At 35.8% G+C, this 72,089-nt stretch overlaps 2 protein-coding genes across 2 annotated transcripts; one reads left to right on the top strand and one right to left on the bottom strand.

The window, feature by feature from the left end:
• The first annotated feature begins 15,591 nt into the window (after positions 1-15,591).
• On the top strand, positions 15,592-26,055 carry LOC114266969 (uncharacterized). Its single transcript, XM_028207954.2, has 4 exons — positions 15,592-16,483; positions 23,568-24,260; positions 24,482-24,770; positions 25,622-26,055. Exons 1-4 carry the CDS (start codon positions 15,866-15,868, stop codon positions 25,636-25,638), a joined length of 1,617 nt encoding a protein of 538 aa, XP_028063755.2. The 5' UTR covers positions 15,592-15,865; the 3' UTR covers positions 25,639-26,055.
• A 3,087-nt stretch (positions 26,056-29,142) lies between these two features.
• On the bottom strand, positions 29,143-31,558 carry CRR28 (Tetratricopeptide repeat (TPR)-like superfamily protein). Its single transcript, XM_028207955.2, has one exon. It carries the CDS (start codon positions 31,126-31,128, stop codon positions 29,293-29,295), a length of 1,836 nt encoding a protein of 611 aa, XP_028063756.2. The 5' UTR covers positions 31,129-31,558; the 3' UTR covers positions 29,143-29,292.
• Between the last annotated feature and the right edge of the window lie 40,531 nt (positions 31,559-72,089).

Here is a 72,089-nt window from a genome sequence, read left to right as displayed (position 1 = left end):
TACGTAGTGAAAGCCCGACCACGACCAGGCACTTACCGACTTCAAGACATAGAAGGCTGCGGCCTCCCCCACCCCTGGAATGCGGAACATTTGAAGCGTTACTATCAATGAGTTCATACTTTTGTATTGTCAACATTGTTGTATTTCCCGCTTTAATACATAATGCAAAATTCTGACTGAAGTTCTCAGCTTTCATAATTCACCTGCCTGTATGTCGCTCCCATGACATTTTCCCTTGCAGCACCTCAAAGCCTCAGCCAGACTGAGCACTTCAAAGCCTCGGCCAGACCGAGCACTCAAAGCCTCAGCCAGGCTGAGCACTTCAAAGCCTTGGCTAGACCGAGCACTCAAAGCCTTAGCCAGACTGAGCACTTCCAAACCTCGGCCAGACCGAACGCTCAAAGCCTCAGCCAGACTGAGCACTTCTGAGCCTTGGCCAGACCAAGCACTCAAAGCCTCAGCCAGGCTGAGCACTTCAAAGCCTGGGCCAGACCAAGCACTCAAAGCCTCAGCCAGACTGAGCACTTCCAAGCCTCGGCTAGACCGAGCACTCAAAGCCTCAGCCAGACTGAGCACTTCCAAGCCTTGGCCAAACCAAGCACTCAAAGCCTCAGCCAGACTGAGCACTTCCAAGCCTCGGCTAGACCGAGCACTCAAAGCCTCAGCCAGACTGAGCACTTCCAAGCCTGGGCCAAACCAAGCACTCAAAGCCTCAGCCAGACTGAGCACTTCCAAGCCTCGGCCAGACCGAGCACTCAAAGCCTCAGCCAGACTGAGCACTTCCAAGCCTCGGCCAGACCGAGCACTCAAAGCCTCAGCCAGGCTGAGCACTTCAAAGCCTCGGCCAGACCGAGCACTCAAAGCCTCAGCCAGGCTGAGCACTTCAAAGCCTTGGCCAGACCAAGCACTCAAAGCCTCAGCCAGACTGAGCACTTCCAAGCCTCGGCCAGAACGAGCAACCAAAGGCTCGCCCAGACCGAGCACTCAAAGCCTCAGCCAGACTGAGCACTTCAAAGCCAAGCAGGACCACATTTTTAACACTTAGTCACATTTTGAAGCTTATTCACAATTCCAGGACCATGTTTTTACCTAGTTAAATTCTAAACATGTTCTTACGTATTTCATTTACTAATCAGATTATCTACCACCCCACCCAGTTTGTTTCTCCAAACTCTCCTCTACAAGTTTACACTTAACTGTTTAGTTACAATTTGCAACCTACCCTTTGTCCTCATCCATGGATTCTTCATCTATACTTATTGAACTAGAAGTACTAACCCTACTTGAATATTATGTTCTACAATTTCCTAATCCAATTTTCAATCAACCACTATCATCCTTTCAATTTTCATACAACTCCAATCTCACTCTGCAGAGAGGAACTTCAAACTTAACTTTGCACGAAATCTTTATTGCATCATGTTTATGACTAGTTTTTATAACAAGACTTCATTCATTTCACACAGTCCACTGACAACATAAACGAAATAACATTTGTACACAAGTTCATTACAACAAAATTCTTCAATCATTCATTCATTCATTCATTTACAATGTGCACACCAGTTCATCAAAAAAAAAAAAAATACAAACACAGAGCATGACCAACTCTTCTTCTTCTTGGTTATTCCTCCTCGCTGGACGCCAGCTCTTCTTCTTCAATGCCCTCGTCCAGGGGGGTCTGGGCCACATGATCTTCACCTATCGTTACACTACTCAGGTCTAAGTGTGGGAACAGCTCTTCAGCTCTGCGCTTAAACATCTTCCAACCGCTGTCCCAGAACTCGGTCATTTCGTGCTTGTAGAAGTCTGACTGCTAGAAGCTTTCAATCACCTCTGCCTCTGTCCTACCTCCAGCAATCTTCCTTGATGGGCCCACCCCCCCAGACTCTTGCCCAGCCAGACTACTGGCGACAGCGGCGTCTACCGCCATCTGAAATTCGGGGGACCCTTTATATTGCTCCACTGCTACGACGCACAGATCAGGGTAGGCCGCCCTCTCAGACGCCGTCTTCGCCCTCTCTTCGTCCAGCTCTCGTTGCAGGGCCCCCCTTTCAGCAGTCGCCGTCGCCCTTTCCTCTTCCACCCCCTTCTTCAGACTCTCCAGCTCCACCATCGCCTTCGCCTTCTCTGTTTCCCATTCCCTCATCAGCTTTCCCTTCTCCTCCTCTACCTTGACGCGCTCATTCTCCAACCCCTTCAACAGCTCTTCAATTCTGGCATCTGCCTCATCTTTTTGCCTGACCAGCTCTTCGTTGCTGCTCATGGCCTCTTCATGCCGCTTGATCGCAACGGCGCAGGCCCTTTCAGACTCCTCCACCTTCTTCTGTTCGCCAGCCAGTTGGAACTCGAGCGACACGACCTTACGGTGTGTATCCTCCAGCTCCAACTTGACTACTTGCAGTTCAGCATGGACAGTCTTCCAGTCGGCACTGTCCTTCTTCAATTTGGCCAACTGGGCCTTGGCCTCTTCCGCCTTTAACTTGGCAGCCCCTGCCTTCCTAAGAAGGGCCCCTGCCAAGGTAGTTACCTCCATTTGGGCGGAGCATAACCCCCTCAGCAGGTCAGCCTCATTATATCCTGATGCCGCGCGCAGAGCTGTCTCCTCAACAATCTTCACCAAGCGGTCTGCCCCCGCCCTGGCTGGGCCTTCTTCTCCCTCCAACCTTCCAGCTACCGCGCGCGCATGATAGATTGCCGTAGCCAAACGAACCCCTCCTTCCTGGGGGGCAGGCCCCTTCTGGACCTGCTCCCTTCCGCTCGGCGCCGCCTCAGTCAACCCAGCCTCTACTTGCACTGTCGGCGCAACCTCCACAACCTCTACTGTTGGGATGACCTCCACCACCTCTGGGGCATCCTTGGCCACAGGGACCTCCACCTCAGTTGGGGCCACCTTAGCCCTCTTGGCCCAGACTCATCTGCGGCTTCTTCTGGGGCACTCCTCTTCTTCTTCTTCTTTTTCAGAGCCTCCCCCTCCTTTCTGGCCTGTTCTTTTACAAGGTCTACGGGGGGCGGCCGCGGCTCAAAACTGCTTAAGTCTTTTCCCCCTAATGGCCTTGGGCGCGGTCGGATCCTCTCCCGCGCGATCGGTTGAGGCGGTCGGTCTCCTCGCGCTTCCTTCAACTTCGTGGCCTTGGCCAGAACAGCCTGATCCTCTACCTCTTGAGCTTTTCTTCTCGCCTCCAATTCTGCTCGGTCGAGGTCCCCACCCTTCGGCTGTGGTCCCAGCCCCGCCTCAAACAATGCGGACGGTTGAACAAGCTCGTCCCGTTTGGCCTTCTCTCTCTCTTTCCACTCCTTCACTCTCTTCACCCTCTCTTCCGCCATTGCCCCCAGTCTCGACTCCATCGACCTAGTTGGCATCTTCCAGATGGTGCGCACCCCCACTCCCCCATTAGCAGACACATAGAACCACCGTGGCCGCCACCCCTTGATCAATGTCGGCAGCCCCGCCACCAATCCCCTCCCCATCACCGCCTGTAGGGTGACCCACGTTTCTTGCTGCCCCCACGCCTTGTAACACGAAAAGAACTCGTCTACCGTCATGGCCTCCCCTCCATTCACCTTGGGCCACGCACTCGCACAGGCCAGCAGAATCTTTCATGCATTGGGCATCAATTGCCCCGACGCTACCTCCACGCGATTCAGCACGTCAACCACCACTTAGGGCAGTGGCAACCTTAGCCCACCTTTTAGCGCCTCCTCGTACAGGGAAAACTCCCCTGGCCTAGCATCAGACGGCCTTTCCCTTGATGTTGGCACCAATAACTCCACCTCCGCCGGAATCTGGTATCGTTCCCTGATAGCCTCCAAATCCGCCGCAGTGAGTGTGGATTTGTCTGCCTTAGTGTGCCACTGATCTGGCTCTACCTGGCTTAGTGGCTTTGGAGCCAATATCAGGGCCGACGCCTGCGATTCTCCCACCGTTTCCCTCACCCCCACCATTCGTGTCTCCGTCCTATATCGCGCTGCTAGCTCCTCCGCATCATCGTCTCCCAGCGGGTCCACCCTCACATTAACTACTTGTTCTTGTGCCATTTCTAGGTTTTGCTTACAAATCACTTCTAACGTAGGAGCAAGGAAGTTGAGAAAATGCTACACAGGTGTGTCGTACGCAATGAAGGAATTAACACTTGGATATTTTCAGTTTTTGTAAAAAGGTAGGTGAAACGCATTATACCAAAAACCCACGGTTTACCCGTATTCCATGGATCCACATTAATTTTTGCCCGTTTCAAAACCTTTCAAATCAACCGCCAAAACTGCTTTTTCAAAACCCCCCTCGTGACCTATCGTTTCATTTCTGCTCCAACGCTTCACTTCCCCCACGATATTGCCACGTGTATGGCCACGATGCACTGTCCCCTCCCCTTACCCTGTCCTTTCCATTTCACATCATCACATGGCCCCACCCTACCCCCCCTCTTTTTGAGCCCCGCGCCGTCCTGGTCGGCACGCCTAGCGATCGACCCCTCCCGCTCGGCTACCCTCGCAGTCGTCACGCCTCACGGTCGACCCCTCCCGCTCGACCACCCTCACGGTCGCCCCTTCCCGCTCGGCCACCCTCGCGGTCGACACGCCTCACGGTCGACCCCTCCCGCTCGACCACCCTCACGGTCGCCCCCTCCCGCTCGACCACCCTCGCGGTCGGCACGCCTCACGGTCGACCCCTCCCACTCGGCCACCCTCACGGTCAACTTCTCCCGCTCAGTCACCCTTGCGGTCGGCACGGCTTCCAGTCGTCCTCTCCACTCGGTTCGCACTTCTCTTCCTTATTACTATTCCCTTCATTGGGCTAAAGATGCACTCGGAAATGGGGGACTACTGACATGGATAGGCCCACAAGGCATACGGCCCACAGCAAACCACCCCAAACCCATCGCTTGGGACCAATAGCATAACCCGGTTGACAAAGCCCAGGACAGCTGGAGGCCATCCAGACATGGAGGGCCAATGGCATTCGGGCACATGGCAGGTGGAACACAGGCCACATCAGCAGACAAAGATCTGCAGAATTATTACCACAACACATCACCATTAATGCAGACCATCAAGGCATTTATTACGACAACACCTCCCCGTCGGAATAGAGCCCCCTCATTGTAACGCCCTCAAAAAAATAACATTAAACCCATCAATATAGACATACATTGATATATATAAAAGCTCCACATTCTTCTATCCAACAAAGTTTCATTACAAAAAGTATTACATGTTAACAACAAAAGCAAATGCCCTAAAGGCTTACAGCTTTCCAAGCTAACACTTGGTTACAACAAAAGAGCATTAACTCATTTACACATTAAGCCCTTGGCTTGAATATACATGCAATACATCAAAAGGGCAAAGACAACAAAAGTCTGCCCGCCTCTAGCCTCCCAAGCTACGTCCTTGGAGGTGGCATGCTACCTGTACCTGAAAATGATGTTCCCATATAGGGTGAGCCACAGCCCAGCAGAGATATACTAAACCAACTATGAGCAATGACTAAAATATTAGCAATTAATAGATGGCCAACACCGATACATCCGCATATACCACGTCACAATTTCATAACATACGAGTCTATGTCACTTTCCATTTTCCATCCTTATTTAATAGATAAACATACTAGCTATATCAACACATCAACAGATAAACATCTTACGCATCAACAGATAAGCATATAAGCTGTATCCACACGTCACTAGACAAGCATATGAGCTGTATCTACACTTCACTAGACAAGCATATGAGCTGTATCTACATTTCTCAAAGATAAGCCTATGAGCTGTATCTTCACTTCTCTAGACAAGCATATGAGCTGTGTCTACGGAGTTCATCCCCCATCTCCTCCAATCCTATCCGGTTTAGAGGTACATCCCCCATCTTTCCCTAAACCGCGGAGTACATCCCCCATCTCCTCCTCTATACACAATGCATATAAACACAAAGGTTCTATACACAATCAATCAATACATAAAATTAATGTATTCAATCCACCGTCATACTCTATGACACATTCAATCAATTAGGTTTAGTTTGCCTAATCATCATGCATTGTCTACAACAATCAAGACTATCCTCCACCGATAGCCCAAAGTAGTTATTTCTAAATAGAAAATAAATGCACAAAATGGATATTAAATCGACATTTCAATTTGGTGAGCAATAAATGATCCAACCACACCCTTTGGTCCCATACATTCCCGATTTCAACATTCTCAATACAATTCCTTATTTCCAACAATTAATTATACAAATTAATTAACCAATGTAATTAGGGCATATTCCATAATTAACATCACAACCCCTAGGTTCCATTTTCATTAATGTTTTAACATTAATTTCACTTTTCCATGCCAAACATGCATTTAGGTTTGATGTAGTTAAAACCCCAACTCTTGTAAATTTACACAAAAGCCCCTAAACTTTCACAAATTACTAAACCAATCCCAACATCTCAAAATACTAAAATTTAAAGACAAAGTTCATAAACAGGAGTAGGATATCCCTACCTCAAATTTTGAGCTCCAATGGAGATGAAGACCAAAACCAAAATGCTTCAAATTCTGAAATTTTCAGATTAAAATGTAGCCCTCGACGATCAACACAACTTTTGTAAAGACCAAAAGTGAGCAAACAACTCCTACTAGATCAAATCTAAGAGAGAAGGGCCGGTTTTAGAGTGAGAAGCTCTGAAAATGACTTTTTGGAAAAGTAAGAGAGAGAAAAGATCTTGAAAAAGTGATCCAAAAGTCGGATCTCGGATTTATATAAAAGTCGCCCCGCTCGAGCGTCAAACTCCCCGCTCGAGCGGCACTCACAGACTCCCGCTCGAGCGGCCAATCCCCCGTTTGAGCTCCGGATGCACACTCCCAGAACTTTTGCAGACAGGTCTCCCGCTCGAGCTTCCAACTCCCCGTTCGAGCGGCACTCACACAAACCCGCTCGAGCGGCCAATCCCACGCTCGAGCGTCGAACACAGCACAGGAAATACTGGATGGGTGAAACTCCCGCTCGAGCGCCAAAACCCCCGCTCGAGCGGACAGGTCAAAATCTGGGCAACTAGTTTTGGTTTCTAATCTCAACCAACCTGTAACAAACCTGCCCAACACAACCCAAGACTCGAATGCAAGGAGTAAAGGATGTAAACAAGACATATACAACAACCAACTCCATGGAACCTAAGTCCGGGTACAACAGTTAAAGAAAAGGGAAACCGGAATTGCTATACTCACCCTGAACAAGGTAAGCTACGGCACAGGCTTTCGGCGGAAGGGGGGACGTCACAAGGGACAGTGAAATGATTACCAAAGGATATAAGCAAGAATAGAAGACAAGAGGAAGGTAAAGCTTTTTATCTCTCTCTCTCTCTCTCTCTACATTTCCTTCTTCCTCTACTGATTCTCTCGCCGGAGGGTTCACTGGGGGACTGCCCCGTTCCCCTTTGGACTTGCTTGCAGGACATTTGGCGGAATCATCACCCTGAACCGGAACTTGAAGAGCTTGGGCCAGCCCGACCCATCCACCCGGGACGGACTGTATTATCACTCATAAATAGCATAACTTATATATATATATATATCGATATAATAAGGGAGAAGGGTTTTTGAATTTGTGTCAAAAATGTATCAGAGATACATTTCAATTAAATGGCTGAGATGGTTTGTTTTAACCATTAAGGGCTGAGATGCTTTGTGATATTTTCAACATCTCGCCCAAAACAATCCTCTCACTCTCTCCTGCACCTAAACATTATTTGCACACTTTCTCTCTCTCTCTCTCTCTTCAACTTCTCAGGTCTCAATCTCTTTTTCCTCAGAGATCTCTCTTCCTCTCTCTCCTCTCCACTGCTGCTTCGCTTCCACCGTTGCGCCGCCTCCGATCTCCACCGACAGCCACTCTTCATCTCTTCTCCTTCCCAGATCTCAGATCACCCTTCACCGTCACCATGTCTTCCCAAAGCAAAAGTAGAGAGATGGTGAAACTGTAAGTCTCCAATTTTAATTTGGTGTAAACTATTTTAATTTGTTGTGGTTGGAGTGGTTATGATTTCTGAAATGGGTTTGATGGGTTTTAATTTCTGAATTTTGAAATGGATTTGATGGGTTTAATTCCCAAACAAGTTTTCTGGCTTCGGCACTTTCCGACTCATTCCCGTGAGTTTACTCTCTCTGTCTCTCTAGCATATACTAGAGTTCATATATATTCAAATAAATGTATATAAATATATGAATATAGATATTCTCTATGAAATGAGTTTGTGAGTAGAGACCACCATATACTCTTGACATCCAACAAATGGAATGTTCTCTCCCTATCTCTCTCTTATTTTGGTTTCTATGGGTACACTCTGGTTTATGTTTATATGTGTTTCTATGAAAAGTCATGAAATTATTGAATTTTAATTTGGTGTAAACTATTTTAATTTGTTGTGGTTGGAGTGGTTGTGATTTTTGAAATGGGTTTGATGGGTTTTGATTTCTGAAATTTGAAATGGGTTTGATGGGTTTTAATTTGTAGAAATTCAAAGTCACAAACAAATATTTCGGCTTCGACACTTTCCGGCTCATCCCCGTGAGTTTACTCTCTCTGTCTCTCTAGCATATACTAGAGTTCATATATATATATATATATATATATTCAAATAAATGTATATAAATATATGAATATAGATATTTTCCAAGAAATGAGTTTATGAGCAGAGACCATCTACTCTTGACATCCAACAAATGGTATGTGCTCTCTCTATCTCTCTCTCTTATTTTGGTTTCTATGGATATCTCTACTCTGGTTTACGTTTTTATGAGTTTCTATGAAAAGCCATGAAATTATTATTGTATGTTTGTTATAGGTTTTAGACTTCTTATTAGGCTTCTTTGTTATACCCATTATATGTGTGAATTGGAAGGACTGTCAGCAAAGGAGTAATGTTTTTTTTTTTTTTTGGTTTATTTATTTGATTGCTAATTTGTATTTATTTATTTATATTTATTTGTTTGTAGTACAAAGAATCATATGTTTCGTACAAATTTATTTATTTATTTATTAGTGCGTGACCCCTATCAATGGCACTCAATATAAAAAAACTCACAGTTAAATTTGTATGAAACAATAATATTAGAAATCAATAACTCAAAACACACACACAAAAGAGTTTGAGACTTACGCTTAAGAAAGTGAAATGAGTGTTGTAACCAACTAATATTGTAATATCACTGAGACTTTAAGTGTAATTTGTTCATGAGTTTGCTAATCATACATTTTACTTAATTGATACAGTTTTCTTGGTAAACTTTTCTTGCTAAACATTGAGCTTTGATACACTTCAATTTTGCACAATGGGGGTGAGCGGCAGTGTACGATTTTTCTTTCCATGCATTTTCTTTTTAAACATTAGAAATGGTTTGTTAATATTACAATCACGAAGATTATATTCTTTTTTAATTTTAACCTAAGCTCAAATGAGACCAACCTCTTCAATTAGAACAAGAAAGATTGATAACTTTGGTTAGAATAATAGTGATGCTATAAGAAAGAAACAATTTTCTCCAAAATTATTTAGTAAATTAATTTTTCATGTACTACATAAAAGATTGGATAGGATGAGATTAATTTCCATATTATTTCCTACGTGCCTTTAGGCACAAACATACACTAGTATATATATATATATATATATATATGATACACATGTATAATGTTTGCTATAGCATTACCTGTATAAATAGGTTAGATATATGTCTACAGAATAATGAATCCCCCCACACACCAACTCCCTTCCACCTTCTGGATCCAACTTTCCCACTATATAATGTAGACCCCAACATTCCTCCATATTAATAAATTATGAAAAACTTTTCAAAAAGTTAAGAATCTTAAATATTTTATTAGATGTCTTATATTGATGTGAGAATCATATCATGTGAATTTTATGTGAGACTCACACTATATAAAATCTTTAATAAAATATTTAGGATCTTTAATATTACTCATAACTTTTTGCCAGCACTGTATCCAAAGTTACTAGACCCTTTTCTCAATCCAAAAATAAAGATAAAGATCTAAAATAATTATCTTTTTGGGTAAAATTTATTTTACCACCTATGGTTTTACTTCTGAAACAGTTTTACTCACCTATCCTTTAGAAATTACTAATAAACGTATTTGTAATTTTGATCATTTTGTACTTTACCTCTTACCATTACTAATTCCATCTAAAATGACGAAAAGTGTGCCCACATGCTAAAATAGAGAGTTGGCCATAATTAATATGCTATTCAAAGTCAAAATGCTATGTTAAAGGACAAATATACACGAGTCCATCATCATCATCTTCTTCGATCAATATAAACTTTTTTTTATATCTTAATCACATTTAACAAATAAAATACTAGTAAACTAAATACCATAATTTATTATTATAAAATTACCATAATCTAATTTTTAATTTTTAACCCAATTTCTTATTTAATAACATTTTAAATTAAACACAAAATTTCCATAAATTAACATAAAATTAACCTAAACACTTTAATTTATTAGCATAAAATTATCTTAATCTAATTTCTTATTTAATAAAATTTTAAAATAAGCATATATATAACTAATTAAATCATAAATTAAACTAAATACCCTAATTTATTATTATAAAATTACCTTATTTATTAACATTTTTAATTTGACATATGTATATATATATAGTTAACAAACCAAATCATAAATTAAACTAAACACCTTAATTATAAAAATTACCTTATTTAATAACATTTTAAATTAAACACATAAATATATATTTAACAAATTAAATCATAAATTAACTTAAATACCTTAATTTGTTACTATAAAATTAAATAATTAAATTACCTTAATCTAATTTTAAAATTTTAACCCAATTTATTATTTAATATCATTTTAAATTAAACATTTATATATATATATATATATATACTACATTAAATTAAACCATAAATTAACCTAAATACTCTAATTTATTACCATAAAATTACCTTAATCTACTATTTGATTTTTAACCCATTTCTCATTTAATAACATTTTAAAATTAAATTAAATTATTTTTTTTTTGATAAAAGATAACAGTTAGGGTTAGGGTTTGGTTATGATTAAGAGGCAAGGCTAGAGAGCTAATAAAGTCATTTCACATAATTCATTAACGGGGTTAGAGTTATAATTAGTCCAAAATCATACGGGAGCTCTCTGCTTATATTCAAACCATAAAAGGGGTAAAGTGTTTTAATATTAAACCACAAGGACTAAAGTGAATTTAGTCCTATTTTTTTTGAACCATCTAAGACAATTAAGTTGATAAGTATTTTTGTGTAACTTGATTAGTGATAAGATCAGAATAGTAGAAATAAAAGAAAAACAATGGGTTATTTACACCAAGACCCTTAAACTATTGAGAAATATCACTGTAACCCCCTAAATTGTAAAAGCTTACAAATAAACCCCCTAAACTATTGAGAAGTATCACTTTGCACATTAGTGATCCCAAATCCCAAATTCCAAATTTAGGCCATTGGATCAAAATTGTTTCTCGAATGAAATGAGTAATTTTGAGTTAAATTTAACACAAAATTTGACAATATTATTTATTTATTTATTTTTGACAATTTGGTCAAAACAAAATTTGGATTATATTGGCAATATGGTTAAAAGTTAATTTTTCCTTTTTTTTTTGTTGTTGACATTTTTAAAAAATGTGTAAAAAATATGAGAAATAACGTGACATGAAATAGGTTAAAAATTAGAAAATGACTTTTAACCATCTTTCCAAAATAGCCCTTTCGGTAAAGGTTTAATAATTGGAAAAATTACCCATAGGTCTTGTTTAAAATATGTGTACACTATTTAATCCAACAATTTTTTGAGTAGACCCAAAAATCATACTCTCTTTCTCTGTTTTTTGCCTCATTCTTTAAGTTTTCCTCTTTTTTTTTTTTTTTTTTTTTAAGTCACCGGTGACTGACAATCACCACTGATTGGGGTTCACCGGCAACCACCAACCATCGACATCAACTCGTGACATCATTCTCACCGACAGCGAAGAAGATGAGTAGATCTACTCAAATCTAATGAGTAAATCTACATGAGATCCGACTAGATCTAAACAAAAAATAGTTGTCGGAGTACAATATTCTTTCTATATCTTTTAGTTTCTTGGATTTCTCACTTTTTTTTACCTTTTCTCTGTTACACAAGTCTATTTTTCTGTTTTAATGGAAAAAATTTTCAAATTCTGAATAAGTTGTTTTCGAGTATTAGTTACAGGTGGTGAAAATTATAAAATTTTGCAGTTTCAATTTTTTTTGGTGTTGGAATAAATGATGGTTTAAAACTACAAAATTTTATTATTTCATAACATTCTTTAGAACTGTAAAATTTTGCAGTTTCATAACATTCTTTAGAACTGTAAAATTTTACAGTTTTATAACATGTTTTTCAGTTTCATTAATAAGGATAAATACTTAATAGATTTTTGCTCTGAAACTGTAACATTTTACAGTTTCAAAACTTGTTTTTCAGTTTGATCAATATTAGAGATTATTTGCTTAAACCTTACAAAAATTGAAAAATAATATATGTTTTTCCCATTGCTGGTGTTTTTTGTCATTATATTTTTTTTCTTTTAGTTTATCAATATTTAACATATTTTGCTATATTTTTTCGCTCTAATTTCTCTATTTATTCTTTTTTTTTTTCTAGGCAATATTCTGGATATTCCAGTGAATCTCCAATGATATTTTTAACGTCCAGTGAACGTTTTGGACATTCCGATGACTTCCATTGGAGTTCATAACAGTCCAGTGAACTTTCGGCGACTTTCTAGCGATACTCCGACGATTTTCCGGTAGTCTCCGATGACTGTCTGACGGATGTTTGACGGTAGTGGATGTAACAACATCTGTAAATTTAAAAAAAAAGAAAAGAAAAGATTTTTGATAACAATTAAAAATGTATAGAATTAATTGGTTTAAATATTTTATTTTAGAATTAGATAAGTTTTGAACTTTATATAGAGGACTTATTGATAAGTTTCCTTAATAATTTGACAATGGCCTGGCTTTGTCTCTTATCAGAATCCGTAGGCATCACATGCTCTATTTTTAAGATCCGGCCCATTAATCTTAAAGGCGTAATGTGTAAGTCATTTATAAAAATAAAAATAAAAATAAAAATAAAAATCATATTAATTTGACAATTATATATGCATAATTTAATTATATTTGTCTTCAACAAAAAAACAAGTGAAATTTTAAAAATAAATCATCTATTTTTGGTGGAAAATTTTTAAAAAGTGAGAAGTAAAAACTAATAATGTTTAAGTGATGAAGGTATAAGATTTATTTTTAATAATTTTATGCATAAATTACTTGTACCTCCATAATTTTTAAATTATTTTTTTACTCACCACTTTTTTATATCCTTTTTTTTTTTAAATTTATGGAAAATGTGAAATCATTTACTTATAATTATTAGATTAATCTAATTTTTATGATTTAAACACATGAGCCTAAAAGATCAACAGATTAATAAAATTTTTGCATTTAGCCTAGTGGTTGTGTAATATCTTTTATGGTGTGAGATTTAGAATTGAACTCTTAAGGAGTGAAGTTTGATATCCTTTGTGATGATCTTTCTCTTCTATTATGGAATTGTGGTGATGATTTATTTGATTATTGGGCTTAGACTTGATGTATTGATATATTAATTGTGTTAAATTTTATTGACTTTTTAATTATTATAAATTAATAACTTATTTTGATGATGTGAATATTCTCATATTTTTACCTCTCTAACATTTGATGAAAAAATCCGTACAAAATTCACGGACCCGAACAGAAGGGTCCAGTGCTCTAACACGTCTCATTGAAATATTAAAAGGGAGATAATGTGATGGGAGTATGCGTGGTCCACCCGATTATTAATATGGGGTGATTATTTCGTATTGGAAAATGTCTCGTAGCTCAAATTTTGTGGCTCAAAAGTGGCTCAAATGGCCAAAACGACGTCGTTTTGGCCATTTTTATGTTGTTCTGTACTCAAAACGACGTCGTTTTGGCCATTTGAGCCACTTTTGAGCCACAAAATTTGAGCTACGTAGCATTGTCGTTTCGTATTTTATGAGGTTTTGGTTGATAGTGATGGGTAGAGATTCACGATTTATGCTAGGATATGGAAATAATATAAGGCTAAGTAATTAGTGATTGATTTGAAATATATCCACGTGATGTTTCAGAATTATTGAATAATTTTCCATTAATATGGTATTAGATAATTTAATTTAGTGTTTGTTTTGCATGGTACTAAACTTTAAATAATTTTAGTATTAATGTCGAAAATTAAATAGTGAAAAAGAATAATACTTTATGTAATAATTAATGAACACACTAGTATACTAACAGATGATGTGACATTATTGTATGGTTTTGAATATTTGTAACTTGTATGATAAATGTAGTCAATAATAATATCATAATACTAGTTGGTATACTAGTGTGTATACTAATTGGTGCATGTAGCACCACCGAGTGAAAAATGGAGGGGCAAATCTCTGTGTTTTGATCGTTGTGTCATTTTAGTTCATATAATTTTAATTGACTCGATTTTGACTATAAATTTATAATTTTGTCTCAATTTAATCCAATGCATTTTTAATAGAAAAATACGCACATAAGTAACGTGTGTCATGATTTTAAGGACAAAATTATAAATTTGCTTAACTCAATTATTTAAACTCAATTAATTCAGTGATAATTTTTCATCAAACACACCAAATTGACACAAAATTTAAAATTAAATGTCAAAATTAAGCCAATCAAAAGTGTAGAAACCAAAATGACACAACAGACAAAATATAAGGATTACCGATTTAATTTATCCAAAATGAAAAGATTAAATAATATCATAAGTAGTGTGTGGTAGGAGAAACATGAGAATTTTCCCAATTATTTTTTTCATCGTGGAAAAGCAATTAAATCTTTTTATTTTATCATAACTAACTATAATATTCACTAAACCAAGTTTGAGAAGACTAAATAAGTGTACTTTTTAACTTTTCTTGTATTATGTGTAGAAAAAGTAGAGAGGAGATGTTGATTGATGTGACCAAAAAAAGATAAAATGATGAAATAAGTGCACTTTTTTAGTTTAGCCAAACTTGACTCTATTTAATTATCTATCTCATCTATTATTTTATGATATAATCCTATCTCCTATAATCTTATATTATTCATATTCTTATCCAATTATTCATCTCATTTAATTTTATGATATAATTTATCTCCCACAATCATCTTAACGAGTAAAGTTGTTATCTTTTACCATAACAACAAATATAATAGCCCACTTGAGTTGGTGCAAAATATTGTCCAAATTTGATAGCGAATTATTGAAAAAAAAAAATAAAAAAATCCAGGCATGTCAATTCCTTGGCCTCACAACAAATAAGACAAGGTTTGGCACTTTGCACGCTCTTTCAACGCGTGAGCATTACCTTTCAACCTAGTTTTAGAAGCATACCACCTGGAAGTTTCATTTTCACAAGAAATTATACATCTGCGGACGACTTTTGCCGACTAAAAAAATTGTATAATCTTTAACAAATTAGACTTTGGTCCGTCCTCCCATGGACAATTTCTTTGACGTGTTCAATCTTCCACCTATGCATTTACCCGTAACCAAACATGAGGACCTACTTAAATTATATCAACAAATTAAACTACAAAAAACTTGTTTCTCCACTAAAATTCACAATTCTCTCCTCTCTATAGAGTTGAGAAAAACAAACACCACCAGACAAACACCCCTTTTTTTTTTTTTTATCTATTCTATAATCTCCTCCTACTAATCAATACTAGGTATGGAGTTTTTCAACAAAGCCAAAGCAGTTAAACTCCGATGCCACCACAACAAGTACCTAGTCGCCGATGACGATCAAGAAAAAGTGCGACAAAGCAAAAATGGCTCCTCACGAAAAGCCCGATGGGTAGTTGAATTCGTCCCCGACAACACCCAAGTCCTCCGACTCAAAAGTTGCCACGGCCGCTACCTCACCGCGACCAATCAACCGTTCCTCCTCGGCATGACTGGAAACAAAGTACTTCAGACTCAACCGGAGAACATGCGCGACATGTTCATCGATTGGAAGCCCGAAAAAGACGGGTTTCATCAGCTCAAGCTGAGGGCTTTTGGTGGAACATATTTACGGGCTAATGGTGGGTCGCCGCCGTGGAGGAACTCGATCACCCATGACAGTCCTTATACTAGTTCGACTAGTAAGTGGATTTTGTGGGACGTTGAGGTTGTGGAGATCCCCGAAAATGAGCCGTTGAACGATTATTTGTCGATGCTTTCGAGCTTTTCGTCGGTTTCTGATGATGTTTTGTCGGAAATTGGGTCGCCGGTGTCAATCCACTCGACTAATTCGCCGAGGTTATCAATTCATCGGACCTATTCTCCTAGGTTGTCTATGCAGAAGGTAAGTTTTTCTTCACTCGTTTTCATTAAATTTTCGATAAATTTCACATTTCACATTCAATCTGACCTTAACTTTTTAATTGTTACTGTGTCAAAAAGTTGACTAATCATGAAGAAATAAAAAGAAAAATGAAAAAGGGCACATCTTTTTTTTAGTGAATTTTATGTAGATTTATTCATAAATACTTAGTTGACCAACAATGAAAAAATAAAATAAAAAAAGAAAGAGGGCACATATTTTCTTAGTGAATTTTATTTAGATTTATTCATAAATCCTTAGTTGACTAACCATGAAAAAATAAAAAATAAATTTTTTTATAGATTTCTTCATAAATACTTTTGTTTTTAGGTTTATCATGATTATCTATAATGGAATTTTTTTGACTATAAATGTTAATAAAAAGATCATTGAAAAAAAAAAAAAAAACTCAAAAATTAAACCAAACATACTGGTACAAGGGTCAATTATTGATCAACTTTGTAAAGATGGATAGTGTTAGGCAACTTCCCATTTCCCATTGGCTTTAATAAGGTATTTGACGAGTAAAAATTGAGTCATGAATGTTTTTGCAAGTTCTTTCATTTCAGTTGCCAATTTTGACAACGGTAGTAGGCATTTTACCTATCTAAATATTACTATAAAGTATATATTTTATTTTGCCTATCAACTGTTTTATGTTTTTACTCCAACCATGCTCTTTATTTTAACTATTTATCTAAATACTATTAATTTTATAAAATGCCATGTCAACAACAAAGATGGAGGGAAATGATCTTAATGATTGAATACATTTTGCCTAGCGTTGAAGGCTAGCTACATGTAGCTAGTGAATATGAGTTGAGCCAAAATGCCTAATCATATGCCTAGTGCATTGGAATTGAAAAAAGTGAATCATACTAGGCATTTTAACTAACAAGTATCATATGCCTAGTGCATTGGAGATGCTCTTAGGGTAAGGTTATCGCTCGGTAGGCCTTTCGCTGTATTGGGCGAGGCCCATAACATGGTCCTTGAGACCCACTTCATGTGAGACACTGTGTTTAACTTTTGTGTTTCTAATATGAGTGCTTAACCACCATGTCAACCCCTTGAGATTGGTATAACTTTTTCAACTAATGTTGAAATTGAATGGTTTGGAATGATTTTTTAAGGGAATGTTGGGGGTGTTTCATAATCTAATCCAACACTTAAAACTGAATATATTAAGTGATAATCAATTAAATTCATTTGATAACCATAATTGATATCACTTAAAAATTTAAGTACCTCTTAAAATGTAAGCTAAAACTTAAAAAAAAAAAAAAAAATTATATGAAATTTACTTAAATCTAACTGAATTTATAAATATTAAACATTATTATCGATATACACTATTATAAACTCACTACCACCACCACCACTGTCGCCGCTGCTGCAGCCAACACCACTATTATCACCATCTTCATCACTATTTTCATTGTCACCACGCTCATTTTACTATCATTACCATCGTTACCGTTACCACCGCCACCATCAACACTATTGCTACCATCACTATCAACATTACCATCATACCATCACCACCACCAACACAATATAAAAATTGAAATATACAATTTGAAAATAATAAATTTTACATTTAATTTTATATATATCAAATAATTTATTTTAGTTTTACACTTAAATTTTTATCAAATAGCTTTTCAATTTGAAAAATTTAGTATTCAATACTTAGTTTTTATTTTTCAGTTTTATCAAACACCACATAGGTCTATGTTTGGTCAAAGTAAGAACCACTGATTACTCCATGGATTAAGATTCAAAAGAATCATATAGAACAAAACCAAACCACACCAAACCAAACCGTTTTCTATTTATATAATTTTCACATTTCTATTATTATTGAAAATTACATTTATAAAAACTGAGTTGAAAAATGTTTTGAAATTTTGAAGTGTGCTTGTGAATTTTTTAAAATATTTACCTAGTTACATAGAAATAATTTTTTTGGGCGAAATTCACTTTTGCCATTATTTTGTCTAAGAACATTTTATCCCCTATGATTCAAATATAAATAAAGAATTCTTTTACAATTTTCGAATGAAGTGCAAAGTTAACTCTGTTAACGGTAAAGATAAAATTACTTAAATACCCCTGTGTCATATTCTCTTTCTCTAATCTTTAATACATATAATTTTTTATTATCTTACTCATATATTTAATAAATTAAACCATAAATTAATTTAAACACCTAATTTATTACCCTAAAATTACATTGATCTAATTTTTAATTTTCATCCCTATTTCTTATTTAATAACATTTTAAATTAAATATATACATTTAACAAACTAAATCATTAAGTAACCTACACATCCTAACTTATTATCATAAATTAAATCATAAAAGTGTCTTAATCTGACTTTTAATTTTTTACATATAATAACATTTTAAATAAAACATATACATACATATTTTTTTATATTTGATTCAATTTTTTATTTTCACTTGTAATTTTTCTATTGTCACTCTCAATTTGGAAGAATGTGGCATATTTTTTGTTACTTTTAGCGTCAAAATTGACTCGAGTACTTGATTTTAAAACCATAAAGACTCTCTGCCTATATTTGAACCATGAAAGGTAAAGTGTAAAAGTTTTTTCTTTTTGAACGGAATAAAGTGCAAAAGTGAAGCCACATAAAGGTGATATGAATTTTGCCCAAATGAATTACATGATCCGTATAGTAATGAATTTTCTTGTCTAGAACCTTGGAGATAAACTGTGATTAGTTTCAATTCTATTTCAAACATTTCAACAGTTTGATTTGATATCTAAATTTCTGGAATAGTTAAAATTAGTTTAATTATTGACTCAATTCAAAATCAAACCAATTTTATTCGTGAACACCTCTGTAATATTACCGTATTCCACAAGAGGGGTGGCCCCCTCCTCATTGTCGAGCAAATTGAATCATAGAGAACAATGATATCGATTAGCACCCAAAATAAATAAATAAATAAATTAATGCGTAATTTAGATTCATTTAAAACAATTATTATACAAGAATTGAAATTTGGTCACACCATATTTTTTGAATAAATTTTTATGTATGAATAATGAGTCCCAAATTGGCTCACAAAAAAATCCCAATAGACAATGGGTTTGAATATTGGGAGAATAACTATTCATGGATATGGGGCATATTTTTACAAAAATGGTAAGAGTCTTTTATGACTCAAGTTTTTTTTTTTTTTTTTTTAAATATATTTTTTAATACACAAAAATTTACACTCATCTTTCAGTAAATATTTTTGATTTATTGTTGGCCTGTAATTGCCCCTGAATATTCAAAACATTAAAAATGGTTGGGAGACCACTAGCCACCATGTACTTAAAATAATCAAATAAATATTGAATCTGGTACAGGTCTTGTAACGATTAAAAAATATGTCTTCTTAATTTGATGAAAAAGAATTACGGATAAGATGACCAGAGACACCCAAACTGTCATGAGTCCAAAATTTACAAGGGAAAACATTGTTAGTGCCCGGCTGATGGTCGGCGGGAAGCACTCTGACGCTCAAATTAGTAGATAGAAATTGAGGTTCGATCAGTGGTAGACGCAAAAATTATGTCAAGAGGGGTTCAAATATATAATAAAAATTGACTATAAAATTTATTTTATCATATTTTTTGAAATGTTTTGCACGTATATTGTACTAAAATATTCATTTTTATGGGTATACAAATTGGAGAATTCTATCATAAACACACCCTCTACCATATGTACTCTTAAGAAAAATGATTTATACCCCCACTAGGGGTCGACCCCCAGTGAGGTGGAGGCCCATGATTGGGTGGAAAAAAACTGTTTTTTTTTTTTTGGTTGGCAGCCAGTGGGGGCGCGCCACCTCACTGGGGGTATAAGGCACAGCTCGTACTCTTAATTATACCATATTTTCTTTAATTATAATCAATTTTTTCTTTAATTATGACATTATTTTAGTTATGACTCATGAGATTTTAGTTATTTTTCCTGAGGTATGTGGTTATGACTTTTTTTTTTTTTTTTTTTTTGACTCAGAAAATATGAAGTCATGTCATTTTTTTTTTTCTTTTAATCATAAGGTACATATGATACAGACCTTTGAAGAGTATGTACCATATTCTTTCCCGTACAAATTAAACATCATTCTTAAATTTGCAAATAATATTTTCATTCAATAGACATTGAAAAAAAAAAAAAAAAAAAAAAGAAGCATCAAAATAGGATTATAAATTTCATTTATACTTTATACAAAACATAAGATCAATATATATATATATATATAGGAGAGGTTTCTCTCAGGTCCATTGTGTAAATTCGAGCATACTGTTGGACCTGTGGGACATACCACTAGTTATGTTTTGATGATCTAAATCGTTCAATGTGTAGAGTTCGTGAGTACTTTATCCCTACAAAAAATCACGTTGATCGGATATCGGTGACCCCTTAATCACAATATATTTTTGTTAACAATTTATTTTTAAAATCATATTTATCAATGACAAAAATGTACTCCAATAAAGGGGCTACCGATATTCAATTAACGTGATTTTTTACAAGCATGAAATACTCGACGAGCTGTACATATTGAATAATTTGAATCATTGAAACGAGACTTATGATGGACCCGTGGGGTCCAACAATAAGCTCAAGTCTACATAGTGGACTGGAGAAATGCCTCTCCATATATATATATATATATATGAGTACGTTTCACATTGATTATAATCACATTAGGTGGTAACTAATACTAATTAAAGTCATCATCGAAAGTCATTTTGATCATAACCAAAACCACAACAATCAATCATAATGACCTATAACCGAACATCACAATAATTCATAACTAACATATATGATATATATTATGCATTAAATTGACAAAGTTAAGACTTAGGTGAAACGGCTAAGTTTTTACAACTTAAAAATCTAATAACAAATATAAATATACTAGTTGAGCATATACAGATGGATGCAGGGCGATGGCTCTCCCTATCCACCCGTGCATCCGCCATTGGATCCAACATAGACGGCTACCTAACCTAGTCCAAGGGGGCAACCTTTTAAAAAGACATTAAAAAAAAAATTCAGGCCTCGTTTGGGAACATGCTATTTTAGTAATTTTTTAATTTTTTGACTAAAATGTGATGTAAAAAAAATTAGTATGTTTGGGATGACTTTTTGATTTTTTACCAAAAAATATGCAAAAAGTAGAGAGAAAATAGAATCTTTGACTTTTTGGTATGAGTTGTTGACTTTTTAATTTTTTTAGTGAATTTTTAACTTTTTGACTAAAAAGCCACTTGCGAAACGAGGCCTCAGTCTCAAATCAAGACTACCTTTAGCATTGCTCTAATAGGCAGAGAAGAGACCACCATTAAAATAATAATAAGAAGAAGCAACCATGGGTTCAATTTTCATTCATAATCAATAAGTTTGATTGTGGTAATTTCATATCCATGCATGTTCATGAAAATCAAAATTTTTTGGATTAGAACCACCGAAACTTCCTCCTGCTCCTTCGCCCATGCTACCATTTTTTATTATTATTATTATTATTATTATTATTATTATTATTTTGTTGCCCTTTTTTGACGTACCATTGAACATGAAATTTTAATTTATTCATAGCGGTTTCTATGAAATGCATGTGGAATTCATGCATCTTTTTAGTTCATGCTTAAGTCCCCAAATTAAAGTTTGTCTCGAAGTTTGCAAATGTCAAAAACCCAGGTTTATCCAAACTACGCCGCCTTCATCTCTGGACAAAAAAGGCCCGTGAGTGGTTTTGACAATACTATAGTTGTTTAGATAAATTACAACAAACTCTACCAATTTAATTTAATTACATTTTTTTTTTGTTTTGGTAGTGTTGTATAGACAAATGCATAATCAAGGATAAAATATACATTTAATTAAGAAACATAACATTATTTTTTATTCGTATTAAAGCAACTCCAATACTAATAAACATTTGATCAATCAAAATCTTGACTTTTTAATTTTTACCAAATGAAACTTGATATTAAATTTTAAAAATTAGAGTGTAAATATATCATAATTTATTGAATTTTTGTATTTTTCTTAAAATTTAAAGATTACAGTTTGACAAGTGATTGTTTTAATAAAAAATTCTCTAAAAAAAAAATAACAATTTCTTGTTTCATTCACTCTATCTGTTTACACGTTTGTTAGTAAAACATCAAAAAATTCTTTCTAAACGTATCTTAATTTTTTTTGTCATCACAATTTTTAGCCAAAAAGCTAATAGATTGTTCTAATTTATCCTACTTGTATTCGATCACACATCTAAAAGGAAAATATTATTATAATATTTTAATCAATGGACCAAATAAGGAAAATGTGATTTTTTTGGGCAGCAATGTTAGGTATCATGAAAAATTTTTCATGAAAATAATCATAAAAGTTTTGTGACTCTTAGATTACTCTTAGAATAAAATACCACACACTAATCAAGGTAATTCAAAGATCATAATTCTTTCACGATCATTTTCATAAAATTTTTCAAAAATGCTAGAGGCCTCAAAAATTTTACCAAAAGTTTTACTAAATGTCTCACATGGGTGTGAGACCCACATGGGACCCACATTGTGTGGGTCCCATACCGACATTTGGTAAAATTTTTGATAGAATATTTAAGATCTCTAGCATTACTCTATTTTTTCATGATCTCTAATTTTTTTCTTTTTTGGGTCTGCTAAAACCGTGTGTCATAAATGCCAGTAACCTATCAAATGTGGTGGCGCTGACTCAACACAATCATCTTTTTTTGTACCTCCTCTCCTCTTCCTTCACCAGTCATATCTTTTGCGAAAACATTGAAAATCAGTCAACCATTCTTATTGTTACTTTATAATAAAAATATCTATATAAGAATCCAACAATTTTGACCTTCCTTGTCTCAAACTATAACTTGCACGTCTCTCTAACTAGTTCTCTCAACAATACTTGCACTCAAAACCAACCAAAATTCTGTTTCAATCTCAATTTCATCAGATTCTATTTTGTTTTTAAATTGAATTGCAAAATTTGTATTCAGAGCAGCACAATGGATATGTTCACGAACGCAAAGGCGGTGCGGCTACAGAGCATCCATAACAAGTTCCTCCATGCAGAAGACGACGAAGAGACCGTAACCCAAGACCGCAATGGTTCCTCCAAGAGCGCCCGCTGGACGGTCGAATTCGTCTCTTCCGACAACAACAACATTATCCGCCTTAAAAGCTGCTATGGAAAGTACCTGACAGCATCCAACCACCCCTTCCTGCTCGGCATGACGGGCCACAAAGTCCTCCAAACCCTTCCTTCCTCTGGTGCCCGCCTCGACTCCTCGGTCGAGTGGGAACCAATCAGTGAAGGAAGCCGTGTGAAGCTCAAGACTCGGTATGGGAACTTTCTCAGGGCCAATGGTGGGATGCCACCGTGGCGAAACACCGTTACACATGACATACCACATCGGTCTGCAACACAGGATTGGATTCTGTGGGATGTTCATATTGTTGAAATACTTGTCCAATCTTCCCATCACAAGCCTCCCGTTCAGATTCAGTCACTGCAACATTCAGACTCATTTGCCGCGGACTTTGAATCGAGCTCGCCTACTACTTATCCTCCCACTCCGATCCCCATTCAATCACTGCAATATTCAGACTCTTTCGCCGTGGACTCTGACTCGAACTCACCTGCTACTTATTACTCCACTGAGTCTCGCAGTTTTGGACGACAAGAAGAGGTTTCAATCTCTAACTCAAAACTCATGTTGAATTGTGGTATTTAATTTTTAAACTATTAATTTCATTTATTTACTTCATAGGATTTAATGAGAAACATTTTTGTATTTGAATTTTTAGTTTAAAAATGAAAAGAAAAAATGACTACAGTTTAGAAGATAAAAATTAAACCATAATCTTTTTGTGATTCAGACTTTGCATTTGTTTGTTTGCTTGCTTGTAGTGGAGTGAATCTTCTCCACGGCCTACGGCGGTGGTGGATGGTCGGACAATATATTACCAAGTTGCGGACGAGTATGGCAATGTTGATGACAGGTTGGAGGAGTTTTGTATTACATTTAGCGGAAATGCGGTTGGTGAGCTGATTCAGAAACTAGAGGAAGAGACTGGGCTTGATGACATTATTGTGTGCTCTCGAAATCCTTTGAACCGAAAGCTTTACCCTCTTCGCTTGCAGCTTCCTCCCAACAATGCCACCATGCATGTTGTTGTAATTGAATCTTCATCAAAAGGTCAGATTCTTCTTTTTTGATTTTTAGACATTTTAATGTAGTTGTTCATGTTATTTGGTTCAGTAATCAATTGTTTGTTGTGGCTTTGACATTGATGCTATTTTACATGAAAAGTTAATCATTTTGTTATGTCCAAATGCATGCCTTATTCACAACAGTTATATAAGTTTTGTCCGAATTTAATTTGGGTCGACAAGTTTTAACTCAATTTCAAATCAAATTTAAAATTATACTGTCCAAGATCTTAAACTTTTATGAGTTGGACTCAGTTGTTCGGATAAGACCCACTCAAGTTACACAACTAATTTTGTGCCTTTTGGGATATACGTGCTCATCTTTGTTGTAATAATCGTTCTTTTTTGTTTACTTATTTGGTCATTTTTGTAGCAGTCTTTTAAAAAATTGAAATGTCACATGATAATGTTTGACATGTGAACACTACTGTTTGTGCTGTGTCGGTGTCTAGTACAAACACGACACTCATTTTGTAGTTGACGTGTTTCCTAAGCCGCTACTAATGCAACGGTTGAGAAGAACCATTAATGAGGAAATGCTTGACATGTTTTCTTCCGCAAAGGGATCCTTTGTCCCTAAATTTTCTTGTCGCTCTAACTCCAAACATTCACATCTATTGAATTATGTCTTGAGATTATGACACCTCAATATTTTCAATGATATAGTGGTTATGAATATTTTGGGAGACATGAAACAGAGAGATTTGGGGGCAAGAGAAACCCACGCCATTTTGTTTTTTGCATCTTTGATTACATGCTATGCTGTGCTTTCTATTATATTGAACATACTTCTCCACAAATTTCTTACTTACCTTTGCCCTTTTGTTTCTATATCAGGGGCAAGAGAATTCTGAAATGTTTCAGCAGACAGACATCGCAGTTTTGATTTATGATTACATAGACATATACATACACATACATTCTGCTTGGGCATGTCCTCGTGTTTTTGAAAAAAACAATTACGAATAAGTTTGAGAAGCTTTGTTGATGAGAATAAAAAATAAAATAAATAAAAACATTCTAGCAATCTCATCTGTAGAAGAAGAAGCATAGCTCTTGTGCTGTGGATAACAATAGGAAATCTTCTCTACTTGATTTTTGACATTTCTTGGGGGACCTGCCTGTCATTTGTGTTAACTGATTTTGTTGTACAGTTCCCATATGCAATTTTTGTCATTCTTTGATATGTTGATTTTGATGGCTTGTCTTGCTTGCTATATTTTTTGTAAATTTTTCACAGCATGTTGTGAAATTTTATGATTTTGGTTCAATGGCTGTATCTAGTTGATATTGTTAAATTTTTCGTTTTCACTTTTTTGCTTTTGTTTTGCATGTTTTCGAAAACAAAAACAATGAAAAGTTCGAAAACAATCATGGTTTTCGTGTTTGTGTGAAAAATAATTGTTGTTGCAAAATTTCAAAACAATTGTTTTCTTGAAAGTGGGTTAATTTTTGAGGGGATATTTGGTCAAAAGTCCATCATAATAAAATTTTAATGCATCAAGGACAAAACTCCCTCATAATAAAATTTTAATAAAACAAGGACAAATATAAAAAAATCCCCTTCATAATAAAATTTTATGAGGACAAATATAAAATTTTATTTGTCCTTGTGCGAAAAATAATTGTTGTTGCAAAATTTCAAAACAATTGTTTTCTTGAAAGTGGGTTATTTCTTGAGGGGATATTTGGTCAAAATCCTATCATAATAAAATTTTAATGCATCAAGGACAAAACCCCCTCATAATAAAATTTTAATGAAACAAGGATAAATATAAAAAAAGTTTTTCTTGAAAAGTCCAACAAATATCACTATTATCAAAATATTAAACTTTAAAATAATATAACTTTTGATGTAGCTGTCGATTTTTGATAAAATTAATATTTTTAGAATTCTCTTATCAAGATCTATCAAATAAGATCTATGTTGACCATGAAATTCTTTTTTAAAAAAAAAAATTTACCGTTGAAATTGATGTAAACAGTAATAGTAACATGTTACTCTGTTTGACAATTACTCTATTTGACAGTAACATGTTACTCTGTTTGACAGTAATATATTATTCTGGTTCACAGTAACATGTTACTTTGACAATATTGTCCAAGAAAGAAAAAAAAAAAGAAGATATTTTATTTTGTTCTTACTCTATTATGTGTTTCCTTCTTAAGGGGTTTATATATATAAAAAATAAAAAATAAAAAATAAAAAAAAAATTTGGTTGCCCTTCTCATCAAACAAGGGTCCAATGAAGGAGTTTTGACTAAATTTTTTTTTTTTTTAAACCAACAATAGTTTGTCAAACATTTTTTTTAAAAAGCGAATACAATTGGTCCACATATCTGGTTATCAACTGGTCGTTAATTTCAAAATTAGTCGAGTTACGCATGAACTGACCTAGATACCCAATTATTAAAATAAATAAATGAATGAATGAATGATGAAGGTATAAATGGTCACAACCTTTTAATTTAACCATAACGACTTGCGTATATTTTTTTGAAAAAAAAATAATTAATACACAAATGGACAAACCCATACTTGTATTGATTTGGTTTTGGATAGCAGTAATGCACACGCAAGTGATTCAAAGTCACTTTGCGTAGATTTTCACTCATCCACAAAACATGGATGCCCTTAAGGTGGGAATCGATGTTCGAAGTCACTTTGAGTAGATTCTCACTCATCCACAAAACTTGGATGCCCTTTAAAACACCACAATTTGAAAACAGATAGGGCGAGTTAAACCGGGACTTATGAAGGAGACAAGTGAATCAACATATTATTCAACATTGGTATATCGTGTGGAACCTATGTGCATGCTCACTAAATACCAAGGAGTTTGACAACGATATATAGCATTAAATATTCGTAACTACAGGTGTTTGGCAAGGCTTTTTTGATTAAAATTTATAAAAAGGTAAAATAAACTAAAATCGTCAATAAGACAAAATGTCACATTAAACTCATAAACATTACACTTTTTCTCTCACAAATATCACATTTAAGTACAAAAAAATATAACTATCTTTCTAAATACAAATTTTAACCTCTTAAAATCGGTAAAAACTAAAATAGCCTACTAAAATAGTAACTTTCCAAACACTCACAAAATGATGCTACGGCGTATTTTGGAAACTCGAATTTTTAGTCAAAAAGTAAAAGAATAATACAAAAAATTAAAAAGTAGTTAGATGTAAAACTCTTACTTTCGTAAATGATTTTTTTATCAAAAATTAAAAAGTCATCTCCTAATGACTCTTTAAATGAGGCTTGTTAGCTATTATTATCATATTTTAGTCACTCAAATATTTTAGCTATTACAATAGCTATTTTAACAAAATTCTTTAATACTAACTACATTTGAAGAGTTTTAAGAGACTCTTTAGATAGTTTGTGTATATATCAATAGATAAAATAAAGAGTAGTGTTGGAATATATAGATAAAAAAGAAATTAAATCTTTTTTTTTTTTTTTTATAAATATTTTGGCTAATAAAAAATGAAGAGTATGATTGGAGTTGCTCTAAAAAATTAATTCTCAAAATAGGCCTAATTTACAACAAAATTGCCCACAAATTTTTATGCCCTCTCTCACATTATCAGGAAAACATTCTAGCAAGTGAATAACTAGTTAGATCTATTTGTTTTGACACTTCCAAAAATAGTTTTTGAGTTTTCAATTATATATATTTATAAAGTTAAATTTATTAATAATTTAATCAAAATTTTTTTTTTTCTTTTTAGATCTACTTAATTTAGATACACTTAAAAGGTGCAAAATTTGTAAAGGAAAAAAAAAATTATATAAAATTCACTAAATACTAAAAATTACAAAAATTCAATATATTTTCATATTTTTTTGAACTTATTGAATTTTTTAAACATATATTCACATATTTTACTTATTAAGTACATTATGATTAAATCCATCTAAAAAAAAAAATTTATTAAAACATTAAAATAGTTCACTAAAACCAAAAAAATATAGATTAAAAACTATTTTTGCAAAACTCCAAACCAAACAAATTTCCAGCGTAGATAAGAACGGAAGGGAAAAAAAAAAAAAAACTAGCTTCTACATGGACATATTAGTTCAAAGTAAGAGATGAAGGGGCGGATTTATATGGAGGACTTGTTTATGGCTAATAGTTCTTAAAAGGTAGAGAAATTCATCCAATCCAACATCAAAGAGCTTTTGAATAATAATTGGCACCAAAAAGCAAATATTGACTTTTTTCACTGCTAAAACCGAGAGCTTATGAAGTGAAACCAAACAAAAAGACTTGCAGCTTATAATTGAATAAACAGACATTATAAAGCAAGAAGCAAAAACTTATATGTAAAAGCAAACTAAGGCATTTGTATCAAACTTGGAACATACATGTAAAATACCTTCATTTGAAAAAATTCTGTTTACAAATTTTACCATGAAAACAGTTTTCATTTCTACAGTGGCATTGGATGAAATTGATAAAGTTATGCTTGAATAAACAAAAAGCAAAAAACTGTTACCAGTAATCCATGCACGAGCATGATCCATCTTTGAAGTGATGGAATCGAGCACGATCTCTAACAATAATCTCCACATCATAGATACTCGAGATTAATTTGGTCACATTGTGACAGTCATTGCAGACCCGAAGGTTTTTAAATACACGGATAGGCACCCCTGGTTTTGTGTTTAAAAGCCCAAAAGCTATGGCAAGTCTCTCACTGTGCAGCCTCAACGAATTCTTTTTTCCACGATCAAGCTCATCAACCAGAGTTGCTTGTGAAAAGTCAGGTATATAACAACCTGTGGATTCAATTTTTTCCTCAATCTCATCCAAAAACTGGTATATTTCTTTTGTTTGAGGATGAGATGTGTCTCCAGCAAAGAATTCATAAGCAACACCGTCTATCTCTATTGAACTACATCCAGGCTCTTTTGTTACACCCTTATCGGTCATCAATTTTCTGACCAGACCAACCTCATTCCACTTACTAGCATATCCGTAGACCCTAGACAAGAGCACATAAACGCCACTACAAACACCCCCCTCCGACTCAATTAATTGTTTGGCAACTTCTTCACTAAGCTGAACGCCTGCATTTTTCTTGCAACAAGCATCAAGAAGACTCCGCCATATGACCACATCAGGTTTAATGGGCATGTTTGAAACAAGGTCTAATGCTTCGTCAATAAAGCCAGCACGAGCAAGGAGATCAACCAAGCAACCATAGTGCTCTAACACAGGTTCAATCATGTAATCCCTTATCATTGCATTGAAATACTTACGACCTTCGGCAACCATGCCTCTATGGTTACACGCACTTAAAACACCAACAAACGTGACAGAATTGGGCATGAGATCTTCATCAACCATTCGGGTAAAATATTCTAATGCTGCCTCAGCTTGCCCGTGCATTGCGAGTCCTAAAATCATCGAATTCCATGAAGTTACATCGCGTTTCTGCATCCTCTCAAAAACCTGCTTAGCAATATCTAACGACCCACATTTGCAATACATGTCGACTAACGAAGAGTTCATCAAAACATCATCAGATATATCACTGTCACACTTTCTCAAAACATAAGCATGAACCCACAACCCCAAAGACAAAGCACCCAAACCAGCACACGCATTTACAACACTCTGCAGCGAATACCCATCTGGTTCAAACAAGCTCTGCATTTCAACAAATAATTTCAATGCATTCTCAAACTCACCTAACTGGACAAGTGCTTCAATCATCACATTCCACGAAACCACACTTCTTTCAGGCATTTTATCAAACACATGGCGAGCACTATCCAAACACCCACAAGTCCCATAGAAGTGAATCAAACTGTTGTTTACATAAACATCTGAATGAAACCCAAGTTTGAAAAGTTGGGCATGAATTTGTTTCCCTTGGGATAAGGCAAAGAGGTAAGCACAAGCCTTGAGAACAAAAGGAAAGGTGTGTTTGTCAGGCACAACACTACCATCATTCAACATATCAAGGTAAGTAAGGATGGCTTGTTGTTTGAAGGCATTGCTATGAGCACAAGCTCTGATGAGGGTGTTCCAGATGAAGGAATTGCGGTTGTGAATTTGGTGGAAGAGTCGAAAAGCGTAGTGGAGATCGTAGGAGGTTGAGGAGAGAAGGATTCGACTGAAGAGAAAGAGGGTGTGAGAGTGGTGGGTGGTGCGGAGGGTTTGGGCGTGGATTTGTTTGAGGTGAGAGAAGGAGGTGCATTGGGTCAAGTAGTCAAGAAGACGATTGTGATGGTTTAAGTAGTTGTTGTTGTTGTTGTTGTTGTTGTTGAGAGAGAAGAGAGTATGCGAAGGAAGGCATGGTGTGACTGATGATAGAAGCATGGCAGCAGAGTTTTGTTTTGGGACCTAAAATATGTTTTATCTCCTCTGGCCTCTTCTCTCTTCTCTCTTGTCTCTAAAAATAAATGTTTCCTTGTCTAATCCACATCTCCAAGTTCAGAAAACAAGCTCCATAAGCATCCCACCTCCGTGTCACCTCACGGCCTGTTCGACCCTACCCGGGCAGCGGAGTTCACAGTTGAGACCCCTCCTAGTGATGGCTTCGCTTTACTTTACCATAACATTTCTTGACAGTGAAATTCATCTCCTCCTTGCTCCATGTTGGAAATGGGGTCGGATTTGACCCGACTCATAATTTATGAAGCGTCGACATAGATTATTGATAATTCACGTATAAGATAATTAAGAGATTATCTTTTAGGTGTTTGAGTTTTTGTAAGAAATTATAACCCCACCTCTATCAGAGAATCTTTATATATTTAATATATAAAACATACTATGTATTATTATTATTATTGTGGGAGTTCACCTAAAAAATCTCTCCAGAATTTTTCTATGTTTTTCCCTTTTAGGTTATCATTGTAGAACCTTAGAATTTGGATGGTGGATAATATATCTAATAACTTCTCAATTGACGATGAGAAGTTTTCCAAACAAGGCTCGTAACCCAAATATCTGATCCAAACCGTTTTCGTTCTGCATAATTTCCATCCCCAACCCTTCCATTTGAACTAACCATAATTAAGGATTCCAAACTTACTTTCCATTTGAACCAACCAAAATTATGTATTCCAAACTAACTTGATTCGAGATTGTTTGAGAGGTGTTAGATTAATATATTTTTTGACTTTTTATATATAAAAAAAATGTGAAATGTGAGTTGGTGTTTGTTGATAAAAATTTGGTTTAAGCCCAATTAACAATGATTCATTGACAGACTTAAATAAATTATAAAGAAATACAAATAAAAATCAGGTTTTATAGTTGAGTTTTATGTCTTAAACAGATTAAGGACTTCCCTGGAGTTTATCAAGTAAACAAGAATTTGAACAGAAAAAATATGTATTTATTCAATTAAATTGCCACTTACTACCGGTTACAAGAACTCCAACAAGAGGGGAAAAAGAAAAAGAAAAAGAATAAACACAACAATCGACAGAAGGAAAGAAATGAGGTTGGAAAACTATCACTTAATCTACTCCTAACGATTGCTAAATTAAACTACTCATAGATAAATATCACGAATTGTGAGTGGTTGTGAATGATGTCGTTCTTTGTATCTTTCTTGGCCTATTTATAAGCTTAATCACATGAGAGAAACAGATAACCTAAACCCACGATTTTCTCAACAAGTCCATGATTTTCTCAACATTATTCGTATCTCACTATGTTTAATAGGAACCATTTTGCATATTTGATACTTGATTTGATCTTGGCTCATTGATCTCAGCAACTAACTTTCAAATTACTGCAATGGCTAACTTTCTAGCCATCCATTTAACATGTCATCATGTTACATCCTTAACACATTTGTCATGCCATATTAGCATGCTTATCGACATAAATAATAATAATAACAAAAATAAAAACAAATGTGGTCAAATTTATTTGTTAAAAATAATTTATAATTTCAATCGATAGACCATAATCGAACTTGACCATAATTAATAGGTCACAATTGACAGAAAAATAAAATGTGGTGTAAATAGGGTTAAAGTAATATGGTAGAGAAATGATGCGACTCAAATAAGATAATATGCTAAAACAGTATGTGCTATTTTAACACATGCCGAACAAGCTCTTTCTAAAGTATGCCCAGCATAAGCTATTTACACAGAATATTCAAATTTTAAATAAATTACAATTAAAATATTGAATTTTATAGATTATCTTTGGGGTTTCTTTTTTAGAGTCCCTGGTTTTAAGATTTTATAGCATAAAGGACATTCAATATTTTCATAATGTCTAAGGTCCCTCAATATCAATTCAGAGAAATTCTCTTCAGAGAAATTCTTTCCAGAGAAATTCTCTCCAGAGAGGACTTTCCAAAGAATTTCTCTAGGTTCAAACCAGAGAAAATTGAAATTTCTCTTAGTACAAACTAGAGAAATTTAGAGAAAATTGAATATCACATAGAAAATTAAACAAGACAGAAAAAATTAAACAAATTTCTCTGAGTTTGTTTTATTGACATTTCACTGAGTGTACCAAACAAACAAAACAAAACAAAACAAACAATATAAATACATACATATGACTTCACAAATTTTACTTAGTTAAAGGCAGCGAAAATTAAACAAATTTCTCTGAGCTTGTTTTATTGAAATTTCACTGAGTTGTCTCAGTGAATTTCACTGAGTGTATTGTCACGACCCAAACCCGCTCTATGGGTTTAGCATCGTAACCAACCAGTAATCCGTGATTACCAAAGGCCTGCTTGACAGTAATAACAATAGTACAGAATAAGGGGCTGGCGGAAGCCAAACAGTAAATAGAAGATGTCTAATGAGCAGTGAAAATCTAAGTGGAAAAAGACTTTTCTAGACTAGTCCACATCATAACCATAAACATATATATACATATCAGATACGCGTAACATACAGGTTAGGGATCCAATCCCTTCACCATAACTGTACAGTCAAAAATCTTAGACATTCGTTACAAAACAAAGACAAAAAGGTGAATCTGAGACACCCCAAAAATAGCCTTGACTTGAACAGACTTGGACCTCGGAGTGAGGCACAATGGTTGGCTTGAAAAAATGAGAGCTTAACTTGACGCTCTTAGCTTCGGTTCGGTACTTGGCCACCTACATACATATATAAACAGTGAGCTAAAGCCCAGTAAATAGCAAATGTGTAAAGGGGTTAAAAATGAATGTCCTTTCAGTAATTAAAACAATCATTTGCATCAGTAGATCAGTTATTCAATCAGTGGCTCATATTTCGTGCCATATCAGTCAATTAGAAATCATAACAGTCATAAGTGGTACATCCAATAGCAGAACAGTACAATAGGTCTTAATAGACCGAACAGTCAGTTGATGGCCATCAAAACAGTAAACAGTAGTAATTCCAAACATTGGAACTGACAGAGATCTCTGTAACAGTACAGTAACAGTAAGTTGCTTGGGATGCCACGAGCACAGTTTACAAATAGGACAAACATTCATTCAGTAAACAATGTCATTTCAGAAAGCAGTACATTAAATCGTTCAGAAATAATTATAGTTGAACGTATCTTTACAACATTGTTACTCACAAATCACTGGACTATAGACAGGCTAGTCAGCGTCTTCGGGTGCCAACCCTACACAGTTGCAGAATGAACACACACTAAGTTATACACTTGGGATTAATAACTTAGCCCCTATATGGCTTGGTGTGGTTTTATAATATTATCCTCATTAAGATGCCTTAAACATGGCCTAGGAATGCCTAGGATGGAATGAGGATGCAAAAATGTACTTTAAAACACTTTTCAAAATTTGCTGAAAACAGGGGTCTCGCTCGAGCGTGGCTTTCTCCGCTTGAGCGAGCTTACCAAAACAGAGGGGTCGCTCGAGCGTAGACTCCCTCGTTCGAGTGGTCTGTAAAAATGCAAAAAGTACTGGTTGCTGAAATTCTCCGCTCGATGCTCGCTCGAGCGTGAGACACAATTCCTCACTCGAGCGTGGGTCTTGTTGCTCAAGCGTGCGTCTGCACACGCAAAAACTTGAGAGCTTGCAATCTATGCTCGAGCCACCATTCCATCGCTCGAGTGGAGCTCTGAACACAAAGGTGGTCGCTCGAGCGTGGAAGCCAAAATCTGGGTTTTCCAAATTTGCTTCCAAAGCTCAAACCAAGAATCAAACATATCAAAACTCAACCTTTTAGGCCAATTTTCTGGAAAACACTTAGAAACCCATAATACAACATGTTTCAAAGATCATTTTATAAAATCAAGCCCAAATGTGTGACAGTTGAACACAATTTCAATTAAAACTTTCATGAACAATGTAAAAACATAACATGCATGAGTTCCTATGGACTCTCATGCTCCAAAACATGATCAAATGCAAGATTGAACTCTAAAACATGGTGAATTCTTGGACCACAACTAAGATATGAACATGCATGTAGGAATTTCATGAAAAATAACTTCAAACTCTATAATATGGACATGCATGCATGAATTCACTCTCAAATCAACACCTTAAGCTAATTCTTGACTCTATTCACCAATTGAACATAATTTCAATGAAACCTTCATGAACAATGCATGTAACAACTTCAATTCATGGTTAAGGGGATGAATTTCTTACCTTAAGTCTTGGATTCCAAGTATGGTAGCCTAATTTTGCAAGTCCTCTTCAATTCCTCTAAATTCAAGAAAAATTTCTAGATGAATTCAACTTTCTCCCACTCTCTCTCTTATTCACGGTTTGGTCTAGAAAATGAGATGAAGAATGATGCCAAACAAGTGTAGAGTGTGAGAAGAAAAGGCCTTGAATTAATCCACTTAGTGGCAAAAGTATAAATATCCTATATTCAATTAGTTTAACATTGTTTATTGTAACTTAATCATTCAAAATTGAATTTTAATTAAACCTACCATAAAATCCTACAATTCCTAATTAGCATAAAACACCAATCAATTTCTGAATCGGTCGCCGATAAGGCTTTCAATTCGTAATTCGAAATTAAAACACAAACAGATCATTCAGTAACAAACAGATAGAAATGCATTTAAAACAATACACTCATGCAATCAATTCAGGATTTCATCTTAATCAATTACTTATCATGCTTAATCACAATTTAACGCTAATCAGAGGTGAGGGTTGTCACATGTACCAAACAAACAAGCAGTATCAATACATACAGATGACTTTACCAATTTTACTCATTTAAAGGCAGAGAAAATTAAACAAATTTCTCTGAGTTTGTTTTATTAAAATTTCACTGAGTTGTCTCAGTGAATTTCACTGAGTGTACTAAACAAACAAACAGTATCAATACATACATATGACTTCACCAATTTTACTCACTTAAAGTTAGAGAAAATTAAACAAATTTCTCTAAGTTTGTTTTATTGAAATTTCACTGAGTGTACCAAACAAACAAACAGTATCAATACATATATATATATGACTTCACCAATTTTACTCAGTTAAAGGTAGAGAAATCCTCCGGATTATGCATGCAAGTCTCAGATCCTGTATTATATATATAATAGTACCGACAAGAAATCCACCGTTGATCTCTTTCTCTCTCTGTTGGCTACCTGCAAATCTGTGTTTCTCTCTCTAGAAAAAACAATGAAGACCAGTAGGGAACAGACGACAACGCTGGAGAGTCGTTGAAGCAAAGGTCCGCTTGGATCTGAGCGAACGACGACGATCTCTTTGACGGTGGACTTCACGATGAAGTAGCTACAGTCCGAGAAGCCGGAGATGAGAGCTATGATGTTGTAGCCATTGGCGGTGGAAGGCGAGGAGGAATGAATGGTGTAGACTGCTGCTTTAAAGAGAGTACATTTTAGATAGAGAAAGAGACGCAGAGATGATACAGAGAAGAGAATAGGTGAATTTAGCAAAGGAAGACAGAGTTTAGAGAGAGAGAAAGAGAGAAAAAAGATAAGGATTGATTTGAGAGGGTTAATTTTCTTTGTGATATATGAGTGGAAGTTGAGGGACCTTACACATCATAATATAATATTGTAGATCTCTTCCATTACTAAAAATGGGGAAGGGACCTTAGACTAATTTTCCCATTATCTTTTGTAGTTGTAGAAATTACATATCGTCCTTTTAAATTTCTAGTTGCATAACAAATGTTCCCTTTTGTTATTAAATCATTAAGTTAATTAAAAACATTTAATAATAACGTAAATGTATTTCAATTAACAATTTGAATAATTTTATTATTGTATAGGAGATATTTTAAGGTGTTTTTTGTAATTTTAAGGTGTATTTGTAATTTACTCTTGGATTTTTTTTTTAAAAATTATAATTTTTATTTTTTACTTTAAGGTAGTTTTTGTTTTGATGAAAAAATATATATAAGGTAGTTTTTGTTTTAATGAGAAAAAATATATAATGGAATGATTATTTTGTAGAGCTTCAAAAATAATAATCCCATTCCATTTCTTCTAATACATTTCACCTTCATTCCAATTTGTCACATATTATTCAAGATTATTATCCAAAGATAAGATTATTGTTCATAGACTTAAATGGGGAAAAAAGATTGACGTTCTATTTGTTTCGACGGATACATAAAATAGTTTTTGAAAATAATTTTTAATGATATCATAAATATCTTTCAATTAATAAATTTGATAATTTTAGTGTTGCATAAAAGAGTAGTTAAGAATTTAATTTTCCTGTAAATTGTGTAAAATTAATAATTCTAATAAGGGTATTTATAATTTCTAGAACTATAAGCGGCAATTCATATTTTAAATAAATCTCATAATGTGCATTTATAATTTGCCAAAAATTTAAAAATTTATGTTTCAAAATTGACCAAGACTCTTTCCATAATTACCAGAAAGCCTTTATCCAAATTAGTCCCTCCTACAAAAGTCAAAGAAAAAAATTGGAAAGCAAAAAACAACCCATCAAAATATGCAAGTGGTTTTTTATAGTACTAGTTAGAAAATGCCCATACAAGGCACGAGCTATTATTACCATATATTTGAATTTCGTATTTTGATAATATTTTTAAAAATAAGAATATTCTTTTATGAAATTGAATAGAATAAATGACAAATTCACTTTATCTCTTGTGTTTTGGATCATGTGCGGCTTACTCTATTGACATTTAGAAATGATCACATAACTCCCATGTGATTTGTGGACTGAAGTGCACCGTTAAATATTCTATCTAACTTAACAATAAGTGTAAAACACGTGGCAGACATAAGCAGGTTATATGCTCGCACATAGAATAAAGCATATGGGATTAAAGTGCACTGTCTTCCAAACAAATGACAAAAATACAGGGATATTATAGTCTTTTTTATAAAATCATTAACAGATTTAACGGTACACTTCAGTCTACAAATCACAAGAGGATTATGTGACCATTTCCAAATGTTAAGAGAGTAAACTGCACATGACCCAAACCACAGGGAATAAAGTGAAGTTTGCCCTAGAATAGATCATTAGATATATGATAAAATTATATAGATCGTATTATAAAAGGTAAGAATTGGATTAAATACAATAAGTCTTATAATTATATAGGTCGTTTGAGAAGTGGATTGGCTTTTTGGCTTTTTGATTTTTTTGGCTATTTTAGTGTCACGACCCAAACCCGGCCCTATGGGTTTAGCACCGTAACCGGCCAGTAATCTGAGATTACCGAAGGCCTGCAGAACAGTAATACAGTAAAACAGAGTACAGGGCCTGGCGGAAGCCAATACAGTAATTAAACAATGTCCAATGAGCTGTGACAGTCTGTATGCCAAAAAGATTTTTCATGCATTCATACATAAACAGTACAGAACAGTATGCACAATATTTACATTCATTCAAACTAGGGACTCAACCCTAGATAGCGGTACAGTGAACAGTCAGTCTATACAAAACAGTGAAACAGTACGGAAGGGGGAATTCTTAAAACGCCCCTAAGCCTTAGCAGATAGGCTCGGAACCTCGCAGTGAGGCACGAAGGCTGGCTTGACAAAACTGGAGTTACCCTGACGCTCCTAGCTCCGATCTGGTGCCTGTACACCTACATATATATATGAGCAGTGAGCTAAAGCCCAGTGAATAACATAATGCGTAAAGGGGTTTAGAATGAATGTCCTTACAGTAATGAAAACAGTTCAATTCAATCAGTATTCCAGTTGTTCAGTATAGTAAACAGTCATATGTGGTACATCCATTAGCATAACAGTAACAGTAGGTCTTAAAAGACCGAACAGTAATGATGGCCATCAGTCAGTAAACAGTAGTGGCTCCACGAGGGAACCGACAGAGATCTCTGTAACAGTAACAGTAACAGTAAACCGTAGGTACTAAGGATGCCACAGTACAGTTCAGAAATAAAGGACATACATTCATTCAGTAAATAATACCAGTTCAGTAAACAGTTCAGTTCAGTATTCAAAAGATAATCAGTTGAACATATCTTTACACAATTGTTACTCACAGAGTTCGGGCTACAGTATGCTAGAGCGTGTCTCTCCAGTCGCCAACCCTACACAGTGAACAGATTGAACACACTAAGCTACACAGTTGGGAAATCTCATAACTTAATCCCTAATTTGCCTCGGTGTGTTCTACGTCTATATCCTCAACAAGATGTCTTAAACTAGGCCTAAGAATGCCTAGAATGGGATGAGGATGCAAAGATGTACACTTAAAAGCATTTTCAGAAAAACAGAGTCCCGCTCGAGCTCAGGTTTACTCGCTCGAGCGGACATGCAACAAAGGTACACGCTCGAGCGTAAACTTTCCCGCTCGAGCGTACTGTGAAAGTACTGGACGGGTGAAATCACCGCTCGACGCCCGCTCGAGCTTGAGACAAGACTTCGCTCGAGCGCCCAATCCTCCGCTCGAGCGGACTGTAAAACAGTGCAAGATGCTGGAAGCTCGATTTTCCCGCTCGAGCGGCACTACCCCCGCTCGAGCGGACAACTGAAATCTGGAAATCCCAGATTCGATCTCCAGGTCTAAAACCAAGCTCAAAAGCATCAAAACCAATCCTCTTGGACCCATTTTCTGGAAAACACTTAAAAACACATAGGATATCATGTTTCAAAGCTCAATTTTTAAGAAATCAAAGCCCAAGGGTGTTTAATTCAAACCCAATTTCAAATCATTTTCAAGAACAATCTTCAAACATGACATGCATGATCTTAAGTCGTTTTCAAAGCTTTAATGCTGTTTCAAAAGAGCTCAAACCTTCAAAGATAAGATGAACTCATGGAGTATGACCAAAAGATGGACATGCATGTGAGGTATGGTGAACTACCACCTCAAAACTTCAATATATGCACATGCATGCAACACTTAAGTTTCAATTGATGCTCTCAGGAGCCAATTCTTTTTCAAAACATGGTGAAATCATGGACTTAAACATGATTATGAACATGCATGTAACCTTTTGCCATGAAAACAACTCAAACATCTACAATACAAACATGCATGCAAAGATTGAGCTTCAATTCACCATTAATGGACCAATTCATGACTTAGCTCTACAACTAGACATGAACCATACAAGAACCTGTTCAAACACAAGAATGAGAAGATAAAATCCTTACCTAGAGCTTGTATTCAAGGTCAAGGTTTAGGAGTCCAATTAGGCAAATCTCCTATGATCTCTTCAAGCCTTTCAAGCCAATTCTCTAGAACAATTCTCTCTCTCTCTCTAACTCTCCTCTTGGGTCGGTTGAGTGCAAGAATGGGAGAAGAAAAGTTTGTTTTGATCAAGCACGTGGGGTGTAATAAGGCTCAAGAGGTGTGAAGTGGTGGCCACTAAGTGGCGAAACGGTAAATAAGTCAACTCTGCAATTAACTCATTATTTAATCTAATTTAATCATACCTAATCAAATTTCAGATAATTATGCCATAAAATTACATTAATTATGTGGATCATAAAACATCAATCAATTCCTAATTCGGCCGCCGATATGGCCTTCAATTAGCAGTTTAAACATATAAGCATGAACAGGTAATCATACGGTCAAACAGATAAAATGCAATTTAACTAACATATACTCAATCAATTCGGTTTCCAATTTCAATCAGTCAGTTCAGTACTTTAATCAGTCCAATTATCAGTCATAATCAATTCAGTTTAACGGTAATCGGTAATCAATCAGTCAGTAATCGGTAAACAGTATGAGGGTTGTTACATTTAGCCTGGGCTAAAAAGCTTAGTTTGGGAAGGATTTTTTGACTTTTTTGACTTTTTGACTTTTTTGACTTTTTTTGTGAGAGAATAGTGTAATAATTATGGGTTGGATATGATGTTTTGTTTGTTAGGGCTACAATAGCCTACTTTATTTTTCGTGGCTAAAATAGCCCCAAACCTATCCAAACCCACTTGCCAAACCATAACTTCTTTTTCAGTAAGATTAAAGTGACTAAAACTAATGCGGATAGTGTGAAAATACAAATATAAATGACATAAATTATACATTTTAGTATGAAAAGGATAAAAAAATCATTTGTATGTATATAACTAGATAGATTTATTAGAAAATCATTTTTTAAGTGTTTGTATCTCAATTAGTCCATAAGATATTCTTGTATTTTAATAAGTCCTATTATTTGAACATTTGATCTACCAAATCCTAATTTTCATATTTAAGGTATTTTATGGATATTTTTACCCTTACAAATATTTTTTGAACGGTTAGCAATTTAGAGATGTGAACATTCGTATTTTACAATGTGAATATTCCTATTGACATGTGAATGTTCACATTGGTAGTGTGAACATTCACATTGACAATATGAATATTCACATTGACGGTGTGAGCATTCACATCATAAAATATTCACACTGTAAAAGTGAATATTATTAGGGATATTTTGGTAACTATGCCACCCATAGGACTTATTGGAATATAAGAAAATAATGTGGAGTAAATGAAATATAAGTGAGTGAAAAGAGATTTATGAAAAAGTGACCCATATAACTAATAAATTATTGATGAAAAGGTAATAATTATTCCATTGGAAGGACTATCATCATTCAACTTTCATTCTAGTTTGATAATTTGGGATTACTTTCAATATTGCCTTGTTTTTTCTTGCTTTATGGTTATTTTTTTTATTTTTAATTTTAATTTTAATTTTTAACAGTTTCAATCTTAAATAATTTAATTAATTGGGTTAGATAAGTTGACCTGGACAGTGTATGCTATATGTGTAATTAGTAGGTTAATGTTTATAAATACAAAAATTAATAATTTATTCTATGTTATGAGACTTTTTGGCAACACCATAAATAAGTTGTTTGTTAGCTTTTTTGCTTATTTGGATCACATTACCTCTCTATTTTTTTACATATTTTTTCTTAATCAGTAAAAAAATGGTAAATTACAAATACACCCCCTGAGATTTGATTAAAATATGAATCGCCCATTGTGGTTTTGAAAATTACATTCTACCCCTTGAGATTTCTAATTTCATAATAAATTGCCCCTTTTATTAATAAATCATCCAGTCAATTAACAATTTTTAATGATATTAAAAATATGTTTCAATTAATAATTTACATAATTTTATTATTGTATGGGAGAGCAATTATAAATTTCATTTTTTTGGTTAATTCTATTAAATAAAAAATTCTAATATGGGGGTATTTGTAATTTTTCAAGCTACAGGAGACAATCTGTATTTTAAGTAAATCTCAGATGGTGTATTTATAATTTACCTGCAAAAAAATCAATTTATAAACCAAATCCAAAACAACCTTCATTATTGAATTTGTTTAGTTGTTGACTATAATTGTAAAATTCAATTTTCTTCCGATCATAATTGTTCCAAAAATCACGGAAAATTCTATTTCTACACACCATTTACTCTCTATCAATACACTTAATGAAATTTTTTTAATTATATTTTTGTCCTAAAATGAAATTACCAAAATAATCCTTTCTCCTTCAATTAAAACCTTAACCCTCAATCAAAACCCTAGCCACTACCTACTACCATTAGCCATCGACAACAATAAAAAATAAAGAAGAAAAGCGTGGTTGGGGTTTCCCTCTGATTATTAGATCTTCGAGGTAAATCTTTGTTGTTTCACTTGTCACCAACATACCCAAAAAAAAAAGAAAAAAAGAAAAAAGAAAAAAGAAAAAGGTTAGCTACAAGTTCATGAATCGTCCAGAAATTGGGGGTTGATCGGAACGTTGTCGATGGTCGGGGCTAGTGAAAGGGAGGTGGTAATGGTGGTGAGGTGGTCGCTGGTTACTATAAACACATTAGAGCACAGGTCTATTTTTCTCTTCTCCATTTAACCAAACAACTTAGGAAGGAACCACAATGCTTTCCATAATTATCCACTTCCCTACCCTCCCATTCCTCGCTTCTCCTCCCTCTTATTTTTCTTCCTACCAAACATAGCTCACAGTGTTTAGGAGGTGGATTTTGTATTAACCAGGCATACCTAGAACATGGGGGATGGATTATAAGATTGTTTTTTAAGTTGTATGTATCCTCTAAATGAGACAAAAATTTGGAGTTGTAGAACCAATTATTTGTGAAACATTTTATAAGTCTAAGAAAATATTATGGGGTCTGTTTTATATTTTACGTAATATGTCTTTGTAATTCTATATACCGTTTGCCAAACACTGTTTTGGATTATCACATGGAAGGATTGGTAATTGATAAGTATAAAAAGGGAGCATGGATGTGGTATTGACTGTTGGCTATGAGAAGAAATCGCATAGACATTTGTTAGTTCAGAAGAAGGAAAAGCACCTTGTTTCTTGATAAAACGGTGTAGATATAACTTTTCTTTAGTGATTTATTGCCATGCTTAAGGTAAGTAGAAAGAAACATGCAACTTAATTTAGTAAATTAGTGCCGGCGAGGTGGTTGCTGGTTAGGGTTAGAGTTTGGAAGATGAAGAAGATAAGAGTGTGCACACATATTTTATTAAATGGATATATTTGGAATGTAGAGCGTGCGAATTGAGATAAATACTTAAAAATTAAATTACTAAGTGAGTGTAGTGAGAAAAGATGTGCACAGAAACAATATGATGTGTGAGAATAGAATTTCCCAAAAAACACATCTCAAATAAGTTACAGTATTTTTTTTTGTTTTTTTCTTTGGTTTTGTTTTTGTTTTTTTGTCTCCTTTTGTATTTCAGTAGCAAAGGTTTCCTCTCAGCTCAATTTGTTTTTTGGTTTTATCCGCCAAATAATCGTCAGATTGACAATAAAGCAACGGTGGAGAAGCGAGGGATGGTTCTCTCTCTTTTTTTATTTTTAAAAGGCGTAATTATATAGGGTTGATTTTTGAGATTACATCTTAAGGAGTCGAGATTGCATATGTCATTTTTAGATGAAATTATATAGTAAGGCCACTCAATCAAGTAATGATAAATGTGAATTAGCACATATGTGAATAATCAATAAATCATACCCAAAACAACTTTCATTATTAAATTTGTATAGTTGTTGACTATAATTGTAAAATTTAACTTTCTTCGGATAATAATTGTCCCAAAAAACCAGTGGCGAGCCAGAAAATCATATTACAGAGGGCACTTATTAATTACAATATCGAAAATTTTTGCAAAAATATTTTACGTAAGTTTTTACGATTGATTTCGAGAAACATAAAAAAAATAATGTTATTTATAACTAGTGTATTATGGACAATATAAAAAAATATAGATATAAGTCTTAAAATAAATTATATAACGATAAATTATTTTTTTATACAAATTTTGATTAAAAATTTAATATAATGGTAATATCACGTCATCATTAGTATGTGATATCACCAATTAATAGTAAATAAACACATAGAGAGTGAATCTCACATGTCAAATGTAACTAACAATCTAATAAATTTTATATCTTTATAGTGAGATTACTTATACTTGCATGTCAATAATAATGACATCACCGTTACATTCAAAATTTTTCATAAATAATATAGCTTATAATAGTCTCTTTATTTTCAATCAAAATAATCATTATTATTCTCACAATTTTTAAAATGTCATTAACATTTCACTCTAATAATATTTTTGTAATTTTTTTATTTAAAATATTTTCTTTATATTTGATAAAAAAAAACCCCAAAATCTAAGGGGTATGTAACCCCCTAATCCTCACTTCCCTCCGCCACTGCAGAAAACAAATCTTAAATAAGTTGCAGTAATATTTTTGTTTGGTTTTGTTTTTGTTTTTGTCTCCTTTTGTATTTCATTAGGAAAGGTTTCCTCTTAGCTCAGTTTGTTTTTTGGTTTTATCCGCCAAATAATCGTCTGATTGACAATAAAGCAATGGTAGAGAAGCGACTGATGGTTCTCTCTTTCTTTATTTTTAAAAGGTGTAACTATAGTGGGGTGATCTCTCAAGCTACATTGTAAGGAGTCAAGATTTTAGAAGTTACCCTTTAGGTCACTTAACTAAATAGTGATAAGTTGTGGATTATTTGAATTCACACTCTTGACACTATTTACGGTTCGTCTAAACTTCAAAGATTCATCCTACCAACTATATGTAATATCCCTCGAGTAACTAGCCCCGAAGAGAATGGAACATGAGACTTCAAGACTTATACCTTACCAAGTTGCCATAACCCCTTGGTGTCTCTTCCTTTATTGTTATCTTTTGATTAGGTGACTTTTTATTTATTTAAGATAAATTATAAATGTATTAATTGAGATTTACTTAAAATACTAATTGTGACTTGTGGTTTTGAAAATTACATCTTATTCTTTTAAATTTTTAATCGCATAATAAATGACTAATTTCATTAATCAATCAATAAGTCAATTAACATTTTTAATGATTTCAAAAATATATTCTAATTAACAGTTTTGATAATTTTATTTTTGTATAGGAGAATAGTTAAGAATTTTATCCTCTATTAAATGACAAATTTTGATAAAGGAATATTTGTTATTTTCAAAATTACAAAGGACAATTCATATTTTAAGTAAATTTCAAACAGTGTATTTGTAATTATTTGCAAGAGAATAAAATAATAATTTAAAGGGTAAATTACAAATAAACTCCTTCAAATTGTCTTAAAATATGAATTGCTTAGTTTTGGAAATTACAAATGTTTCACTGTCATAATTTTTTTAATTATTCTCCTATACAAGAATAAAATTACCAGAATTTTCAATTAAAATATATTTATGACATTATTAAAAAATGATAATTGACTTAATAATTTATTAATAAAATGTATCAATTGTTATGCGATTAAAAATTTTAAAAAATAAAATATATTTTTTAAAATTATATAAGACAATTCATATTTTAAGTAAATGTTAAGATATGTATCCATAATTTATCCCAAGTTAAATGACACCAAACAGTTTCCTAGCAAACAATTTGTTTACTGTATCAGGACAAAATGATAATTTCCTTTGACAGGCCACAATTACCCATGTCCAAAAAACCAGTTGAGACAAATTTCATAAGCCACAAACGGAAGGCAATATCAGCAGAAGAGGGCAAAAATCAAGCCTTCAAAAAGTAAAATTTCACACTCACATTATAATAATAATTATTTTTTTTATTCAATTATCCAATCAACTAACTACTAAAAAAAACTAAAAATCATTTAGAACACTTTTTTCTTTTAGTTAGAATAAAATAGTTAAATAGCTAAAAAATAAGGCTAAAAAAGTCCACACCAAACGGGGGCTATCTCTACTGGGGCCTAGGTTTAAACCTGATCATTTTATATTCTTTGGTTTTGGATTTTGTATCAATTGGTATTATTCTAGTTATATATTATCTTTAAGTTGTGAACCAGATTTTTAGGTTATGTTTTGAAACAGGTTGGGCTTAGTATTTTTGAGGAGGCTTTGGCTAGGTGAACTTGAGTTCGCTCGAGCGGTATTTTCGTTGTTCGAGCAGTTTTTCCTTTCACCCAAATTCTAAATTGCAATATGAATTTCTAGGAGTAGGGCTTTCTTCGCTCGAGCGGTGTTTTGGTCGCGCGAGTAGTTTGTTTGGAGTCTGCACTTCTGGGATTTGGTTTCTTCGTTCGAGTCTAGGTTTGGTCGCTCGAGTGGTAGGTTGTGTTTGACACTTGAGCGCAAGTTTTATCGTTCGAGCAGTTTGTTCAAATAAAATTGTGGGGAAGTCACTTTTTACTCACCTTTTTGGATCCCTATCTCATTGTACAAATATCTAAAACCCATTTGCTCTCACCTTTCTCTAGAAACTCTGTATAAATCTTTCGATCTACTTCAATCCAGGTATTTCTCAATAGTCGTGCTTTGGGATTAAAGGTAGAGCTCGAGGAGTGGGTTGTTTCAATATGAGAAGTTCGGATTTTCGGCGTGGCCGCTTTTGGGTGTTTATCTACTATTTCTTCTTGTTTTGAGATAGGGATTTCTTGAATGGTTTACATGCTAGTTAACCCCGTCATGTGTTAGTTGGTTAAGTTAAACTTTGGAAGCCTCTAGGTTTGATTTGGGGCTTGAATTGATTCATAAAAGAAGGGTTTTGGGAAGTGCTTCTTTAAATTATTATTGTATTTGTAACGCCCTGAAAATAATACAACAATTCAACAATAAAGACTAATACAAAATGACATAAATAGAGTATTAGGCTTTCATTAATCAGAGTCAATTTACAAAAGGGGCACATGCATTACACATTCATAAGCTGTAACGCCCTCAAAATAATACATAAAACCCATCACTTTAGACATGCATTAATATAGAACAAACCAACAATTTCTATTCATCAGAGTAATTCTTACAACTGTATTACATGTTAACAACAAAAGCAAATGCCCTATGGGCTTATAGCTTTCCAAGTTAACACTTGGTTACAAAAAAAGAAGAGTACTAACTTAATACATATTAAGCCCTTGGCTTGAATTTACATGTAATACATCAAAATAAACAAAAAAAGAGTCTTCAACTCTCATCATCATCCAAGCTATATCCTTGGAGGTGGCATACTACCTGTACCTGAAAATAATGTCCCATAAAGGGTGAGCCAACGCCCAGTAGAGATATACTAAACACAGTATGAGCAATAACTAAGACATTAGCAATTGATAAATGTTCACTTTCCATAAACCAATTCACAACCACTATGTTCATGTTTCATTTCGATTTCCATTTCTTATCCATTTCACAATTTACATCAACGGCTCAGAACTTGGCTAACCACTTATATGAGACAATGACTCATATTAAGCATTTCCCATTTTACAATAGATAAACATGCTAGTTGTATCAACATCTCAACAGATAAGCATACAAGTAGTATCCACACTTCAACAGATATGCATATTAGCTATATCAACACTTCCAATGATAAGCATATGAGCTATATCAACACATTATCTGACAAGCATATGAGCTGTATCAGTGGAATCCATCCCCTATCTCCTCCCAAACAACATCCGGTTTAGAGGTCCATCCCCTATCTCCCCCTAAACCGTGGAGTACATCCCCTATCTCCTCCCACACACACAACGTATATACACAAAGGTCATACACACAATCAATCAATACATAACGTTAATGTATTCTATCAACCGTCATACTCTATGACATATCTAATTAATTAGTTTTAGTTTGCCTAATCATCATGCGTTGTCTACAACAATCAAAACTACCCTCCACCGGTAGCCCAAGCAATTATTTCTAAACAGATAATAAAAGCTTCAATAGATAAAATATCAATGTTTTCAAAAGTGAGCGATTAATAAATCTAACTCCACTATTCAACCATATAATGAACCAATTTCATTATTTCCAACTCAATTCCATATAACCACCATTTTCCCAAATTAATCATGCCAATTAATTTATACAACCAATTAGGGTTTTTTACCCCATTTCCCAATATTGACCGAATGGTCTAAGTATCAACAACCAACATCAATAACACCATTTTGAAACCCAAAATATATATTATGAGCCCAAAATCACAAAACCCTCTTTAACACATTTGAAACCCTAAGTCCCAAAATCAACCATTTAAACAATAAGCTCAAAATCTATGTTAAAACCCACAAGAGTGAGTAGGAATCCCTACCTCAAATTCGGAGCCCAAGGAAAGAAGATGACGAAAACGAAATTGCTCCAAACCACGAGTTTCTCAGATCAAAAGATAGCCCTCGACGATCAATAACTTTTTTGTAAAGGCCAAAGATGAGGAAACAACCCTCACTAGATCAATACCTAGAGAGAAGACAAGGTTCTAGAGAGAGAAGCTCTCAAATGGCTTTTTCGAAAAAGTAAGAGAGAGAAAGAATGAGAAAAAGTGATTTAAAACTGCCCCACAGCCAACTGATATACGACATTCCCGCTCGAGCGGAAAACAAAAAGCTCGAGCGTCAAGAACAAAAACTAAGTCCGCTCGAGCTCAATAAGGCCCGCTCGAGCGCCAAGACACAAGAATAAAGTATATCCGCTCGAGCGCGAAAACCAGTCCGCTCGAGCGTAGATTTCCCCCTCCCAGAACTTACGCCAAAAAGTACTACTCGCTCGAGCTCCAGAATACCCGCTCGAGCGCCATCGCTCGAGCGCAAAGAAACCCGCTCGAGCGTGAAAAACATGCCTGCAAAAGTTCTGCAGAGCACCAAAATACTGGGAGCGTGCAATCTCCGCTCGAGCGCAAGAAGACCCGCTCGAGCGGAACTCCTAAAAACTGGGCAACAAGAATTGAAACCAAAGCCTAACCAACCTATAACAACTTTTCCCAAAACATCCTAAAACTCAATCAAGCGGAATTAAAGGATGACAACAAGGTATACCACCACCAACATCACGGAACCGAGTCTGGAATTCAACAGAACAGTAAAGGGACAACCGGGATCGCTATATAAGCTCTACCCTGAATCTATAACATGTAGAATCAAACTAAATGATCAATGAAATATATGCCCTATGGGCTTACAACTTTTCAAGACGATGCTTGGTTACAACAAAATAAGTTAGAAGCTCAATACGAATAAAGCCCTAGGCTTGTGCAAAAGAAAATGTAAAAAATAAACAAAAGTGTGCTCTCAGCTCCATAATCCTCTCAAGCTAGGTCCTTGGCAGAAGCATGTCACCAGGGCCTGGAAATTGGTTTCCCAAGTAGGGTGAGCCAAAGCCCAGTAGAAACAATCTATCGCAATATATGATAACAAAGATATAAGTAATATGCACGTGTTCAATGTCCAGTGACAAAATCCTTTACAACTCTTTTCCAAAACCATGTTAGACCAAACTTACATCCTAATTCATTTTATCCCGGTTCATTAGATATACCCACTTCATTTAATCGATCAAATAGAGGATACACCTCACAGGTCTCCAACTAACATAATTATCATGCCAATACATTTACTTGCCATTTTACGAAAATTGCGTCCGCGGGAATCGACACCTATGTATCCGCGCGATTTTCGGGACTTTTATCCTGGACACACATGCCAACTTAATTTAATGGAGTCCATTCCCTTTCTCCTCCTACATATCATACATATACAATGTATACAGTCATAATCATATTCAATGATAACGATCAAGAGATTAGTTTCAATTCACCTAGTCCTCATGCAATTGCTACAACAATCATGACTATCCTCTACTGATAGTCCAAAACAGATATTTCTAAATAGATATACAATCTTTACAACAGATAAATTATCCAAATTTTCCATAAGTACAAGATAATACATATCTAATTTTACCATTTACATAAACATCCATCCAATTTCATATTCCCAATATCAATTTCATTATTTATACAAAATAATTGTTCAAGACATTTTAGGGCAAAAATCCTATTTTCTTTCCAAAGCTGACCCCAACCACCAATCATCTATTTTAAAGCAACACAAGTTCATATTCATTCTCATGATCATTCCCAAGACATTTTTTTGAAAACCTCTCTTTTGAATATAAACCCCAAACCCTAGGTTTGTTCACAATCACCTCAAGTTCCAATATTTCTTACACACCAACGAATAACTAAGTTAAAACTTATAGAAGAGTGTAAAAGGTCCCTACCTCAAGCTTAGATGACCAAAGCAACAATGGAAGAACTTCAAGGACGTTGAAACCAAGTTCTACTCGGATCAAAATGAAGCTCTTGAGACGCTCTACTTTTTTACCAAAGAGAGTAAGGTGTAGAAACCACTAAATCCAAGTGAAAAAGTAGAGAGAGATAGTGAGTTTTAGAGAGAGGAGCTTTAGATCTAGGGTTTTGGTGGAAAAGATATGAAAAAGTGATGTAAAAAGGTGCTGTTGCGAACTGATATATTCACAGTCCGCTCAAGCGCGAGAGATGACGCTTGAGCGTCAAACACAATAAGTTGTTCTGCTTGAGCGCAAGAAATGACCGCTTGAGCGCAAAATACCTATATCCAGTAGTTTTGCAGACATAAGAACATTGCTTGAGCTCAAGAATGGCCGCTCAAGCGCATACCCGCTCAAGCGTAGGAAACGCCGCTTGAGCATAGAATACACTCTCCCAGTAGTTTTGTAGACCTGCAAATGTATTGAGAGGATGTAAAGCCCGCTCGAGCATAAGAAATGCCGCTCGAGTGGAAGAGCAAAATTCTGGGCAACAAGAGTTGGGAAAACAAACAACCAACCTGTTCCAAACACAACCATAACAATCCCAAAGCCAAGTTTAAGGAAAAAGAAGATAAGCAAGACATATTTAACAGTACAAAACCAAGAAACCCGTATCAATATTACAATGAGGGTCGGGTTAAAATTGGAATCGCTATAGGATTGCTTATGATAATGGATGATATTGAAATTTGAGAGGAATTTCTTTTCAAATGAGAAATATGTGTTATTTTTGGCATAATGAAAATTCTTGGTAAACCTTGATTTGAACAAAAAGGGAAAAATTGATAGAATTTAGGAAGAATGTTATGATGGTTGTTTGAGCTGGAAAAAAAGAGATTGAACATATGATTGTTACTCCTATATTGAAATTATTAGAATATGAGATTATGAGTGATGTTTGTCTCTTAAAATTTATATATTGAATAGAGATAACTGTTTTGGTTATAGAGATAAATTTATATATTGAATAGAGATAACTCCTATATTTGTGTCTCAAGAGACTTACATTAAGACTATCCTAGAGCGATTCCAGATGCAGAGTTGCAAACCCATTGACACTCCTGTTGCGAAAGGCGATAGCCGAAGCCTTGATATGGGTCCTAAGACTTAAGAAGAGAATGAAAAGATGGCCTGTGATCCCTATGCAAATGTTGTTGGAAGCTTGATGTATGCTATGATGTGTATGCGTCCTGACATTTGTTATGCAGTCGGATTGGTAAGTCGTTACCAATCCAACCCAGGACCAGCTTATTAGAAAGCAGTTAAGAGGATATTACGATATCTTAGAGGGACTGCAGATTACACACTTTGCTACCAAAGTTCAGATCTACATCTAGTTGGCTATTGTGATGCTGACTGGGGAGGAGACTTAGATGAGCGTAAGTTTACTTCAGGATATGCTTTCATGCTTAGCGATGGTGCTATTTCTTGGAGCAGTAAGAAGCAATCCTGTATCGCCTTATCGACTATGGAGGCTGAGTTTGTGGCTTGTTCATCTACCGTTCAGGAAGCCGTTTGGTTGAGGAGATTCCTTCAGCATTTGGATGTTGTCACACACACTTCAGACCCTGTGACTATCCATTGTGATAGTATGGCTGCACTCGCTTACGCTAAGGATCCTAAATACCACGGCAGAACCAAGCACATTGATGTGAGGTTCAACTTTATCAGAGACATTGTGGCGCAGAAAGAAGTGATCCTGGAGCACATCCCTACGAGTCGCATGGTTGCGAACCTTTTGACTAAGCCCATTGCTAGAGATGTTTATCTTACTTATGTTAGGGCTTTAGGACTACGTAGGTGGTGATATATTTATGTGTATTTAGTTGAACTCATATTTCTTTTTTGGGATATTTATGCCATTAGTATTCATATTTGTTTCTATTACACATTTATGTTTACTACTTTTTGCAATGGTTTGTAAATTAGCATACACAAAATAATTAAATTGATGTTATCAGGCAAGATTGGCTCACTCACACGAGCAGTCGCCCTTAGCGCTAGGTAGCGAGTAAGGATGAAACTAGTGGCTTATTGTATTTTGAGCAAATAAAGAAGCTAAAATTATCCACTAGCTATGTCGCCTTGGTTGGAGCCAAGATGAGGTCTTGTTAGAGACCGGCTATGGCTATGAGAATACCCACTTTTCCATGATGTGCCTGTTATGGATAGCCAGATGCAAGATCTCATTTGATGCCTGAGAGGCGAGCAAATAGAGAATTCGAGTTAGACGCTAGGAAATGACTTGTGCGCTTAAGAGCAACTAGACTAAGATCTGTATGGTGTATGAGTTTATCATCACTCTTTGGAAGAGTTACTCCACTATAACATGCATTCGTACTGCATGTGCTTATCGACCCGCTAGCGAGGTGAAAGAATGGATCCCTGCTTCTTTACCGTGTGAGTCCTAAAAGTCATTTTTCCCTAAATGACTTTACTTTGTGCCTTTTTTGTAACCTTTGACTATGTCATAAGATAAGGAGTTGATGTTCAGCTACTTTGGTATGTTGCCTGCAGTCATGTATGATTCGACTTTACGGGACATTACTGGGTAAGCGGTCAATTTCAAATTGAATGATATGAGGGTGAAGAGAAGATCATCTAGTTCTACATCTCTGCTCTATATTCACTGTCAACAACTCACATCGCTCTCTATAGGATGCTGATTGGGTGTGAATATAATGCGGGACCTAGGAGAGTCAAACATGCTCCTTGAGGGATTAGAGATGTTTTTGGACCGATGTAGCTAGATGGGTCTGGGTACATGAGACACTATTTCTGTTCATTTTGGGTTGATGTCTCTATGCTGACTCATATTGAGTTTCTAGTAGAGAGCTCCCACATGCAGGTGTTCTCAGCGGTCGCACGGTACATTGGCTAGTATGAGATTGTTCATTTTTGGAGAGATTGAGATAGAGATGTGGCAGTGCCATGCCAACTCATATGCGAGTGGGAGATGTTAGAAATTGGGTGCCCATGTGGCATGACCCTTTTTTGAACATTTTGAACCTTATCCAAGTAAGTTTAAATTTGAATTCAAAACCTATTTGGATAACCACTCAGGATATCTATATCTATCATATCTACTGATATGGATAGATGACATAAATATCCTATATATCTGATATGACATGGGATATGGGTAATTAGAAAAAACAACGTATGTTTTTATGTTTTTCCCATATACTGACTCTCTCACATAAAACAACGATTAAGCCATTTTGCACTGTGACTTGTGTGGGTGATACTCATTTTGTAGTATCACTCCAATGCTGGGTTGGTTGTTCACATTCTAGAAGCACGTGATTTACCCGCGAGATCCTTCACTTCAGACTCTGCTAAAAGGTATGACTATGAAAATTTTTCATCCACTGCGTTATACTTTGATTAACAATGTCATCATGTCACGTCCTTAACACATTTATCAATCCACGCTAGCATGCTTATCGATAGAAATAATAATAAAAATAAAAACAAATGTGACCAAGGTTATTTTTTAAAAATAGTTTATGATTTCAATTGATAGATCATAATCGAACTTGACCATAATTAATAGGCCACAATAGATAGCAAATAAAATGTGGTGTAAACAGGGTTAAAGTGACATGGTAGAGAAGTGATGCGACTCAAATAAGATTATTGTGACTCAAATAAGATAATATGCTAAAATAGTATGTGCTATTTTAACGCATGCCAAACAAGTTCTTTCTAAAGTATGCCCAACACGAGCTATTTACACAGAATATTCGAATTTTAAATAAATTAAAATTAAATATTGAATTTTTTAGATTATCTTTTGTAGTTGTAGAAATTACATATCGTCTTTTTAAATTTTTAATTGCATAACAAATGTTCCCTTTTATTATTAAATCATTAAGTTAATTAAAAAAATTTAATAATATCATAAATGTATTTCAATTAACAATTTGAATAATTTTATTATTGTATAGGAGAGATTTTAAGGTGTTTTTGTAATTTTAAGGTGTATTTGTAATTTACTTGTGATTTTTTTTAAAAAAATTATAATTTTCATTTTTTACTTTAAGGTAGTTTTTGTTTTAATGAAAAAAAAAATATCAGGTAGTTTTTTTTTTTAATGAAAAGAAATATATAATGGAATGATTATTTTGTAGAGCTTCAAAAATAATAATCCCATTCCATTTTATCTAATACATTTCACCTTCATTCCAATTTGTCACATATTATTCAATAATATTATCCAAAGATAAGATTATTCTTCATAGACTTAAATGGGGAAAAAAGATTGACGTTCTATTTGTTTCGACGGATACTTATAATAGTTTTTCAAAATAAATTTTAATAATATCATAAATATCTTTTAATTAATAATTTTGATAATTTTAGTGTTGCATAAAAGAGTAGTTAAGAATTTAATTTTCTTGTTAATTGTGTTGAATTAAAATTCTAATAAGGGGTATTTATAATTTCTAGAACTATAAGAGGCAATTTGTATTTTAAACAAATCTCATAAGGTGCATTTATAATTTGCCAAAAAATTAAAAAATTATGTTTCAAAATTGACCAAGACTCTTTCCATAATTACCAAAAAGCCTTTATCCAAATTAGTCCCTCTTACAAAAGTCAAAGAAAAAACTTGAAAGGAAAAAAACAACCCATCAAAATATGCAAGTGGTTTTTATAGTACTAGTTAAAAAAGGCTCGTACAAAGCACAATCTATTATTACCATATATCTGAATTTTGCATTTTGATAATATTTTTAAAAATAAGAATATTCTTTTATAAAATTGAATAGAATAAAGGGCAAATTTGACTTTATCTCATGTGCTTTGGACCATGTGCGAGTTACTCTATTGACGTTTGGAAATGATCACATAACTCCCACGTGGTTTGTGGACTAAAGTGTACCATTAAATATTCCATCCAACTTAACAACAAGTGTGAAACACATGACCGACATAGGGGGGTTATATGCTCATTTTCAAAGTTTAAGGGGGTAAATCGCACATGGAATAAAGCACATGGGATTAAAGTGCACTTTGTCTTCCAAACAAATGATGAAAATACAGGGATATTTTAGTCTTTTTTGTTAAATCATTAACGGATTTAATAGTACACTTTAGTCCACAAATCACAAAAGGGTTATGTGATCATTTCCAAATATTAAGGGGGTATATTGCACATGACCCAAACCATAGGGGATAATGTGAAGTTTGACCTAGAATAGATCATTAGATATATGATAAAATTGTGTAGATCGTATTATAAAAGATAATAATTTGATAAAATACAATAAGTCTTACAATTTTAACATAATTATACCAGCTTCTTTTTTAGTATGATTAAAGTGATTGAAACTAATGAGAATAGTGTGAAGATACAAATATAAATGAGATAAATTATGCATTTTAGTATGAAAAGGATAAAAAAAAATCATTCATATTATATAACTAACAAATTATTGATTAAAAAAATTATTATTTACCATTATAAGGAAATAATTATTCAATCGGAAGACTATGATCATTCAACTTTCATTCTAGTTTGATTATTTGGGATTACTTTCAATATTGCTTTGTTTTTTCTTGTTTTATGGTTACTTTTATTTATTTATTTATTATTTTTAACAGTTTCTAAGAGGGTAATTTATGTGGATAAATTGAGTCGAGCTAAGTCGATTATTCTTAGATGTTGGGTCGCGCTATGGGCCGATGTGGGAGCTTGGGTAGCCCGGTTATGTTACAAAAGGTTGTTGGGCCGGTCAATGGGCCTTGGGATGGTTATGTGCACCATTGGTGGGCAGACCAGAATGGTGTGCTGCAGAAGGCTGAGCTAACGTTAGCTCGACAAGGTGAATTATGGTGGTCAGTGATTGCACAGTCCGGTTAAAGTAGTTGTGCCAAATAGCTCAGCCATGCATAGTGAGCCAAGCAGGGTGATTAACCATCTCACTTGGTTGGCAATGAGTAGGGTGTTATCATGATAGATATTATCCTATAGGAAAGTGATTCCTAGGAGATCTCTGCTAAGAAGAGTTAGAGTTCTACTAGGATTGTGCCATGTAGAATCTATAAAAGCTCGTGATTATGCCTATTTACAGGTATTGCAATTCACACTCCCAAATTTACAGAGCTTTTGTGCCTATTGTCTACTTACTGACTTAGGCATCGGAGAGGTTTCTGGCACACACCCGACGGCTAGTTTACGTTTGTGTTTTCAGGTGATAAGACAATGACGTTTGGACGAATGTAAACTTGATCAACAGGATTATACGAGACAGATTATTTTGTGCTCGTACAATTGGCGACGCCTATGGGAACTTTACAGAGAAAATACTTTTTAATTGAGTTTTCCTTTGACTTATTTTAATGGTGTACAATGAAGAGTTGCCCTAATCTGCTATCGATGGACAGACGCCAGAAGGGATCAAAAGGTGCTACGATTTGCCTTTTGCTCCACCTATGGCGGATTTGGACCCTCAGCGGTGGAACCCTTATAATGGGGCAAGAGAAAAGTGAGGCTTAAGTCCTCGTCTCTCTCAAAGTCCGGAGGGACAAAGGAAGATGGCAAATTCCCAGACTTTGGAAGATCGCGTGAGGGAGTAAGACAAGTTATCAAGAGAATGGCCATGGATACGAAGGCCTCGGAACACCAGATAAAGAACAAAAGCGCAGCAGGGATAGAAATCCTCGAAAGTAGAACGCGTTCTCGCCACTTAGGAGATCGCGACAGGCGAGCCACGTCCTCGCATTCCAAAAAGTGTTGGTCAAACCTGCTAACATGCTTTAGCCGAGATAACCATTCGACCAAAGAACACGAAAATTTATTGGTCAAACCTGCCAACCTTCTTTGGCCGAGATAACCATCCCGGTTACTTTAATTAAAAAGTTGGTCAAACTTGCCAACTTACTTTGGCCGAGATAACCATCTTGGTCAAAGGAATCAAAAATCCAGTCAAAGCTGGTTCGATGTCAAAGCAGGTGGAATTCTGGGTATTGAAAGTCCTCTCCACTTACAACATCATTTTGGGGAGGGCATGGTTACATGCCATGCGAGCTGTAGCATCAACCTACCATCAAGTGATGCGATTCCTTAATGAAGCCGGAGTAATAGAAGAGGTCTTGAGAGACCAAATTATGTCCAAGCAATGCTTCATGATGGTGAATGGCCGTCAAGCTGCCAAGGGATTTTTACAGATGGTGGAGGAATCGAAAAGCAATGAGATGTTTGCCGACGTCAGCAAGTCAGCCGAACGAAAAGAAGTGGAGGATCTGGTAGAGGTAAGAATTGATGAGAATGACCGAGAGAAGTTCTTTTTGCTCAACTCATCCTTGTCCAGCACTAAGAGAAAAGAGATCATGAAGTTTTTAATCTCCAATATGGAAATGTTTGCTTGGACACCGCATGACATGCTTGGTATTGACCTGAACTTCATCTGTCATCAACTTACCGTCAACCCCATTGCTAGATCGCTCATACAACGAACATGCAGGTCTGCTTTACATCATGCCAAGATAGTAGCCAAGGCAGTAGGAAACCTGCTGGAAGTAGGGGCAATAAGAGAGATCGATTATCCGAAGTAGATCTTCAACACAGTAGTGGTACCCAAGAAAAACGAAAAATGGCGCATTTGTATGGACTACAAGATGGTCAACAAAGTGTGCCCAAAATATAGTTTTCCTCTACCAAGGATAGACCAACTGGTAGACCTAACTGTAGGACACAATCGACGTAGCTTTCTTGATGCATTTTGTGGATACCATTAGATTGTTATGTATGAAGCAGATCAAGAGGTCACATCCTTTAGAACCCTAAGAGGGTTGTATTGCTACATGGTCATGCCCTTTGGCCTAAAAACTACAGGGGGCAACATTTCAGTGAATGGTCACAAAAATGTTCAAACCATTAGTAGGCAAAATAATGGAGGCTTACATTGATGACATGGTAGTCAAATGCACGAATGAAGTGGACCATCTCAATGACCTAGTTTAGATGTTCCAAATATTGAAGACACACAAACTACGACTGAACGCTTCCAAGTGTGTATTCGGCGTGGGATCAGGTAATTTCTCGGCTTTCTAGTGACTAACTGCGGTATGGATGCCGATCCCTTCCAAATCAAGGCCATTCAAGAACTAAAGAGGCCTAACACAGTCAAGGAGTTACAACACCTCAAGGGCCTAGCTGCCGCGCTAAACCAATTCATAAGTCGGTCATCAGACAGGTGTCGACCATTTTTCTAGGTATTTAAGGCAAAGTTTGAGTGGGATGAAGAATGTGACCGAGCTCTGGAGAACTTAAAGGAGTATGCCACCTCTCCACTGCTGTTGGTAACCCCAATGCCAGGTGAGGAATTTTACATATACTTGTCCGTTTCCTAGCACACAGTTAGCGCGATGTTGGTACGAGCCGAAGAAATACAACACTTGTCCATTTTTTATGTGAACAAGACATTGCTGGATGTCGAAACGAGATACTTGCCATTAGAAAAACTAGCCTTAGCTTTAATGATGGCTTCAAGAAAGTTGCCTCACTACTTCCATGCGCATACTGTGGTCGTCTTAACAACATTCCCCCTAAAAACTTTATTTGAAAGGGCTGACTTCTCTAGGTGAATATTGAAGTGGGCTATGGAATTGGGACAGTTCAACATCAAGTTCCAACCTAGAACAAAAACAAAAGCCTAAGCTTTGGGAGGCTTTGTGGCAGAGTTTTCTCCAGGAAGTCATCCCGTTTTCCTAGTTGACTTGATCGAGAAAACCAAGCATAGAGAGGGGGTACCACGGGAATAGCATAGCCCTCACATCAAGCTGATCAATCATGTAATGAAAGCCTAACAGTGGTTGCATCGTCTGCTGTGGCCAACAACAGATTGGCAGAAGAGGAGGATGCAAGACACGCAAAAGGGCAACCAAGCAAAGAAAATAACGATCAACCGGCGCACAAAGACTAGGAAGAAATAACTCAAATCCTAGATCCTAAAACATCTTCAGACCCATCCACTTGCTGGAAGTTATTCGTGGGAAAATGTGGAAGCTCTTTGTGGATAACACTTCCAATAGACATGGGGCCGGACTAGGGATAGTCCTTTTCTCGCTAGATGGCCTAACCATTGAACAAGCAATCACACTTGGATTTCCAGCATCCAATAATGAAGCAGAGTACGAAGCATTGTTAGACGGTTTAAAGTCAGCCTACCGGATGAAGGCCACCGAGCTAATGGTATACAATGACTCCTAGTTAGTAGTCAACCAAATATCGGGCGACTATGAAATGAAGGATGATAGAATGGCCAAATACCAAGAGTTGGTCAGAAACAAGATCATGAAATTTGAATTCATGAGGATAGAGCAAATCGACCGAGAAGAAAATAGTAAGGCAGATGAATTGGCCGATTTTGTGTCGATGGAAAACACTTCTATCTCGCACCCTTTGCTAGTTGACTTCAACCAAGACCGAGCATCAAGGAACCTGAAGTGGCTGAGGTATTCTATGCCGAGCTAGGTCCCTCCTGGATGGACCGCATCATCACCTTCCTAAAAGATAAGATTTTGCCAGAAGACAAGAAGGAGGCCAACAAGATTTGAGAAAAGTTGCAATGGTTTTGGCTTTCTCCATCTCTAGCGCTATACAAAAAGTCCTTCACTGGACCGTACTTGAAGTGTGTCCATCCTAGCAAGGTCGAGGAATTCTTGTTCGAAATTCACGAGGGCATTTGTGGAAGTCACCAAAGGAGGAGATCTTTGGCGTGTTGAGCCATCTTTTAAGGGTACTGGTGGCCATACATGCAATCAAACACAGAAAAGTATGTCAAGAAGTGCGAAAAGTGCCAGAAATTTGCGCATCAGATCCATCAACCAATCAGAAAAGCTCCTACCTTTGACCAGCCCTTAGCCTTTTGCAATGTAGGGCTTAGACATAGTGGGACCACTCCCAACTATGCCAGGCAACATTAAGTTCTTCATTGCAGTGAAAGATTACTTTACAAAATGGGTGGAGGCAAAGGTACTAGCATCCATTAAAGAGAAGGATGTCAAGAAGTTTGTCTGGCAAAACATCATAACCTGGTTTGGAATTCCTAAGCCTTGATATCGGACAACGGCACATTATTTGATGGTAGAATTTTCAAGGGCTTTTGCGAAGAGCACAAGATAGAATTTTGCAACTCCACGCTGATATACCCCCAAGCTAATGGTCAAGCCAAAGCATTGAACAAAGTAATATTAGATGGATTGAAGAAAAGGCTAGAAAAAAATGAAAGGAAAGTGGGTTGAGGAACTTCCTTATGTCTTGTGGGCTTATCGAACTACACCTAGGTGGTCGACTAGGGAAACGCATTTTGCCTTAGCTTATGGCATGGAAGCAGTAATCCCTTGGAAGTCGGCCTCTCTATCATTAGAAACGAAAATTTTGATCAAGATTTGAATGGAAAGGCTATAGCCTTGGAGTTGGATCTAGCTAAAGAACAAAGAGAAAGGGCGCTGATCCACATCGCCTCGTATCAGTAGGAATTGTCTAGAGAATACAACAAGGCATTGCACCCAAGGCAATTCAAGGGTAGAGATTGGGTACTGCACAAAGTAATAAGAAACACTTTGGTGCCTGGTGATAGCAAATCATGACCCAACTGGAAGGGGCCGTACAAAGTCATGGGATTAGCAAAAAAATGAGCTTACCACTTAGAAGATGTAGACAACCAAGTTATCCTAAAGCCATGGAATATAGCAAATCTAAAGATATTTTATTTTTTGTAATTGTAATCTTTCTATCCTTTTGTTTGGTATTTAATAAAACAAGTAGATAGTTTTTTCTGAAAATTTCTTAAATACTTGTATTTATTTCGGTCATTGTATAAAACAAATCTTTGCACAACTGGGGGCAAAGTGGGTAGTAGGTTTGACCAACTCTTTGCAAAGCTTCGACTGAGATGGTTATCTCGGCCAAAGTGGGTTGGTAGGTTTGCCCAACTTTTTAATTAAAGTAACCAAGATAGTTATCTCGGCCAAAGAAGATTGGCAGGTTTGACCAACAAATTTTCATTTTTTTGGGCCGAATGGTTATTTCGGCTAAAGCATGTTGACAGGTTTGACCAACACTTTTTTGAACTCTTTGACTAAGATGGTTATCTCGGCCAAAAAAGCTTGGCAGGTTTGACCAACATTTTTTGAACTCTTTGGCCGAGATGGTTATCTCAGCCAAAGTAGGTTGGTAGGTTTGACCAACACGTTTTTAACTTTTTGACTGAGATGGTTATCTCGGCCCATGAGGGTTAGCAGGTTTTGACCAACTCTTAGCACTCTGTGATCAAGGCGCCTTCCGCGGCTAAAGAAGGTTGGCAGGATCAAGTAAGCCTGAGCTGATTAGCTCGACAAAGCATGCATGCAAAGTGGTATGAAACATTTCAAAAGAAACACGATGGACGTGCAAAAAGTTCAAAATTTTTCGTTAATTAAAAAACTGATTACAAGAAGAGGGGCAGCTAGCTCGGTTACATTGTCAAAATTGAAAAGAACAAAAAGAAAGAACAAAAACTCAAAACAAAAAGTGTAAAGGACAAGTATTATCACGATCAAGCAAATAGGTCGTCCATCTCAGCATCGGCACCAGCATCGACTTCACAGCTCGCCAGCTAAGCACTAGCATCATCTTCTTGTGTTAAGTCGGTGACGCCTTCTTCGATGATCAAGCCCAGCTTGGTCTGGTTGGGTAACTTCGCCCGAGCTAGTAAGGAACTTTGTCGACCGAGATCAGTAATGGGTGGAGGAGCATTGACTAGTGCTGGGGTATCTTCCTTCTCATTTTGTAGGAATTTTTGTTGAATGACATTGGCATAAGTCATCATGTAGCTCGGTATGAAGTATGGAGGAGGATTTAGGAAAATCAAAGAATCGTGTGCTTGATCGAAATGCTCTGCTGTCGTTTTCCAACCACATTTGAAGAAAATATCCTTGGTTGGTTCACATTGTTGGGCGTAGGTTTCTTCGCCTTTCTTGAAACCACAGTCTCCAGCATCCTCCATTTTCCTTTCCAGGGTTCTTATTTCAGCATTCTTCGCTCTCTCCAGCTTGGTGAGCTCATGTAAATAACGGTCTTTTCTCTCCGTCAAATCCTTTTTCTTGTCCACTTCGGCCGTACGGACTTGCTCGACTAGCGTGTCTCTCTCGGTTGTTAGCTCAGCAAAGCTAACCCTAAGCTCCTTTAGCTTGGCATCTTTAGCCTAACTGTCAATAATGGTAACTCGGGCAGTTTTTCACAATTCGAGCACACGTTGGTGGGCAACGTGGTTCTTCTGCACAGCCTACAAGTCATGTGGTAAGAAATTAACAAACTGAGTAAAAAGTTGGTAACAAAAGGACATGAAGAACGTCTACTCACCAGAATGAGGGACTTAGTGGCAGACTGTATCGCCTTCAGCTTGGTCAATTGCTCATGCCTCTCCATGTTGGCTAGCAGGCAAACACTCTTGGCCAAGTTAAAGGCCAACTGGTGGTCCTTCTTGGAGCAGATCGAATCGACGGTGGTCACAACTTGGCCCTTGTATGTTACGGCCGCTGCCCACGCTTAGGGGGAAGCAACATGGCGGTTCCCTTGGGTAGGTACAGGTACGGGTAGCTTGATTGGATGCTTGGTTTCTTCCTCATCTACTAGCCATTGTTGTTCGGTAGACGAGGTACGAGCCCTCTTGCTAGGCCGAGATGAGGACGCCCTTGTAGTTAGGAGGGCGACAACAGTTTTGTGGAGCTGCTCGGCAAGGCGCTGCTCGGTTTGGGTCTCGATCGGTGCTTGCTCGATGATCAGAGATTGGACGACTCTCTTCTTCGCCATCTCTTTCTTTTCGGTGAGGAGAATAAGATTGATTTGGGGAAGAGTTGGGTCTGGTTCCAGCGAAGATTGCAACAGAAAGTCTGTAACCATGCTCTTCTACCTACTGTAACCTTGCTCTTCTACCTACCGTTGTAACGGTAAGTCAGCTCGAAATTCAAGAGCTCGGTCTAGTCCCTTTGCCGGTATCGTAATGTGGCATAAAGAGCGTCTTGAATGGCATATGCGTAGTTCTCCTTAAGTCGATTCATATCTCCAAAAAAGAGCAAGGGTTACCACGGCATGAAGTATTTAAAGTGCAAAAAAAGAAAGGACTGAGCTATTCTTACCATTTAGTCCTTTATTCCAGTTAATATCGTAGCCCAGTATTTGGGCCTCTTGGTCTTCATAATTGCCAGAGACCTAGAGAAAATCATCATCATGCATGTCTTTGTCTAGTGTCCTCTTGACGATTTTCTCTCGGCCTCTTTTGACTTTGAGGTAGTACATCCAACCATCATCATTCTGACTGAGTGAATATTGATGGAATATCTCGGCCAATCCAAGGTTGAGGTCGAGACATCAGTTGAGCTCGGCGATGCCGTTTATTATTCTATGAATTGGTGGACAATTAGGTGGGGTAAAGCCTGGTCTACCTAGGGAATTCACAAATAAGGGGTTGGACTAGGAACTGGAGTCCACCCTACGATTGATAGCACGGTGAAGGGGTAGAAACCGGGTTTGCCCTAGGGTATGGTGTCTTGCTCGGCCACGGTTAACTATACGTCGTCAAGAATCTTATATTCTCTTCTAAACTCAGCAATAGCGCCTGGCGAACTCACTATGAAGTGATACTTGCCCATGAGAGTCGATTTATCAAAAATAATTTAAGGAGTAGTTCGGTTATCTAGCAAAGTCATTAGTTCGGTTGAGCAGCACCGCTAATTTAAGGAGTAGTTCGGTTATCTAGCAAAGTCGTTAGTTCGGTTGAGCAGCACCGCTAGGTAATAAGGTGAAAGAGTGCCTGGCCAGCCTAGTCAAGTCTGCAAAGTGAGAAATAAAATGGGTTATGTTCAAGTGTTGATCGAGCTAAGGCGTGAAAACAAGCCTAGTTCGACTGTAAAAGCATGTGTACATTGTTTAGTTCGGCCACGGGAATGAGCAAGGTTTTAGCCCAGTTTAGGCCAAGGGGCAAGGTTTTAGCCCAGTTTCATAGGAATGAACTTCTAGTTCCGTTGAATTTGTATATAAGGATGCAAACAAGCTTTTAGCTCAGTGACAACGTTGTTTCAGATCAAAATTACGAGTTTAGACTAGTTTTGGTACCAATCGTATGGTGTTCACTGTTATATGAGGTTCAAAAGGTTTTAAGAGGCCCAAATATAATTTCATGATCGTTTTATACATGTTTTTATGAATTTCAGTATTAAAATGCCATTTATGGACATGGATAATAACTTAACAAGAAGGAAAGGGGGCAAGAACAAGCGCAAAACTATGAATGTTAAATGCAAAAGTGTTAGAGAAAGAAAAACTTACGGATTTGGGGGCAAAATCAGATTCCAATCGATAAAAGGAGCCCCAGCAACAGTGGCGAGTTCAACGTAATAATGAAGACAGTGGTATTAGGGCTTGAATGCAGGAAAATTGAGGCTTAGAGCTCTGGTTGCGAGGGTTTTAGCTTTAGAAGATGAACAGTGAAAGTGACCTTTCAAGGGATAGAGGCTGTATATGTATGAGAGATGTAAAAGGGCGGGGTTGTTCAAATTTTTTTTGGGCAGTGTTTGATGGCTGTCGCAGTGGTATGAGGTCGGTAGGGGCATGCCACGTGTCCCATGATTGAAGTGGTGTCAAACTAACAGGTGAACGTGCTAAGCAACTTATAAGAGTTGTTAGAACCGAGCAGATAGCGAGACTGAGCAAACATTTTTATCTCGGTTAACTTGAACAACGATAGCTCGACTGAAAGATAATAATCCCAACCATACGTTGCATATGGAATTAAGGGGCAATTGAGAGGGTAATTTATGTGGATAAATTGGGTCGAGCTAAGTCTATCATTCTTAGATGTTGGGCCACGCTATGGGCTAAGGTGAGACCTTGGGTAGCTTGATCACATTACAAAAGGCTACTGGGCCGGTCAATGGGCCTTGGGATGGTTGTGTGCACTATTGGTGGATAGACCAAAATGGTGTGATGTAGAAGGCTGAGCTAGGGTTATCTTGACAAGGTGACTTAAGGTGGTCAGTGATTGCACGACCCGGTCAGAGTAGTTGCACCAGATAGCTCGGCTAGGCATAGCGAGTCGAGCAGGGTGATTAACCATCTCACTTGGGTTGACAGTGAGTAGGGTGTTATCAGGATAGACATTATCCTATGTGAAAGTGATTCCTAGAAGGACTTTGCTAAGGAGAGTTAGAGTCCTACTAGGATTGTGCCACGCGAAATCTATAAAACCTTGCGATTACGCCTATTTCTAGGTATTGCAATTCATACTCCCGAATTCACAGAGCTTGTGTCTATTGTCTACTTGCTGATTTAGGCATTGAAAATATTTGAGATAAGAAGACCAAATTACCCTTTTCATCTACTTATGTTCTATTTAGTTCATATTATTTTCTTATGTTTCAATAAGTCCTATGGGTGACATAATTACCAAAATACCCCTAATGTGAATGTTCACACCGTTAATGTGAATGTTCATATCGCCAATGTGTAGGGGCCCGGCCCATGTACAATGTGAATATTCACATTGACATGTTAACATTCACATTGATAGGAGTTGACAATGTGAATATTCACATTGACATATTAACATTCACATTGATAGGACTGTAAAATTGGCCTAAGGCCTGTGGGCGGCCCGAAGCCCGCCCGTTGCCAGGGCGGGCCTAGCCCGTGATAATGTGAATATTCACATTGACATGTTAACATTCACATTGATAAGAGTGTAAAATTGACACGCGTCCCATGGGCGGCCCGAAGCCCGTGGGCGGCTCGGGGCGAGCCCGGTCCTGCCCATGACAATGTGAATATTCGCATTGACATATTAACATTCACATTGATAAGAGTGTAAAATTGGCCCGTGGCCCGTGGACAGCCCGAAGCCCGCTTGCTGCCCAGGGCGGGCCTGGCCCGTGACAATGTGAATATTCACATTGACATATTAACATTCACATTGATAGGAGTGTAAAATTGGCCCGCGGCCCGAAGACGACAGCCTCGGGTCGGGCCGGTGGGCTTGGGCCTAGGCTTAAGCTTAGGCCGGGCTTGGGCGGGCCTAGCCATTTTCTTTAATTCTTTTTAATTTTTTCTACCAAAATTTTATTATTTTCCACAAAAAAAGACATTGTGCCTCAGGCGGGTTGGGCCTCGGATCGACCCTTGAATGGGCCTTAAGCGGGCCGATGGGCCAGGCCGGGCTTCAAAGTGATGGCCTAGGCCCTAGCCTAGGGTCTCGGACATGCTCGGGCCCGGACCTAAACGAGCCTGCCCCGGGCCGTGGACAGGCTTCGAGTAACCTACGGGCGGCGGGCCAATTCTATATTCCTATCAATGAACATGTTAACATGTCAATGTGAATATTCACATTGTCAACGGGCCGGGCCGGGTCTACCCCGGGCCGCGGGCGAGCTTCGGGCAGCGGGCAAATTTTACACTCCTATCAATGTTAATATTAACATGTCAATGTGAATATTCACATTGTCACGGGTCGGGCCAAGCCTGCCTCGGGCTGCGGTCGGGCATCGGGCAGCTCACAGGCTGCGGGCCAATTTTACACTCTTATCAATGTGAATATTCACATTGTCAATGGGCCGGGCCAGGCCTGCCCCGGGCTGCGGGCGGGCTTTTGGCCACCCATGGGCCGCGGGCCAATTTTATACTCTTATCAATGTGAATGTTAACATGTCAATGTGAATATTCACATTGTCAACAGGTCGGGTCGGGCCCCCTCGGGCCGTCCATGGGCTATAGGCGGGTTTCGGGCAGCCACGGGGCACGGGCCAATTTTATACTCTTATTAATGTGAATGTTAACATGTCAATGTGAATATTCACATTGTCAACAGGCTGGGCCGAGCCCGCCCCGGGCTGCCTACAGGCCATAGGCGGGTTTTGGGCAGCCACGGGGCGCGGGCCAATTTTATACTCTTATCAATGTGAATATTAACATGTCAATGTGAATATTCACATTGTCAACGGGCCGTGGGCGGGTTTTGGGCAGTCACGGGGCGCGGGCTAATTTTACACTCCTATCAATGTGAATGTTAACATGTCAATGTGAATATTCACATTGTCAACGGGACGGGCCGAGCCGGGCCAGTCCCAGGCCGCGGGCGGGCTTTTGGCTGCCCACGGGACGCTGGCCAATTTTATACTCTTATCAATGTGAATGTTAACATGTCAATGTGAATATTCACTGTAGCGACCCTAATTTTCTTAAGTCAGTTATTTATTATTATGATTATTATATCTTATTTTATTTTTGGCTTTATTAATCGTGTAGATTACATGAGAATTTAATGTGTTATTTAATGAATTTAATGTTGTAATTAATTAATTTAATGTGTTATTTAATTATATATAATTAATCTAAATATTTATATTTGTTTTATATATATATATATAAAGAAAGGTGTATTTATATTTGTTATTTACATATATATATATAATATCGTATATTTATATTTATATATATTATAATTTGTTGTATAATATTATATAATAGTTTATTAGGTTGTTATGGATGAGATTTAGGTTATATATATATATATATATAATATGTAGTCAATTAGGTTATAAACAAAAAGAAAGAAAAAGAGAGTGTTGTGTGTGTGTGTGGCGTGAGAGAGAGAGAGAGAGAAAAGAAAACCAAGATCAAGAAAAGAAAAACCAAGAAAGCCGAGAGAAAGCGGAACACCGGGAAAAAGGAAGAGGAAAAAAAAAATAGATTAGGGTTTGTTTTGGTGGCTCCTTTAGTTCTCCAAATATTTTATTGACCTTCAAAATAATATTGTGAGTACAAAATCGACTTTCCTTGATTTATGTTTAATTCGCTGTTTTATTTATTTATTTATTTATTTTTATTTGTTTGATGTTAGTTTGATTTTGTTTTACATAAAGATGATAGATTAATTTTAATTATTTTGATTAGTTGTGGATATAAGATTTAGGGTTTATAGATGATAGATTGATTTTAAGTATTTTGACTAGTAGTATATGTAAAGTTTATGGTTCTTAGATAAGTGATTGATTTTAATTATTTTGATTAGTTGTGTAGGTAAACTTTAGGGTTTTTAGATGATTGATTAATTTTAATTACTTTGATTAGATGTATATGTAAAGTTTAGGATTTTTAGATGATTGATTAATTTTAATTATGTTGATTAGACGTATATGTAAGGTTTAGGATTTTTAGATGATTAATAGATTGTAATAATTATAATTAGTTGGGTATGAAAGGTTTGGGATTTTTTAGTCGATTGATTAATTTTAATTATGTTGATTAGACGTATATGTAAGGTTTAGGATTTTTAGATGATTAATAGATTGTAATAATTTTAATTAATTGGGTATGTAAGGTTTGGGATTGTTTTAGATGATTGATTAATTTTAATTAAGTTGATTAGACGTATATGTAAGGTTTAGAATTTTTAGATGTTTAATTGATTGTAATAGTTTTAATTAGTTGGGTATGTAAGGTTTGTGATTTTTTTTTTAGATGATTGATTAATTTTAATTATGTTGATTAGATGTATATGTAAGGTTTAAGGTTTTAGATGATTAATTGATTGTAATAATTTTAATTAATTGAGTATGTAAGGTTTAGGATTTTTAGATGATTGATTAATTTTAATTATGTTGATTAGATGTATATGTAAGGTCTAAGATTTTAGATAATTAATTGATTGTAATTATTTTAATTAGTTGGATATGTAAGGTTTAGAATTTTTAAATGATTGACTAATTTTTAATTATTTTGATTAGACGTGTATGTAAGGTTTAGAGTTTTTGGATGATTGATTGATTTTAATTATTTACATTTGTTGGGTATGCAAGGTTTAGGGTTTTATTTTGGGTGACTTTATTAATTCTTTGAGTGATTCTTTGATCTTCAAAAATAATTGTGAGTACAAAATCCACTTCTCTTGATTTATATTTAATTCTTTGTTTTTATTTATTTATTTGATATTAATTTGATTTTGTATTCACACTGTTGGAAATGGTTATAAAATTCTGGATAAAACCAGAATTTTTTCCTAAGTTCGGTCTATTTTTTAGGTGGGCCCCGAGTGTCGATTTACTCGGGTCAAAGTGGTAACGCGTTCTATGCCGCGTTGTGATTCACGTGGTATATTTGGTTGCTCAAAACCATTACCGAGTGAATGGGAAATTGAAGCCAAAGTGTGCTCCATAGAAATGGAGTTTTGGTGGAAATTTCTTAAGGTTGTAAATTGGCTTGTCCCACATTGATTTGGTGGGAGGTTTTGAAAGGGTTTATAAGGCTTAGGGTGTGATACTTGGGGTGTGCCCCAAGGGGTACCCAAGTGTTTTAGAGGGAGAGGTTATGGGCAAAATGGGCTAGACCCATTGGACCCAAAAATCACCACACCCGCGCCCAAGCCCAGGCCCAGCCCGCCCGACCGACCGGACGGACTTCTAATCTATAATGGCCTGGGCTTGGGCGCGGGTGCGGGTGCGTGGTGTGTGGTTGGGTTGGGCTTCTAATCTTTTTGGGCCAAAAACTTTTGAATTTAATTTTATTTTTTATTAAAATAAAATCCAAAATTCAAATTAAATTGGTTTGGATTTTTTGTACATCCAAACAGGGCCCTTCCCGTTTTCAAACAGAAATAAACTGTTTTGGAATTAGTGTACATCCAAACAGAGCCCTTCCCGTTTTCAAACAGAAATAAACTGTTTTGGAATTAATGCACACCCAAACAGGGCCCTTCCCGTTTTACTATCTGTTTGAATTAATTCAAATCTGTTTGAATTCAAAACCCAACAGGTATGATACCTGTTCAATTCAAAACAAAGAGTCACCTTCACATCTATAAATAGGACCACCCTCATTTGGATTTTGTAACTCTAATTTTCGTTCTTCATAATTCTGCAAACTTCCTCTTCATTTTGCTGCATTATTTTCTTGTCAGAGAGAGTATAAACACTTAGTGTGTTCGTAAGGCAAACAATTTGTAGTGCTGCTATTGTTTGTAGTAGATCATTTTATCCTGGGAGATAGACGTCCACATTCTGAAAGCACCGTGGAGAGGACGAATCTGTCTTAAGGACACAGTGTCAAACACTGGACTTGATCAGAAAAATAATTCGAAGAAATTAATCAAGTAAGTTGTTTAATTTATTATTCTGTTTTATTTGTTTATTTAAATCAGATTTTAATTTTGTTTTTGTAACAAAATAAAATCTGTTTTGTTTTATTTATTTATTTTTATTTCGAGTTTGATTTTTGTAATCAAACATATTCTCTCCTTTTCTTTATTTCTTTAAATTCTAATTGTTGTTGTGTACACAATAGAATTAAATCTTTTTAAATACAGTGAAGATTGTCCAACAATTCACACAAAGATGATAGATTGATTTTAATTATTTTGACTAGTGGTGTATGTAAAGTTTAGGGTTCTTAGATAATTGATTGATTTTAATTACTTTAATTAGTTGTGTAGGTAAAGTTTAGGGTTTTTAGATGATTGATTAATTTTAATTATTTTGATTAGTTGTTTATGTAAGGTTTAGGGTTTTTAGATGATTGATTGATTTTAATTATTTTGATTAGTTGTATATGCAAGATTTATGGTTTTTATATGGATTGATTTTATAATTGTAATCATACTCATGATTATATAAAATTAAAATAAATTTAGAATCAATAGATATTGGTTAGAGGATGGATTGATTCATTGTTTTTATTTACTTATTTATTTTTATTTGATGTTGGATTGATTTTGTATTTGCATGTAGATGATGTATTGATTTTAATTAGTTTGATTAGTTGTGTATGCCATGTTTAGGATTTTTATATGAATTTATTTTATGATTGTAATTACACTCATGGTCATATGAAATTAAAATTAATTAAGAACCTATAGATAAATTCCTTATACTCCACCATGACTCCATGGATTGTTGTTTTATTTGAGTGATGGTGAGAAAGAGTGTATAAAACAAAAGGTGAGGATTATGAGATTTATTTGAATGCCTTGTACTCGGCATTGTTATGTTTATTCTCATGTGTGAGATGTTGTGTATATATATATTGTTGCCTCGTTCTCATGAGTAGACGAGTGCTTTGATTTGCGCGCGTATGTATATGCTAACCATCCGGGGAGTGTGAGTCAAACTCGGGGCGATATCCCCGTGCAAGTTTGGCTTCGGAGCGGTGTTAGGTATACGAGAGGCACATGGGATATATGTGTAGGCCGGAAGGGGAGGGCCGAAGTGGTGGAGTTAAG

Source organism: Camellia sinensis, chromosome 11 (genome assembly GCF_055761805.1).
Source record: "Camellia sinensis isolate YWXY chromosome 11, ASM5576180v1, whole genome shotgun sequence".
In the NCBI taxonomy this organism is placed as follows: Eukaryota; Viridiplantae; Streptophyta; class Magnoliopsida; order Ericales; family Theaceae; genus Camellia; species Camellia sinensis.
This window is presented reverse-complemented; position numbering and strand designations above follow the sequence as displayed.

Bases quoted from the DNA above. Each gene is read 5' to 3' on its own strand.
- LOC114266969 (XM_028207954.2), top strand. From the start codon at position 15,866: ATGGAGTTTTTCAACAAAGCCAAAGCAGTTAAACTCCGATGCCACCAC. The intron at 16,484-23,567 runs GTAAGTTTTTCT...ATTTGTATTCAG, and splicing joins CTAGGTTGTCTATGCAGAAG to AGCAGCACAATGGATATGTT. The intron at 24,261-24,481 runs GTTTCAATCTCT...GCTTGCTTGTAG, and splicing joins GTTTTGGACGACAAGAAGAG to TGGAGTGAATCTTCTCCACG.
- CRR28 (XM_028207955.2), bottom strand. From the start codon at position 31,128: ATGCTTCTATCATCAGTCACACCATGCCTTCCTTCGCATACTCTCTTC.